Source organism: Muscardinus avellanarius, assembly GCF_963383645.1.
Source record: "Muscardinus avellanarius genome assembly, chromosome: 5".
Classification (NCBI taxonomy): Eukaryota; Metazoa; Chordata; class Mammalia; order Rodentia; family Gliridae; genus Muscardinus; species Muscardinus avellanarius.
This window is the reverse complement of record NC_137790.1, coordinates 116020189-116092277: the sequence shown is the minus strand read 5'-3', so window position 1 is coordinate 116092277 and position 72089 is coordinate 116020189. Positions and strand designations below refer to the sequence as shown.

The 72089-nt window shown below is 44.2% G+C and overlaps 1 protein-coding gene across 1 annotated transcript; it reads left to right on the top strand.

Annotated features, from left to right (window-relative positions):
- Window positions 1–42758: 42758 nt before the first annotated feature.
- Window positions 42759–65526, top strand: SIAH2 (siah E3 ubiquitin protein ligase 2; the record flags this gene model as incomplete). The annotated part of the gene is made up of 2 exons (XM_080696117.1): window positions 42759–43172; window positions 64969–65526. 2 exons carry the CDS (start codon window positions 42759–42761, stop codon window positions 65524–65526), a joined length of 972 nt encoding a protein of 323 aa, XP_080552243.1.
- Between the last annotated feature and the right edge of the window lie 6563 nt (window positions 65527–72089).

Sequence of the window (72089 nt, the reverse complement as noted above, 5' to 3'; positions counted from 1 at the left end):
GATCTAATTATATTCTCACATTTTTCAAGAACAGGGTGGCAAAGGTGAACTCCCTGGACAAGACCTAGAGCCTCCACACATTCCATGTTAAGTAGCAATAATACACATTTACATTGTAACTCTGCTATACTGTTGCTAGTGGTTGAGCACTTACTAAGTGCATAAATGCATACTTGATCTCTTTTATTTTTTAATAGCAATTGTATAAAGTTCTTTTATTCCTAATGTGAGGGAAAATAAAAGGGTTAAAGGACTTAAATCATCTGTCCAAGACCAGGCACAGTATTTCATCGAATCTAAGATGCCACTATTATATCATATACCACAAAGAAAGAAAAAAAAATGCTTCTAATTAACAATAATGTACCATCTCTTCTGAGACAACTCCCAAGTTCAAGATATATATTATTTGTGTGTGGGTGTGGTACTGGGAGGTGGAACCCAGGGGCTTTCTACCTCCAGGCTATACCTCAGTCCTATTTTAATTTATTTGGAAACAGGGTCTCACTAAGTTGCTGAGAGCCTCACCAAGTAGCTGAGGCTGGCTTTGAACCTGCGCGATCCTCCTGTCTCCGCCTCCCAAGCGCGAGGATTACAAGTGTGTGCCACCACCCCCGGCCCAGGCACAGTATTTCATCGAATCTAAGATGCCACTATTATATCATATAGCACAAAGAAAGAAATAAAAATGCTTCTAATTAACTATAATGTGCCATCTCTTTTGAGACAACTCCCAAGTTCAAGATGTATATTATTTGTGTGTGGGTGTGTGATCCTCCTGTCTCAGCCTCCTAAGCGCTGGGATTACAAGTGTGCATCACCATGCCCAGCTCAAGTTTGAGATACTAAATACACAGATTCAAAGCTAGGTAAGGATGGTGGCGCACACTTGTAATCCCAGTACTTGGGAGGCTGAGACAGGAGGATCTTGAGAGTGTAAAGCCAGCCTCAGCTAGTGAGATTCTCAGTAACTTAATGAGAACCTGTTTCCAAATAAAATATAAAATAGTCTGGGAGTGTAGCCCAAAAGTAGAAGGCCCCTGGGTTCCATTCCCAGTACCACATAAATAAATAAATAAATAAATAAATAAATATGCAGATATGGGTATTAGACTCTGAATTTGATGGTGAGTGGTGAAACTGCTCTGTAGAACTCTATAAATGGAGCATTTCTACAGTCTTTGTGGTATGCCTCAGAATAATTCTAAAAATATGTAAAGAAGAGCCAGACATGGTGGTAAACACTTGAGAGACCAAGATAGGAGGATTGCAGGTTTGAGGCCAGCCTCAGAAATTTAGCAAAGTCCTCAGTAATTTAATGAGAATCTGTTTCAAATTAAAAAAATAAAAAGGGTTTGGGGTGTAGCTCAGAGGTAGAATGCCCGAAGGTTTAATCATCAGTACCATGCAGGTGAAAGGATTTTTAAAAAGGCTTAATTATCCCCATTTTTAGAGGAAGTAATGGGCTCAGAGGAGGTAGGCTATTTTTCCAAAGTTGCCCAGCGTGCATGTACTTATAACTGAAACATGGAACTGCTGGCTGATAAAATAGTGTTTTCTATATCATGCAGCCTTAACTGACCTCAAGAAATACCTTTGCTATTATTTATTAGTAAAATTATCTGAAGAAGGATAGAAGACAGGCAGAGATATTTGATAACCTTGACAATATTATCTTGCTGACTTCTTTGGTTGTGAGTAAAATTATTCAAGTTAACTCACACAACACTTAGGAAGCACACGCCATGGCTTAGCGCAGGAGAGCAGGGATACTTTAGATCGCAAATTTTACTAAGGAAACTCTCAAGCATATAAAAATATTGAGAGAATAATATAGTGGACCCTTATATGCCCTCTATTTCACAATGATTAACCTTTTGCCTTGTTTGCTCTCACCATATATGTTTTTTAAATAAGTGAGCATAGCCAGGCCTAGTGGCGCACGCTTGTAATCCCTGCGCTTGGGAGGCTGAGACAGGAGGATCGCACAGGTTCGAAGCCAGCCTCAGCTACTTAGTGAGGCTCTCAGCAACTTAGTGAGACCCTGTTTCCAAATAAAATATAAAATAGGTCTGGGAGTATAGCCTGGAGGTAGAAAAGCCTCTGGGTTCCACCCCCAGTACCACGCACACACAAAAAAAATGAGCATAAAGTATAGACATCACAATATTTCACCTGAAATATTTTAACATGTATCTTATGAGAACAAAGATGTCTTTCGATATGATGACAGTACCCCTGTACCTGTGAGTGTCAGTTCTATGGTCAGTGTGGCTCAGTTCTAGCCTCATTATTCAAACACTAATCTAGGTAATGTGTAGATGTTATTAAAGTCCACAGTTTGTACTGGAAGTTCCCCTAAGGACTAGATGTTGAAGGCTTTGTTGCCAGCCTATGGTGCTATTGGAGGGTGGAGTAACCTTTAAGAGGAAGGGCTTAGTGGAAAGGAGTTAGCTCACTAGGCACCTGCCTGTAAAGGGATACTAAGATGCCACCTCCTTCCTCTCTCTCTCTCTCTCTCTCTCTCTCTCTCTCTCTCTCTCTCCCTCCCTCCCTCCCTCCCTCCCTCCCTCCCTCTCTCTCTTATTTATTTATTTAGTTAGTTAGTTTGCTTTCTGGCCACTGAAGTAAATAGACCTCCTCTGTCTTAAATACCATCACGATATACTCTGCCACCACGGGCCCAAAGCAACAGGGTCTTAAAAAAGTCTGAAGCCAAAAATAAACCTCTCTTCCTTTTAAGTCCGTTCTCTCAGGTATTTTGTTACAGTAATAGAAAGCTGACTAACACAGTTGATTTTAAGTAAGGGAGATTATCTATCCTTCATAGTCTGGGTGAGCCTGATTCAGTGAGTTAAAAGGCCTTAAGAGCTGAGGCTCTCCTAAAAAAGAAATTGAACTCATAGAAAGCAGCTTCACCCTTGCCTCAAATATCCAGCCTGCCCTTCTTGATGGCTTGCCTGGCAGTTTCAGACTTGCTGGGCCATCTGCCACAATCTCATAAACCACATCTTTGCAATACATCTCTTAATCACATATACATCCTACTTTTACTTGTTCCCTTAATTGGGCTGATACAATAACTAGGAAATTTAACATTATGCCAATAGTATCTTCTCCACTGACAGCTGTTAATCTGATCTTAGGATGGGCTTCAAGAATGAAGAGAAACCTAAAACTCTATGCAGCATTAGAAACACTTATACATTTTGTGAATTGTCTAGCTCTCATTAAACCCTTCAAAAGAGCATCACTTCCTAAACAATCAGGAACCACTGCATTAAACACATCTTCCTGGCTCCATACATCTGACAACCGTGATCTCAGGAGGTCAGTTGCCTCCATGGAGGCCAGGTGAATTGGAGAGAGAAACAAATTCTGGAAGGAATTGTTTCTGGAAGGAAGAAGCCAGCTGCCCCGTGGTGATGTCACAGTCTCACCCTGACATTTCCGTGGCGCGTGGCACAAGGTATCACAGCATATACTGCACCCTCTTAAAATCAGACGATAAGGGAGTCCCTGCAAGTCACACTGATAGTGGCCCCAGCACAAAACAATTTAAATTTACCCATCCTTAAGGAGGCAAATCCACAAGAGACCAATGCAATATGGTTTTGCATTTTATTTCGATCACATAATTTTTAAAATAAACACATGGCATAAAAGGCCGACTACTAAGCTAGTCCTTTGGCCGGCATTCTTTCTTGCCATAATTAAAAGCAGGAGATAGTAAGAATGTCTGTCATCCATAGGAGGAAGATGGAGAAACTGCTGACAAACCAAGTTGAAAGGTATCAACTAATGTCAGTCAACGTTACAGAGAACAGAAAAAGATTTTTGAAGTTTTCTTCCAGCAAAAAATAGTGCATGCCTATGAAATAATTTTTTCACTGACTTTTAGTTTCATCAGATTTCTATAAAAGATCAGCTTCATTCTTTTGTGTGTGTGGGGGGTACTTGGGGTGGAACCCAGGGAGAATATATATATATATATATATATATATATATATATATATATATATATATATATACTTTATTTGGAAACAGGGTCTCACTAAGTTGCTGAGGGCCTCACTCAGTAGCTGAGGCTGGCTTCGAACCTGTTATTTACAAAACTCTAACTTGCAAGCAACCATGTCTGCTTTGTGTCACGCATCAGGCAGTACTGCCCATGACAAGGCAGAAAGAGAAAAAACAAAATTTCCCTGGAAATGTACCTTTCTCTGAGCAGAGGCAAAGTTTCCTTCCTCTGTTCATCCAAACCCAGGCCCTGGGCTAGTCCCGTGTGAGCCGGAAGCAGCCAGCTTCTCCAAGAACATCATCACACTTTCCCTGGAGTTGGTCACAGCAACATAAAGGTAACATCTGATATCACCCAGATGTGCCCAGGGGTAAACTTCCAGCTGTTTCCTCCTACAGTGACCTGGCCAGTTCCATAGCCCAGCTTCTATGTTTTGTCTCCTTAGGCCCTGGGTTCCCACCTGGGACTGCAACACTCTCCCAAAAGCCTAAATGAATGCCATGTAAAGGGATAGTAGAAAATTTGGTCTGAGACACAAACTGGAAGTTCACATGCACTTATACCAATTTTTTTTGTTTTTTCTGGCAGTACTGGGGATAAAACCCAGGGACAATGCCGGGTATGGGCGCACGCTTGTAATCCCTGGCTTGGGAGGCGGAGACAGGAGGATCGTGCTGGTAGAGCCAGCCTCGCTGGCTTAAGAGACCCTGTCTCCAAATAAAAAAATATAAAATAGGGTTGGGAGTGTAGCCTGGAGGTAGAAGGGCTTCCAGGAACCCCAGTACCACCACACACACACACACAAAAAAAAAAAAAAAAAAAAAAAACCCAGGGACATTTTACCTCCGAGCTACAACCCAGCCTTTATTCTTTATTTTGAAACAGGGTCTCACTGAATTGCACAGGGCCTCACTAAGTAACTGAGACTGTCTGCGAACCGTGATCCTCCTGTCTCAGCCTCCCAAATGCTGGGATTACAAGCATATACCACCACACCTGGTTTACTACTTTTTTTTTTTTTGAAACAAGGTTTCAAGTTAAGGTCTGTTGCTGGTAAGCTACCAGGTCTACAGTATTTCCTTATAGCTAAGGAAAAATGTCACCACATGCTAGAACAAGGTAGCATAAATAAAATGAGCCATGACTAGGAAGGTACAAACGTAGAAGAAGTCCCAACTATTTTATTTTATTTTATATTTTGTGGGTCCAAGGAGCAACCCAGGGGTATTCAACCTTTGAGCTATACCCCCTGCCCTGTTTCATATTCTTTAATTTGAAACAGGGTCTCACTGAGTTGCAGAGGGCCTCGCTAAGTAGCTGAGGCTGTCCGCGAACCGTGATCCTCCCTTCTCAGCTTCCGGAATGCTGGGATTACAAGTGTGCACCACCATGCCCGGCTGAAGTCTCAACCATTTTAAACAAAAACATCATAAAGTAAGCGGAATGAACTTGTAGCCTGAATACAATTGGGCCCCTGTGTTCCCAACTTATGGTCATGTCAAGGAGTCTCTAGAATGCATAAGAAGAACTAGAGGCCCTTCTGGTGGGTCTTTGAGGAGGAAAGATAAGGGAGGTCCTAGCAGGCAGCCAGGAGCACTGTTCCCTAAAAAGTCCCCATTCAATGACATGCCTCCCTGGAGCCGTACCGGGAATTTCATTACCACCCAGTCCTGTGGTCCCCGAGGCTCTCTGCTTCCTCCCTGCCGAGATGCATTGCACAGATGCTGCTCCTCCTGAAAGCCACGGCCCTGATAAGTGGTCATTTTCTCCTGCCATCTGTCACATCTTTCCTATCCTGATGACTTTTCTCTAAGGAAGCCGCACTCCCTCCATCTGGAACTCTAGCGAATTAAATTCCCTTCGTAAAATACAAATCACACCACAAAAATATAAAGTATTTAAGAGACCAGATGGAGGCTGAGGCAGGAGGCCAGCCTGGGCAACACAGTAAGACCCTGTCTCAAAATAAAATAAAAGGGGCTGGGGATGGAGAACTGTTGTAGAGTACTTACTGAGCATGTGCAAAGGCCCTGGATTGGATTGCTAGCTCTGCAGGGCAGAGAGAGAGGGGGGGGAGGGGAGGGGAGAGGAGAGGAGAGGAGGAGGAGGAGGAGGAGGAGGAGGAGGAGGAGGAGAAAGGGAAGAGAAAAGAGAAGAGAAGGGAAGGGAAGGGAAGGGAAGGGAAGGGAAAAGGAGATGGACCAAGAGTAGGGAAGAAGATATCCCTAAAGAATATTTTAAAGTAAAATGGCAGAGCAGTGGAGGTTCAAGGTTCAGCAGTAGAGTCTTGACCTTAGTACCTCTGGTTTGCTACCTGCAAACTATGCCAAGCTCAGATTGAAGAAAATATGGAGAGAGAAAAGAGGGGGAGGCCTGAAGGTTGTAACAGGTCCTCATCTCAAAATGGACTACTTAAAGAAAACCCACAGATGCTCTGGAGCTGTGCTCACATGGAAAATGGGTTTCTGCCTGTGTCAGCTCCGCTCCACCAGCCCTGGCTGCCTGGAGCGCAGTGTCAAGCATCCTGGGGCCACGGTGGAGCAATGGACTCAGCCAAAGGATGTCCAGGACCAATGAGCAAAGCCAGCCACCCGGGGCCTGCTCTTGAGAGGGAAGCTGTGTCTTACCAGATAGCCAGGTTCAGAATATTGCAAACTGAAAGGCCTACAGGAATCAAGAAAATACCGTGAGTCGGGCATGGTGGTGCACACCTGTAATCTCAGTACTTGGGAGGCTGAAACAGGAAGATCACAGGTTTGAGGACAGCCTCAGGAAGTAGTGAGATTCTCATCAACCTAGCAAGACCCGGTTTCAAAATAAAAATAAAATAGGGGTGAGAGTGTAGCTCAGAGATACAATGCCCCTGGGTTCAATCTCTCCTACCAATAGGACATTGCTAGCAGCAAGTCAACTGATTTGAGTAATCTGAAAATGTGTGGTTTCACCAGAGCCTGTGAGAGGCAGGGTGAGCCCCGTGAGGGATGGAAGGTTCCAGCTCCATCTCTCCTTGGTCTCTCTGCCCCCTCCCTCCCTCGTGGGTGCCCCATCGCAGCCGTCTTTTCTGGGCAGTGACAGGATCCCAGGCTTCCTATCGGTAGCTGGTATTTCCAAAGCAGGTCCACGAAAGGGCATTGATCCAATTTGGCCTAATTGGACTTCCAAGAGTGCCTTTCTTATGGTGGAAGGTTTTCTTCTGAAGGGGAAGCTCACTGCGCAGGCTCTGATGAGGCTCACCTTGGAGCCACAGTTATCGTCAGGCAAGGACACTGGCCGAGGGATCCCTGAGGCGCATCTGGTTCACCCTGTCTCACAAATCCAATGTGGGTGTCACTGAGCTACGACCAAGATGTTGGCACCATACTCCTTCTACAGGCTCCAGAGAAAGTCCATTTCCAGCTTCTAAATGCCCACTGGTATTGCATCTCTGGCCATTTTTTTCTTTCTTTTTTTTTTATTACTTTTTTTATTTTTATTTTTTTTCACTTCTTGTGCTATCTTTTTTTTTTTATTGGTGCACTGTATTCATACAACATAGTAGGATACATACTTTTGTAGACATAAATGCACACTTTTCCCAGTCAGCCCCCACCCAATCCCCACCCCATTCTCTCCCTATCCCTCCCTCCCATGCTTAGCTTAGTAGTTGACATCTAGTATTATGGCAATTTATCTAAAATTAAAAATGGTAATCTCACATAACAGTTTCATTTGTCTGATACCAAGCTTTTGATGACTTAAAGATGACATTTCAATATTTCTTTTTGCTTTCTTTCTTACCAGAGAATATTTTTTTCTATTTTTTAGGTGAAACTATCATATATTTATATATTTATTTTTCAGAAAAAAATCTATCCTAATATGGAATATGGACTCTAGGTACCCAAAACGATCTTGAAAGAGAACAAAGCTAGAAGATATATATTTTCTGATTTCAAACCATATAAAGCTACAATAATTGAAACAGTGTACTACTATTCTAAAGGCAGCTATATGAACCATTGGAGTTAAATAAAAGCCTAGAGCTAAATTCTTCCCTATATTGTCAAGTTATTTTTGACAAGGTTTCCATGAACATTTGGTGGTGGAAATATTAATCTTTTAACTAAATATTGTTAAAAAATAATAATTACATGGAAAAGAATAAAATTGGACCCTTACCTAATCCCACATACAAGTATTAACTCAAAATAGATAAAAGACCTAAATATAAATCTTAAGACTATAAACTTTTAGGAGAAAATCCGGGTCATTAAACCTCACAACATTGAAATTGGCAGTGATTTCTTGGTTATGATTTCAATGGCACAGGCAACAGAAGAGTATACAAACTCCCTAAAAAATAAAAAAAATATTGTATATCCAAAGACAATGTAAACAGAGTTAAAAGTTACTAATAGAATGGGATAAAATATTTCCAATTGCTATATCTGAAGGTATATTAATATTCCAACTAGAAATCCTAAAAATTAACAACAATAAAGGCAAACAATAACCTTTAGAGATAGGTAAAAGACTAACATAAATAATGAATCTCCACAGATAACCAATCTTAGTTGTCTGTTGGATGGAAAATCTTCTTTCTCTAGTTCTGGTGTGTGTTACCTATTTCTTCTTTGTAGTTAATCTCTTTGAGTATTTTCTCTAGCGCTGGTTTTGAAGACATAAATTCCTTCAGTTTCTGTTTGTCATGGAAGCTTCTTATTTCTCCATCTAATTTGATAGAAAGTTTTGCTGGGTAGGAAATTTTTGGCTGGAAGTTGTTTTCTTTCAGAATTGGGAATATGTTACTCCAAGCCCTTCTGGCTCTCATAACTTGGTTTGGGAAGTCTGGAGTGATTCTAATTGGTTTGCCTCTGAATGTCACTTGGCCCTTTGCTTTTGTTGCCTTTAAGATTCTCTGCTTGGCTTCCACATTGGTCATTTTGACAATGATGTGGCGTGGGGATCCTCTTCTCTGATCCTGTCTAAAGGGAGTTCTATAAGTTTCCTGGACCTGTGTATTGACCTCTTGCTCTATGTCTGGAAAATTTTCTGCTATTACTTCCTTGAAGAGATTGTTGATCCCTTTGGTTTCACTTTCTTTTCCCTCCTCTATTCCAATTATTCTTAGGTTAGCTCTCTTAAAATGGGCCCATATTTCTTCAATATCAGATTCCTGCTGTCGGATATTTTTTTCTAGATTAGAAACTATGCGTTCAGTTTTGGATTGCTCATCTTCTAAGAGTGAGATTCTGTTCTCCATGTGTTCTAATCGGTTGTTTGTGCTTTGAATTGAGGCCTTTACTTCATTAATTGCATCCTTTATCTCTTTTTGGCTCTCTCTGAGTTCTTTTCGAAGCACCTCTATTATTTCTACAGTTATTTTCCTGATTTGATCTTCTAGAAATCTCTGATTTTCTGTTTTATCGGGTTCTGATGTTGTGGGGTTATGTGCATTCATTGCTCCAGTATTATTCCTCTTTCCCATGATTTCGGATGTTTGTGCCTTCTCTGGGTTCTTCCCTTGGGTCACTATGACTTCACTTAAGGTGTTCTGGATCTCGAGTCAGTAGTATCTCAGACCCCACTACTCCTTTACTGGGTTTTATCACAGAGTCTCCGACCCAGAGAGTCGATAGAGGCTGCTTTAGACTGTGGGGGGTGCCAGGTTGCACGTTTTCCTATGGTGTGATATCTCTGCCACCGCCCCTCCCCCACTGGGTCAAGTCCCAGGGAGTACAGTACTGGGATTTCTCCTCTGTGGCCCGCAATTTGACTCACTGTTCTTGAGTACGCAGATGTAGATGTACTGGCTTCGCTGAATTCGCTGCTGCTGCCGCCGGTGGCAATATGGCGCCACTGCTACGCCCTCGGCTATGGGGCTGGCGTTTTTATTCTTGGTTTTGATTTCGACTCTGAATCCCAGCAGCGTGTGCTGAGCTCAGCCACTGGGAGCTTTAGACGCTCTCTGCGTGGAGAAATCCCGCCTGGCTGTTCCGCAGTGGCTCACCTCGGCTTGCTGTAGTCGTCCCGTGAATTCGCCGGTGCTGCCAGCAGTATTGCGCTGCTGCCACGTCTGCCGCGTCCTCAGGCGCAAGGCCGATATATCTCCTCTGTGGCTCTGTTCTCAGTCCGCTTTCTCTCTGGAGCCTGGTGATTTTTTGTTTCACTGGTGATGGTGTTTTCTGGCTATGAAAGGCGCTGATTTTGTGGTAATGGAGATTTGTTGTTAGCGGGGCTCTTAAGCCCCGCTTTTCTTGGTCGCCATCTTCCCCGCCATGTTTTCTTAAGACATATCTTCTGATTACAATTAAGAAAGGATTAGCTGGGCGTGGTGGCACATGCTTGTAATCCCAGCATTTGGGAGGATGAGATTGGAGAATCCCGGTTCTCGGACAGCCTCAGCTACTTAGTGAGGCCCTCTACAACTTAGTGAGACCCTGTTTCAAGATAAAGAATAAAAAATAGGGCTGAGGGTGTAGCTCAGAGGTCAAATGCCCCTGGGTTCCATACCCAGACCGACAAAGAAAGAAAGAAAGAAAGAAAGAAAGAAAGAAAGAAAGAAAGAATGAATTAAGAAAGGCCACCACACCTGGCTAAGGCTTCTGCTTTTAAAGACTCATGTAAATGAAGCATAGCGGCACACATTTGTAATCCCAGTACTTGGGAGGATAAGACAGGAGGATCGCAGGTTTAAGGCCAGCCTCAGCAGCTTTGTGAGACCCTCAACAACTGAGTGAGACCCTATTTCAAAATACAAATAGCGCTAGGAGTGTAGCTTGGAGGTAAAATGCCTCTGGGTTCAATCCCCAGTACCTAATAATAATAATAATAATAATAATAATAATAATATACCCTAAAGACCCATGTAAGTAGATTTGTGGAACAGCTCAACAGTGAATACTCTCCCTACCTTGAAGCCTTAATGGATCACATCTACAAAGTCACTTTTTGCTAAGTCCAGATATTCCTAGGTTTCAGGGATTTGGACTTGGACAGCTTTGCGCAAGTATTATGCTGCCTGTGGTAACTTTTTACAGTTCCCTTTGGCCCAGAGCCACACTCTGTGGTTCTGTATTTTCAAACTGTTGACAGAGGTTAAGAAAGTCAGAAGAAAAAAAAAGATATTTTCACAGAAATAAAAAGAAAAAAAAAAAAACCAACTAAGCAGATTCAGCACTGTGTTTCATTTGATGGGTAGCAGTCTCTCCCGGATTAAGTGATAAACTATTGAAAAGGGTCCACAGGTTAACTTCAGCGGGAAGAAGGCCGAGCAGAGCCCAGATTGAACGGCAGCGGCTCAGCGAAGTCTTCGGAGAGCTTGCGATATGAAAAGAAGGTCACAGGTGAGATTCTGTATCTTCGGACCCCAAGGATACCATCGCTTTTATGTCAGGCTGGAAATGAAATAAAATGCGGCCTTTTGAAAAGCTGTCAGAGTGAAGAGAACCGCGGGCCTGGACGATGAGGAAACGCACGACTTTGCAGCTGCCGGCTCTGCCCTCAAAGCTCCGGGGACTGCCACTCAGCACCTCGCCCGTCCCAGAGATGAACTCATCCAGCCCAGAGGAAAGCATTTGCCCAGGACCAACACAGCTCTGGCTTGCCTAGTTCAGCTACTCAATAAAAGGGAGGTAAGGTGGAGACCACAAACAGAAGCAGCTACTTTTTTCTTTCTTTCTTTTTGTTTTTTAATAGGGAGCCGCATCTGGGGCTGAATATAAGAAGTCAGGACTCAGCCTGTATAGCAGCCCCTGCTGGGACATTAGCCAATGTGAACCCCTTGGTCAAGGCCCTTTCAAGCTTTGGGAGATCATATTTGTCCATCTATTTTTAAAATTTCTAAACATACTGGCATGCATTTTATGTTTAAAAATATGCATTAAAGCCGGGCGTGGTGGGGCATGCTTGTAATCCCCGCGCTTGGGAGGTGGAGACAGGAAGATAGTAGGTTCGAAGCCAGCCTCGCTGGCTTAGGAGACCCTGTTTCCAAATAAAAAATATATAAAAAATAGGTCTGGGAGTGTACCCCGGAGGTAGAGGGTTTCCAGGAACCCCCGGTACCACCAAAAAAAATGCATTAAAGAAAAAGTCACAAATAACACGCCCACCCTGTGCAAACACACACAACACTCCCACACCCCCACAGGAGAAAACTCTCCTGAGGATCCCTCCTCTCCTTTCCCCGTTCATATGCACAAGCACATATTCTTATGCAAGCATCGATTCCTACACAGAGTTGTCTTACAAAACTGAATTATATGATGATCAACATTCTACAGTTTGGGGGTTTTTTTTCACCTCTTTTCTTTCTTTCCTTCTTTCTTTCCTTCCTTCTTTCCTTATTTATTTCCAGTACTGAATATTAAACTCAGGGATGTTCTACCACTGAGCTACATCATCACTTTTATTTATTTTTTATTTGTGGCACTGGGAAAAATTATTTGCAGCATTGATGACTAAACTCAGGGGCATTGTACCTCTGAGCTATACCCCTAGCTTTTTTTTTTGGGGGGGGGGACTGGGGATGGAATTCAGGGGCATTTGACCTCCGAGCTACAACCCCAAGTCCTATTTTTTATTCTTTCTTTTGAAACAGGGTCTCACTAATTTGCGGAGGGCCTCACTAAGTAGCTGAGGCTGTCCGCGAACCGCGATCCTCTGGTCTTAGCCTCCTGAATGCTGGGAATACAAGCGTGTGCCACCACGCCCAGCTCCTAGCGCCCCCCTTTTTAAATTTTAAAACAGGGGGTCTAAGATGCGGAGGCTGGTTTTGAACCTGCAATCCTCTTGTCTCAGCTTCCCAAGTGCTGAGATTGCAGGTGCATACCATTGTACCCAGCTCCTTTTCTTTTTTGAGATACAGCCTCACTAGGTTGCCTCAAATTTACAATCCTCCAACCTCAGCTGGATTACAGGCTCCCACCACTGTACTTGGCACTTGCTTTTCTCACTCATTTACACTGTCATAGATATCTTCTAGAACAATTTCTGTAGATCTAATTTATTCACATGTGCTTTTTAAAAGTTGAAATTAAATTAGAATTATACCAGATTATATTTACGCCAAAATATATCCTATTGATAGACATATGATAGACGTTCAAATTGTATCTCAATTTGTTTTGTCATGAAAAATGTGCAAAAAGCATTCGTGTGTGTGTGTGTGTGTGTGTGTGTGTGTGTGTGTGTTACTAGGAACTGAACCCAGGAGCATCTCTGAGCTATATACCCCAGCTCTATTTTGTTTTTTATTTTGAAATAGGGTCTCACTAGGCTACCAAGGGCCTCTCTTTAGTTACGGAGGCTGGATGTGAAGCTGCGATCCTCCTGCCTCAGCCTCCTTGGACTGTGATTACAAGTGTGCAACCCCCTCCCCAGCTTCCCTCCTTTGAAACTGTCTCATCTTACTCAAGATTGACCCAAATAAAAATGTGCGAAGTGGAAGTAACACAGAGATTTTCCCCGCCCTAAGTCTAGTAGGCAGGGATGGTAAGGGAGGAATTAAATGATATCTAAAAATTTGCAAAGAAGAGAAATCATAGGCAAAATGACCCTCAGAAGAAGAATCTCTCATTCTAGCAGGGTGTGGTGGCACAGGCTTTGTAATCCCACCATTTGGAAGGCTGAGACAGGAGGATCTGGGTTCGCAGACAGCCTCAGCTACTACTTAGTGAGGCCCTATGCAACTCAGTGGACCTGTTTCAAAATAAAGAATAAAAAATAGGGTGGGGGGGGATTCTTGGAGGTAGAATGCTCCTGGGTTCCATCAACTGTACCGAAAAGAAGAAAAATAAAACTCTCGTTCTAGCCGGGCATGGTGGTACATGTTTGTAAACCCAGCATTCAGGATGCGGAGACCAGAGGATCGAGGTTCGTGGACAGCTTTAGCTACTTAGCGAGGCCCTTTGCAACTTAGTGAGACTCTGTTTCAAAACTAAAAAGACTAAAAAAAAAAAAAAAAAAAAAAAAAAATAGGGTTGGAGGTGTAGCTGGGAGGTAGAATGCCCCTGGGTTCCATCCCTAGTACCGCAAATAAATAAATAAATAAATAAATAAATAAATAAATAAATAAATAATCTCTTTCTCTTCAGAGAATTATCATTCAAGACAGGAGAAGAAAAAAAATCAACTCTTATTGTCAAAGCTGATAAGGCCTGCATCTGAGCTCTGTTTCTTCTCTGTGAATGCCGAGGACCACATCTCCTTTACCAAGACATCGCCTGACCCCTAGTGGCGGCACGGCCTGCCGCTGTCCTCTAAGAGCTTCCTGTATTCAATGACCTGTTCAAATACTAATTTGCTGACAGGCCAGCAGCATTTCCTTTGAAAAACTGACATTTGTACATTGCTACAGGAGAAGAAGACCTTGAGAATATCTTCCAAAAAATGCATTTCAGAGAAATTAACAGAGAAGACCAAACAGCAGAGAACACAAGGGGTCTTTTGTCACATGACACCAAGACATGACATTTTTCCTGAATCAGTTTTCTCCTGTGAGCGTTAACTCAGGCACCAAAACCTTGAGCCCCGTATTTATACGAGAGTCAACCGTGGCATCCCAGATAAGGTTGTGTGGGCACTGTCTATACCTATCTACACCCACCCCAACCCTGCTCAAGGCTTAAAAGAATAGGAAAGCGCAAAAGCCAGGATACATTCACAGGCCTGTAAGTTCACGTGCCTGGTGACTGACACCATCTAAGTTAACTTGAATGGTGGTAAAATGAACAGTGGGGATGCAGTTGTGAAATTCTTTAGTTCATTCTCTCTCTCTCTCTCTCTCTCTCTCTCTCTCTCTCTCTCTCTCTCTCTCAGTACTGGGGATGGAACCCAGGGGCATTCTACCACCAAGCTACACAACCAGCCCTATTTTTTATTCTCTATTTTGAAACAGGGTCTCACTGAGTTGCTGAGGGCCTCACGAAGTAGTCGAAGCTGGCTGCGAACTACGATCCTCCTGTCTCACTCAGTCTCCCAAATGCTGGGATTACAAGTGTGTGCCACCATGTCTGGCTAGTTTCTACTCTCATTCATGAAGCATTGTTAGACAAGGGGTGGGAAGGAGTTGAAGACTGGGCTGAATGGCTTCCACTGAGCCACACCTAAGCCTACCCCAGGCCTGTCTCCATGCCACGCCTTTCCTGGGTCAGAGCTGACTCAAAAACAGAGTAGACTGAGCCCAGAGCCCAGCTCTCAGCTGCTGCTGCTACTGAGGGAGCCAGGGCTGGCCGGGCTTCCCGGCTCTCCCTTCCACGCGTACACCCAACACCCAATGCCAGCTTCAAGACCCAGGCTGCTCTCAAGAATAAGGCAACTCCCAGTTTTATAATAGGCAAAGGAAGCCAGGCGTGGTGGTGCACGCTTGTAATCCCTCTGCTTGGGAGGCTAAGACAGGAGGATCGCGCAGGTTTGAAGCCAGTCTCAGCTGTTTTAAGAGACCCTGTTTCCAAATAAAATATCAAATAGGTCTGGGACTGTAGCCTGGAGGTAGAAAGTCTTTGGGTTCCACTCCCAAGTATCACACACACAAAAAAAAATGGACAAAGGATCTGAACAGCACCTCCCACTACCACCGCCCCAAACCCCACACAGCTGGCAAGCAGGCATGGGGAAAATGGTGCCATGGAATGGAAACACAATAAAGGGTACTAGATGTCAAATCCCGCAAACAAAGGGAATCCATGAGTCCACACAGAGACAAATGAATGTGTGAATAAATAATTTAGGAAGAATAGAGAAATCCCCCATGCAGAGGAATTTAACATACTTATATAAATACTCCCCTGTTAAGAAACTAGAGCACAGCTTCTCGCTCCTCGAGTGTGGGCTGAGCTTAGTGGTTTCTTCCAAGAGTATGGTGTGGGGTGTGGAAAGGAAGGGAGAGAAAGTGACCAGTGGCAGAGGAACCTGACAACCACCACGGAGGCCAGGTGACTGAGGTCAATATTAGCAGTGATAGGACATGGTGAGCCTACTACCCCATGTGTGTGTGTGTGTGTGTGTGTGTGTGTGTGTGTGTTGCTGGAGATTGAATCCAGGGACATTTTACCTCCGAGTTAACAGCCCCAGCCTTTTTGAGTTTTTGTTTTGAAACAAGGTCCTGCTAGGTTGTCAAGAATCTCACTAAATTGCTGAGGGTGGTCTTGAACCTGCGATCCAACTGTCTCAGCCTCTCACGTACTGAGATTACAGGCATGTGTTGCTACACCCAGCTCATATTACCCTTTATAAGATGAGATCAGGATGACAGTCTACTTCTGTGGTCTCCCTCTCCAGGAAAAACAGTGTCATCATGAAGGAAAACACCAGACAAATCCCAAGTGAAGGGCATTCTACGAAATGCCTGGCCAATACTACTCAAAGTCTTAAGGTCAGGAAAGTCTGAGAAACTGTCACAGCTGAGAAGAGTCTAGGGAGACCCAACAACTAATTGTAATTCAGAGCTCTCCCATTGGGACTGGGTTCTTAAATATCACCACTTCCGGGAAGTTTTCTCTGATCTGTTTAATGAGGTCTCCTCCACTCTAGATCACAAACACAGGAAACGTCTCTGTGGCCCTTCCCCCAATGCTTCACAATGTGCTCTGAAATTCAATACTCAGTAAATACTGAAAGATTGGATGATGTGTGTATAATGTATGGAAAACAATAACACACTCAGGGAAGAGCTGGGTCCTTGTCTCAACCCTGCCAGGAACAGCTACATGGCAGATGGAAATAAGATTGGGCTAGAAGCCGGGCGTGGTGGCGCACACTTGTAATCCCAGCTTCGGGAGGCTGAGACTGGAGGATCATGGTTCGTGGACAGCCTCAGCTACTTAGTGAGGCCCTCCGCAACTCAGTGAGACCCTGTTTCAAAATAAAGAATAAAAAATAGGGCAGGGGGTGTAGGTTGGAGGTCAAATGCCCCTGAGTTCCATCCCTAGCCTTGCATTAAAAAAAAAAAAAAAAAAAAAAGACTGGGCTAGAAGCTCACCTCTCAAAGTCCCCTTTGATTCTGAATGTACCATAATTCTTCATCTCTGATCCCAGGTATAATATACTCTCCCCGCATGCCTGAGGAAGAGACCTCTGTCTGCTATCAATCCAGACAGAATGCCAATAGCTTGATGGAAATATAAGAGGCTTAGGAAAGGCCATCAGAAGACAGAATAAAATAGACTGCTTGCTGACACTGAACGCCTTCTAAATCAAGATGATTAAATAAATTGTTCTTGACAACAATCCAAAGAGAAAACAAAGACACACAGAACGGGACGACTGTTAGCTCCTCCTTCCCCTCCTGTCATTATCTCCCTACCCAGACTTAGGGATCCCATTCCTAATAAGCTGTGTATGGAGGGGAGCATCTACGGATCAGGTCCCCAAACAAGAAAAGCACAATTTGTTTTAAGAAACTAAAGTTCCTCTGTGGTTTGCAAGAACCAGGACAGGGAGAGGCTGATGAAGAAATTTAACTAAGAAGTCACTTTTAGTGTTTCATCAGTCGTAAAAAGGAGGAGGTCCACTGTCAGGCTACACACCTGAAGAAAACCTGGCAGCCCAGATTGCTCCTGCTTTCTTTACGTATCCTCTTCCATTTGGTTTAGAAGAAATAACTCTTTTCTTTTGTACACTCGGTCCCTGCAATTCCAAAGGATACAGAAGACCAGGGCAGAAATATATATATGCATAGGTGGGGAAAAGTTCAGAAGTGTGGGTCAGTGCATCTCCTTATGAAGAGGGCTGGCTCAGACACAGGTTTGCCAGAGTTACATAGAAATAAAGCGAAGACAACATGGGAAGACGGGCAGTGAGGTGTCCACTCAGCACAAGTGCCTGGCGTGGCTTCCAGGTGTGGTCCTCAGTGCTGAAGACACAGAGGTAGATTAAACAGTCTTGTCCTTAAAGAGATCGGTCCATTGCCTGGGGTTACTTGCCCACTGGTACCACTGGGAAGATTTAAAAACTATACTGGTGTGCTATTGGTGAGAAAGTAAAATGGTACAATCACTATAAAAAAAATTCCGTGGAGGCTCCTCAAAAGAATTAAAAATAGTATTACCACGTGATCCAGCAATTCCACTCCTGGATATATACCCAGAGAGCTAAAAGCAATGTCCAGAAGAGGTATGTGGGAACGCCCGCATTCCTAGCCGCATTATTCACCGATGCCAAAAGACGGAAGCAACCCAAGTGTCTGTCAGTGGGTGAATGGGTAAACAACGTGTTTGACACATGCAAAGGAATATTATTAAGCCTTAAAAAGGAAAGGAATTCAGACACATGCTGCAGCATGAATGAGCTTTAAGGATTAGAGTCCTAAATTAAACCCATCACAGAAAGACAAATCCTGTATGATTCTTTTTGTATGAGGTATTTATTTATATAAATAATTTATATACTTATATATAAATATTTTTATTTTTTATTTTATTTTTATTTTATTTCATTTTTATTTATATATAAAATATATATAAATATGTAATTTATATATAATTTATATATAAATAAATAAATTTATTTATTTATTTATAAATTTGTGGTACTGGGTGTGGAACCCAGGGGCTTTTCTACCTCCAGGCTATACTCCCCAGATCTATTTTATACTTTATTTGAAAACAGGGTCTCACTAAGTTGCTGAGAGCCTCACTAAGTAGCTGAGGCTGGCTTTGAACCTGCGCGATCCTCCTGTCTCAGCCTCCCAAGCGCGGGGATTACAAGCGTGCGCCACTACACCCGGCTTGATTGTACGAGGTATTTAAAGTAGCCAAGTTCACAGATGCAGAAAGTGGAAGAGTGGTTATCAGGGACTAGGGAGAAATGGAGCTTTATTGTTCAATGGGTATTGTGTTTCAATTTTGTAAGAAGCAGTATTCTGGAGATAGCTGGTGGTGCCATCACACCATGTCCTTGCTCTTAATGACCCTGGACAGTGTATACATATGGACATAAAATGGTTAGGATGGTATTTTATATATGTATAATATATAAAAATATATTTATAATATTCATAAGTAATTAATAAGCAAATAATTTTTAAAAAACAAAGCATTGATACCCAGGTCCCATTCCCAGAAAGTCTGATTTAACTGGTCTGATGTAGCCTGCGCATGGGGATTTTGAACATCTTCAAGAACTTCCCTTGTGCAGCCTACATTAAGAACCAGATGTAGACTGTGTAAAACACTAATCTATGGAGAAAGAGCTAAATCTGGAGTTAGAAGATCTGTGTTCTAGGCGGGCGTGGTGGTATATACTTGTAATCCCAGTACTTGGGAGGCTCACAGGTTGGAAACCAGCCTCGGTTCCTTAGTGAGGCCCTCTGCAACTTAGTGAGACCATGTTTCAAAATAATGAATAAAAAAGCCAGGCATGGTGGCGCACACTTGTAATCCCAGCAATTGGGAGGCTGAGACAGGAGGATCACAGTTTATGGACAGCCTCAGCTACTTAGTGAGGCCCTTTGCAACTCAGTGAGACTGTGTTTCAAAATAAAGAATAAAAAATAGGGCTGGGGGTGTAATTTGGAGATAAAATGCCCCTGGGTTCCATCCCCAGTACCACACACACAAAAAAAATAATGAATCAAAATAGGGCTGGAAGTGTAGCTCGGAGATAGGATATCCCTGGGTTAAATATCTAGTACTGCAAAAAAAGGAAATAAAATTAAATTAAAATAAGCCTAAAGGGTTGGCCAATATAATCCCACAGTATCAACATATTTTTGTATAATGTAAATATTTTTTGTTTAGTCATTAGGAGATATTAAAGCAATAAGCTAGGTCAACCTTTTTTTTTTCTTTCTGTACTGGGGATGGAACCCAGGGGCATTCTATCTCTAAGCTACACCCCCAGCCCTATTTTTTATTCTTTATTTTGAAACAGAGTCTCACTGAGTTGCAGAGCCTCACTAAGTAGTATTTGAGGCTGCCCACGAGCCACGATCCTCCTGTTTCAGCCTCCTGAATGCTGGGATTACAAGCATGCGCCACTATGCCCGGCAAGATCAACCCTTTCAACACACAAGAACATCCACTGTTGAGATCATGCCAAGAGGGAGAGAAAAGCTACCAGCTACCATTCCTTCCCATCATTTAGTTATCCCACTCGTGTGTATATGTGTGTGTGTGTGTGTGTGTGTGTGTGTGTGTGTGTATCAAATGCAAAGGTGCCATGCCCCTAACCTTTTTTATTTTTTATTTTTTTGAGGCAGGGTCTTGTTAAACTGCCCACACTGGCTTCCAGTTTGCAATCCTCCTGCCTCCGCCTCCTGAGTAGCTGGGATTACTGGCATGTGCCACCATGCCTGGCATGGTTATCCCTCTCTTTATCAGGACATTTGTTCAAATATGTAAGTATAGCCAGGTGGCACACCTCTGTAATCCCAGGACTTGGAAAGCTGAGACAGAAGGATCACAGGTTGGTGGCCAGCATCAGCAACTTAGTGAGACCCTGTTTCAAAAATAAAAAATAGCAAAGCGTGGTAGCATTGCTTGTAATCCCAGCATTTGGGAGGCCAAGACAGGAGGATCACGGTTCACAGACAGCCTCAAATACTACTTAGTGGGGCCCTTTGCAAACTCAGTGAGACCCTGTTTCAAAGTAAAGAATACAAAATTGGGCTGTGGGTATAGTTTGGAGGTAGAATGACCTTGGGTTCCATACCCAGTACCTCAAAAAATAATGATAATAATAAATAAAGTATATAAAATAAAAAATAAAATAGGGTTGGGGATGTAGCTCAGAAGTAGAATGCCCCTGGGTTCAATCCCCAGTAAAACACACACACACACACACACACACACACACACACACACACACACGCACACACACATCTTAGAAAGAGCTAACCTAGATGGATTTTAAAAAAAACAGGTAGAACTTTATACAATTTCACTTGATCTCTTATAAACTCTAGCCAGGAAAATTAACTTGGGAAGAGATGGGGGGAAAGAAATGACCAATTTTTGAATGCTTGCTCTATGCCAAGCCCTTTATTATCTCATTACATTCTCCCCCACAACCGTACCAGATACTGTGTGTTCAGCCAGCACCAACAGAAACATTGACTTAAAGTGACTTATGCGAATAGGATTTATTTTTCTTACCAATTTTTTTTTAAGTCTGTAGGTAGGAGCTGCTGGCTCTGGGACCTTCTGACCATTCCCGGTGGCCACTGCCTCTTAGTCACAAGATGGAGTTGTACCTTCACACATCTCAGCCTGTCCAAGGCAAGAACAACGGGCAGGGGACACCATCGCATATGTTTTCTTTCTCCCTCTTCTTTTTTTGTTTTGTTTTGCTTTTAGCACTAGAAGTTGAACCCAGAGGACTTCTACCTCTAAGCTACACTCATAGCCCTTCCTTTTTACTTTGTCTCAAAACAGAGTCCTGTGTGGTTGCTGAGTGTCTTGCTACACTGCTGAGGTCGTTCTAGAACCTGTGATGCTCCTGTCTCAGCCATCCAAGTACTGGAATTACAGTCATGTGCCAACACGTCTGGCTCCCTTCCCCCATTTTTAACTAAGTAAGCAAAAGCCTTCCCAGACAGGAACTCCCACTGACTTCTGCTCATGTCTATCTTGAACTGGGTTCTCTAGAGGTTAAAATAAACATTTTCCAAAAGTGACTTATTGATAGACTTCAGGGAAATTTTTAAGGGAATAAACAGAGCGGTGAAGGGCAGAAAACAGAAACTAAGCAAACAAGTGGGTTCGGCTGGAAATGCCCCAGACCACAGAGCTGTGCTATATTGAGACAGGGACTCTGGCTTCCGAGTCCCCATGCCGGTCACTGGCTCACAGGCTACCAAGGGTTGGTGGCGGAGCCTCCTGTTACTGCCATGCAAAGAGGTTCCCTTGGCAGAGAACAATTCACAGAAGCTGGAGGTGATTAGCCTCCTGAAAAGTACAGTTGGGCTGGCCAGGAATGGTGTCTTCTCTATTCTCTGGGTCTAAAACTAGGTCACATGGCTTCCTCTGGGTACAAAGAGGTCAAAAGAGTAAGTATATGGCTTTTTTGCTGTACCGTAGGATATAAGTAAATCTCAAATTTTCAAATGAGAGTGTCTTCCAGAAGAACTCCTGGATCAGTCTTATTTTCCAAGAAGGAAATCTCTCCTCCCCCCTTGTCATTTTTCCCTTCGTGTGAGAGAATTCCACTAGATCAAAAGCTCCTAAACTTTCATCTCAACACCTTTCAAACTCTTAGAAATTATGAAGGACTCCCTTTTAACAAGTGGAGTTGGAAGAACTGCCTATTCATATGGAGAAAAATTGAATTAGACCTCAATCTCTCACCCTACACCAAAGTCAACTGAAGATGAATCAAAAACCTGGAAATTAAACCAGAAACTTTGCAACTACTAGAAGAGTGCATAGGTCCAACTCTCCAACATATAGGCCCTGGTAAAGACTTCTTCAATACAACCTCTAAAGCTCAAGAAATAAAATCAAGGATCAATAAATAGATACCATCAAATTAAAAGGCTTTTGTGCAGCAAAGGACATAATCAAAACCCTAAAGAAATAACCTGCAGATTGGGAGAAAATCTTTTCCAGTTACTCCTCTGATGAAGTACCAATATCTAGAATATATAAATAACTAAAAAACTTAACACCAAAAAATCCCAAGAAATAACCCAATTTAAAAATTATCTATCATCAGCTAGGTGTGGTGGCTCATGCTTGAAATCCCAGCATTCGGGAGGCTGAGACAGGGGGGTCATGGTTTGCGGACAGCCTCAGCTACTTAGTGATACTCTTTGCAACTCAGTAAGACCCTGTTTAAAAAATAGAGAAAAAAAAATAGGGCTGAGGGTGTAGCTCAGAGGTAGAATGTCCCTGGGTTCCATCCCTAGTACTGGGGGGAAAAATGAGCCATTGAAATGTTGTAATGAACAAACATTTCTCAAACAAAGTAATACAAATGGCCAATAAATATATGAAAAAAATATTTGACATTAGTAGGACCAGAGAAATGCAAATCAGAACTACTCTGGGATTTCATCTAATTCCAATTAGAATGGCAAGCGTCAAGAATATGAATAATAATAAATGCTTGTGAGTGTGTGGGGAAATAGGAACTCTTATATATTTTTGATGGGACTGTAAACTAGTACAGCCACTATAGAGATCATGTGGAGGTTCCTTAAAAGACCAGGAATAGAACCACCATGTGACCCAGCCAAACCACTTCTCAATTATCTTTCCAAAGGAATAGAAGTTAGAATGCTTTGGTGACGGACGCATACCCATGTTTATAGCAGCACAATTTACAACAGCCAAATTACGGAGCTAGTCTAGGCATCCATCAACGGGCGAATGGGTAACAAAGATGTGATACATACGCATAATGGAATTTTTATCATCCTTAAAAAAGAGCAGCAGCATGATAATTGCAGAAAAATGGGTGGAACTAGCAAGATCATCCAGTCTCAGAAAGTCAAGGGCCGTATTTTTCTCCTATGTGGAAGCTAGAACAAAAATAGGAAGCAAAGGGGGCTTTTTGTCAAATGAGAAGGGGAAACAGAATGGTGGAGGAAGATTGGGAGAGGACAGTGGAAGAGGTAAAAAGAGAATTGAGAAAGGGAACAGTTCAAATAAGGTTACGTCCATACAAGGTTTCACTGTGTGGGGAGGGAGGGAAGGAGACAGGGAGGGCAGGCAAATAGGGGGAAATACACTAAGGGAGGTGTGCATGTATGTTTTCATATCACTGTGATGTGCAATTTCATTGCACCAATAACAATATTTTTTTAAAAAGAAAAGAATTGAGGACTCCAAAGAGAGTGTTGATCAAGGCCGGGTGTGGTGGCGCACGCTTGTAATCCCAGCATTTGGGAGTCTGAGACAGGAGGATCGCAGTTTGCGGACAGCCTCAAATACTACTTAGTGAGGCCCTTTGCAACTCAGTGAGACCCTGTTTTAAAATAAACAATAAAAATAGGGCTGAGGGTGTAACTTGGAAGTAGAATGCTCCTGGGTTCCATTCCCAGTACTGCAAAAAAAAAAAAAAAATTGTTGATCTGCATTATACCTACAAGCTATTTGCCACATTAACTAAAATGAATATATTTTTGAATATTTATGTGTCATTTCATTTTAAATAACAATAAAGCCATTAACTACTAACATAAAGGACATATTTTATCAAAAATAACAGCATTTTTTAAAATTTTAAGTAGGAATATAATCGTTTAACCTTTTTACAACCTTAATAGTTAGATTATGTTTGTTTTGCAATATGTTGTTTTGGTAGAAGTATATGAAGAAAATACAGTCTCACACAGATATATAATTGAAATAGGAAATATTTTAATGGCATCAGATAATTGTGGCTAATTTTTTTTCAGTACTGGGGATGGAACTCAGAGACATTTGACCTCCGATCTATACCCTCAGCCCTATTTTTTATTCTTTATTTTGAAACAGGTCTCACTGAGTTGCAAAGGACCTCATTAAGTAGCTGAGGATGGCCATGAACCGTGATCCTCCTGTCTCAATCTCCCAAATGCTAGGATTACAAGCGTGTGCCACCACGCCTGGATAATTTGCTTTGATATTACATCAAACCCAATTAGTGATAGCTTCTGAAGAGGTCTGCAATATGGAATATGAAAACATGTCAACCTTACTACATTAAAATCCTCTACCTTGTAGTCTGAATGAATTTTTGTAACTTTATGTGTTAAATATATGGCAAGTTAGGGTTCAGAGTAAACCAGGGTAAGCTGACCCTCCAAACATTAGCACACTTGATCATACAGTATTCAAAACCCACACTCATCAATATCACCACCAATATCATCAGAAAAGTCTTTTGGTATTGAAAATCTGCCAAGCCTGTGGTGGAAGACACAAGTTTTCTAAAATTCTAATTTTTGTTTAGAAGCACATATTTGTCATTGGCAACAAATGCCGTTGGTAACCTTAAGTGACAGCCACCTGGTTAGAGAAAATGTCCCTAGTTTGCCAACCATCCTTTCAAGTCACCTGGTGATCCAGAAGGAAAGTCAAGACCAGCTCAAGGCTCCGACAGCAGCAGAACACTTTTTTGGTGAATAGAATGAAGCAAACAGTACTCATCAAGGGCATTCTAGAAGGAAACTCTTGGTCTTTGTGTTTTTTCTTTTTCCCTTCCTTTCTTCCTTCCTTTCTTTCTTTCTTTCTGTCTGTCTGTCTGTCTGTCTGTCTGTCTTTTTCCTGCCTGTGTGGTTCTAGCACAATCCTGTGTCTCTGCCTTGGGTCAGGCTAAAGCACAGGCAAGTTCCACTCACCTTCGATTTTGCATCATTGATAGAAACGTGAGCATCGTGATCAAGGCAAACCCCCTCTCAGTGATGTTATGAAAATTCTTTCAATCTCGCTGAGCCTCTGGAAGGGACCTCCCACACTCTGAGGTCTCCACTTTGAGAGCCTTTGCCAGATCCACTTCAGCCTCCTGCCTGTCAACTGGCTTTGGGAAAAGAAAGGGAGGCTGTAGGAAACAGGCCCATCTCTTTCTCAATCTCAACAGTCAGAATTCATTTTCTTCCTTTTAGAAGAGTGAAGCCAGGTTCCCGCAAGCACTGAAAGATCTGCTCAGCTTATTACCATTTGCGAAACCTTGCTCAGGGCTTCTTAAAGCACTCCTTAATTCACTTAAAGACCCTGGGCCACAAGGGTACCCTGACCCCATCTTGAGCAATAAGCTGCTTCTCCCTGGGAATCTGACATAGGTCTGGCTGAATCCTGTCCCCCACACAGCACATACTTGTTTTAGCGCTGTTTTAACTAGTAGGTCTGAGGAAGCGGCCCCATCTGGGGCAAAGGAAAGGTCAGCCCTGGACCAGATGCCTTTTTAGCAATGTGACCCCAGCCTCTGAAAACCAGCATCAGAATTTTATTGGGGCTCCCCAGGCTCATTGCAGGACGGTCAGAATACACTTCCTCCCAAGCTGGAAAATCAGGCATTCCTCCCTAGGTTCAGACATTGAGATAAAAAATGAAGGGGAAACATAGGCCTGCAACGACTCTCTGGTATTTTTTGCTGTCTCGTCTCTAGTTTGATCAAAGATGGCAGTTCATCCACTATTATCCCTGTTCTTTGAGTTACACCGCATCCTTCCAATAAAATCTCTGTTGCTAAAATCAGCCAAAGTCTGTTTCTGTGGCTTGCACCAAACGAATCTAACTAAGGTGGCTCCACAGACAAACTGTATGCTCTACCCTAAGAGGCATAAACTCCTATAACTCCCCCAAATGACGACTTTCCAGGGTTGGAAATGTTAAGGTCCACCAGGCACCCATTATATTTGTTTGAGACCCAAGACCCAAGACCCATGCAAGCCCCAAGAAATCTTTCCACAGCCATTTCCTTGGGCAGCATTTTATTTCTGAGCCTCATGACATAACCTTTAAATTATTTTTTAATAGAGGAAAGGTAGTGTCCTGGATATTCATATCATGCTTTTAGCAGAGGGTACACTAAGAAAATGAGGATTTGTTTGTTGATGCTTATGGAAGAGTGAAGCCAAATAAACCCACTAAATTATTTGAGCATCATGGAAGGCATCAGCTAGAAAAGGCTGAGATCTACCTGTCCTGCTGGGTTTGCCACTCTCCTAACTGCACTGGCCGGTGGTCTCTGTGTATTTGTGGATGTCTTTTCCCACTCCACTCTCGGCTTTATCAAGCTTCTTCTTTTATGGGGGGTGGAGGTATTGGGGATTGAACCAGGGTTATTCTAACTCCAAGCTACACCTCCAGCCCTTCTTATTGTTTTTTTTTTTTTAATTTTGAAACAGGGTCTCACTAATTTGCTAAGGGTCTCATTAAATCACTGAGACTGGCCTTGAACCTGCAACCCTCCTGTCTCAGCCTCCCAAGTACTGGGATTACAGGCATGAGCCATCACACCCAGCTATTATCAAGCTTCTTATCATAGAACAGAGTTTGATGCAATAGGGATTAGACGCCCCCTACCCAGTGTTCATGGGCAAGTGGCTACCGTGTATTCTGTATGGATCAGGAAAGGTGGCAAAATTGAAAACAGAAGACAGCGAGACAGTGACCAATTGAAGAGCTCATACCTCATTTCAAGGGAGGACACTGACTCCCTGCTCTGGACAATGAAGGCTGCCAAGTAAAAAGGATGTATAGACTGGGTTTGATCCATGGGTACCCAATGGATAACCATCAGCCAAAGGGTGTCTGGGAAAAAACAAATGCTCCCAGGTACCGCATGTATTGAACTAAATGTCAGATGCATTTGTATGCCTTGTCAAACACTTTCTCTCATTCATTATTCACAACAATTCTATCAAATGGGTAAAAGCATATCCTCATTTTTCACCTATAAGAAAACATGTTTTAGACATCTCAAATACCTACCCCAATTTCTTACCCAATACATGCATTTGCTGGCCTTTCTCTGCTGGCTGTGTCTAAAGTCCTTGCAAAACAAAAGCCAGGTTAGACGAAGGCAAGTAGCAATTCTGGAAATGCTGGAGCATCTAGCGACTCTGGATGAAGTCTACTGGCATGGTCCTCTGAGGCTGATCCCCCCAACCCAGTCCAATTGACTCGTGTCAGCTGGCTCTCATCACTGCCTAGCTCTTAGGGACACGTCAGTTTGTCCCACCTCCTCCTTCTCTCCAGCATGTATTGTCAACCCAAAGGGAATCTGTTCGGTCCCCATCTAGCTTCCCTGGGCAGGAAGTTGAGGAAGGCTCATGGAGCATATACTGTCAAATGAAGCACAGAAAATTTGCCTGTGGGGTTCATTTGAATCATGTGCCTGGAGCAGTGTTTAAGATTTGAATGCTACTTTAATCCAGGTATTTGAAATCAATATGTTCTTCCTTTTGCTCTCAGAACACTAAAGAATAAGCCGTCTTTGTTCAGACTGTACTCTTGTGAGCATCCATTTTAACAGAAGTCTCACAGGAGAAGGCAGAGAACTTCAGTGGAAGGACACAACACCCAGAGAGACCATTCCAACAACCTCAAGCAAGCAAAATCAACAGCCGGCCTCCTCGCCAATCACACATTCTAAAAGCTAGCAAAGTCATCCTAAATCATGTCTGAAATCCCAAATAGAGACTTAAAGGAGCAAGGATTGTTTCTTTGTTGTTTTATTCTGCCTCTGAGCTACACCCCTAGCCCTATTTTATTTCTTTATTTTGAAACAGAATTTCATTAGATTGCTGAGAATCTTACTAAGTTGCTGAGGCTGGTCTAGAACCTGTACTTCTCTTGTCTCAGCCTCCCAAGTACTGAGATTACAGGTGTCTACACTTGGCTACCAAAGGATCATTTTGGTCAACACAGGTCAATTTTCCGATGAGAAAACACACACACACACACACACACTCACACACACACACTTCCACACATATATACACATTCACACAAAATGTTATCAATGAAATAATTCACTGATGAATGGTTTTTCCTCACTTCCCCCAAAAAGTCCTTTTTGACTAATCCATTCTTGCTTTCATAACACTTCCAAGCAGTCACACCTTCGGTCTGCGTGATGTGATTTTACACATCTGGATATATTAGCTCTTGGAACTGAATTGTAGAGCAGATGCTGAAGACAACTTCAGTTGACCGTTTAATCCAGGCCTTGAATTTTATAGATGAAGAAACAGAAACCCAGAAAATAGGAAGGATTTGCCCAAGGTCACAGAGGCAGCTGAAGAAGGGCCCACCTGACCCCCATTCCGTGGTCTTTGTACTCCGGTGTGAACCCATTTCTCACGCCTCCTCCTGGCACTCTCTGAAATGGGGCAGCTCGGTCAGGATGTCTGCTGTTTGCTTTTAGATGCCTCAGTTCCAACAGTGAGATGTAAATGTTTGCTAGTTTTCATCTGCCTCCAGGGATCCTTCGTTGCCCTAATCAGGAATTCACAGCTAACATTTCATCAAAATGCCACATTCAGAGAGGATGCGCACAGGGCTCCAGCCACCTCCAACCAACACCAGAAGCATTGCTAATTATCATCAGCGTTATTAGTAGGCCTTCGTTGGTAAAAATTAATGACTGGGTCGTTAACATAAGGGAACTACAAACAGATGCCCCTGGTAACTCTGACTGTAGTCAGTGTCAGTGCTTAGAGATGCTCCCTGCTTTCCACCACAGTTCATGAACCCTCACCTTCACCCCTGAGGATGGTACCGACAGCCAAAATCACAAATGATCCCATGCCCAACCCTAGTTTCAGAAGACTCTGGTTGGTTGATACCACCACAAGGAGTTAACTGAATCCTACCTGTAGCCAGGCATCACACCCTGATGATCCTATATATAAAGTCGCTTAGGGCCCCTACAGAGAAAAATGCTGGACAGGTTGTGTGTGCGTGTGTGTGTGTGTGTGTGTGTGTGTGTGTGTGTGTGTGTGAGAGAGAGAGAGAGAGAGAGAGAGAGAGAGAGAGAGAGAGAGAGAGAGGGAGAGAGAATGTGTGTGGTACTGGGGGGTGAAGTCAGGGGCATTCTACCTCTGAGCTACACTATAGCCCTATTTTATTTTTTATTTTGAAACAGGGTCTAGCTAAATTGCTGAGGTCATTGCTCAGTTGCTGAGGCTGGCCTCAAATCTGCAATCCTCCTGTCTCAGCCTGCCAAGTCCTATAATTACAGGCATGAGCCACCATGCTTGCCTCTGAGCAGGTTTTATAAGTTGTTCCTGGAACCTATTTATTAATGCATGCTCATTTAATAATGTTTGTTTTATTTTATTTATTTATTTATTTATTTATTTTTGTGGGTCTGGGGATGGAACCCAGGGGCATTCGACCTCTGAGCTACATCCCCTGCCCTATTTTTTATTCTTTCTTTTGAAACAGAGTCTCACTGAGTTGCAGAGGCCCTCACTAAGTAGCCGAGGCTGTCCACAAACTGCAATCCTCCAGTCTCAGCCTCCCAAATGCTGGGATTACAAGCGTGTGCCACCACGTCCAGCTTAATAATGTTATATTGTGTAGAATTTGGCTGAAGAATCTTTTTAAATTTTAGCTAGGCAATAGTGAGTTGTCAGGAAGTATTTGTGATTATTTACCTGTAAAATTGGAGGCTACTGACATTGACCAGACAGATTCTAATAGCTGTGAGTGGTTATATGAGTTGAATTGAGTCCCCAACCCCAACTCATACATGGAATTAATAACTCCAACTATCTCAGAACTTGACCTTATTTGGATTAGAAGTATTCAAGTTAAAATGAAGTCATCAGGGTGGGCTGTGATCCAATATAACTGTTGCCTTATTAAAAAATGAGAAACTTGGAGACAGGGAGAATACCACATGTACATAAGGCAGAGATTGGGGTGATGCTACTGAAACCAAGAAATGCACAGATCACCACTACCCCTCCAGATGCTACAGACAGATTCTGTCTCACAGTCCTCAGAAGGAACCGGGCCTTGCCAACACCTTGGTTTGGGACTTGGAGCATCCAGAACTGAAACAACCTTCAGATTATTTAAGCCAGCCAGTTTGTGGTACCTTTTATGGCATCCCTAACAAAAGAATACAATGACCAAATGGACTTAGGTCTATTTGTAAAGAAGGCTTCATTAATTGCCCAAACTGATATGTCCAGTTTAGCAAGACCCATAAATAGCTGCTAACTGTGTAATTCTACAAATATCTGATTGCATTAAGTTTCACTCCTGCTTAAAAATCTACCCAACAAATGTTCTGATGGAAAGAGAGGCTCTGGCACCAGCTGAGTCCACTGTGAATGCTCCAGAAACATAGCTGTGCACACACAAATTTGTGTTCGTTGTCTCACTGCAATAAGTGTTGAGAGGAACAACCAAAGACACAGAGGTGATGGTAGCAGGGCATTAGAAAGGACTGTTAAGATTTGGCTTGCAGGAATAATTTTGAGGAGAGTTCAAAAAAACAGGGCTGTGCTCTTAATTGGATGCTATCAGTAAACAGGTGAGTCTATTATTGGGAATTTGAATTCTCATCTAAAAATCAGAAGAAGCGATGTGAACATAAAGCTATAATTGGTAAAGAAGCCAAATCTATTCCTAGTAGCCCCTAAAGGGCCGTGACAGGTGGTTGGACAATGTTCCTCCTTATATGTGTGCTCATGTATAACTTACTTTTATCTTGTCCATGACAGTCACAGAGCACTCTTGCATCATGACGATGCTCTTTCAAGTCATTGATGCTTAACAAGATTTTGGCTGTGAGGACCCCGGCCAGGTCTCAGCAGGCCCTCTTTTCTCCTTCTCACCAACAAGCAATCTTAAGATCACTCTAAGCAGCTCAGTAGCGCAGCTGGATATTACCCACCTCCAGATCCGGTGCAAGGAGAAGGTAGCACATCACCTTGGTAGTATGCTTGTCTCAGCCTCCCAAATGCTAGGATTACAAGTGTGTGCCACCACACCTGGCTGGGTTGTGTTTGGGGGGGGAGTACTAGGGATTGAACTCAAGGGCATTCTACCTCTGAGCTACACCCCCAGCCCTACTTTTCATTTTTTATTTTGAAACAGGGCCTCACTAAGTTGCAGAGGGCCTCACTAAGTACCTGAGGCTGGCTGCGAACCTGCGATCCTCTTGTGTCAACCTCCCAAGTACTGGGATTACAAGCATGTGCCTCCACGCCCAGATCTTAATAAAGTTATTTAATAAAACAATCTAGTAAGGATAGAACATACTTGAAGTTTTCACATACATTATCTGAACAGATGGGGGAGACAAATTGTTAAGAACTTTTCTGCTGGAAGTAAGAAAAACCTCAATTCCTTTTTCTGATCTAGGGAAGAAAAATGAGGGAAAGATTTTTGTCAGATCTGGCATTTCATTTCACCCTACTTGTAAGCTAACAAGTCAGACCCATTTCCTGGTGGCAGAAGACACAAAAATTCCAGATCAGAGGTCAAGAACTTCATTGCTCACAGCGCAACAGGCAGCAGGAGCATCCACACACTTCCCGTCCGCTCCCTTGACTCCAAGTTCTTTGGGCGTGACACAACATTACTCACACACATGTTTTGCACACATCTGCATGGTAGTTGAGGAAGACAGAGCTTGTGAAATCCATCACTTTTCCAGCATGCAAAAAGAAAGCTTGCTTTTCTGTCCTGAAGGGAGGTACCACCTCTTCCCCCCAAGATGCTTGCTACAATTGTAACTATGAGGAACAGCACAGGTCAAGAGTGGTCAGGGCCTCACCTTCTTGTCATGCTCAGACATATGTTCTCAGAAGCAACATGGACCAGAGCAGGAGGGAGCCAAGGAGGACTATCTGTCTCTAAACAATTCTTATATAACACAGTTACTAAATTTCAGAGCTAATGCTCTAGCTTCTCATATGATATGCCTCTGCCTCTCAGCTATTTTTTTTTTCTACTCTCAGGTAGACCCTTTTGTGTGTGTGGGGGGGGGGTATTATCTCTCATTGGCCTGGCTAGGTCACTTCTACTCCTCTGACCTGTGGATAGACTATGGCTCTAGTCATCCAGGGTCAGAGCAACTTTGCACAGCCATACAGTGTGTGTGTTCCACAAGCAATGCATGTGAAGAGGCCCCATGCACGCCGTACAGGCCAAGTATCTGTACATGAACTCCAAGTTTCCAGCAGATGAAAGCAAAGTGTCTTAAGGGAGATGCTATATCCAGGGTCATGTGCCCAATGCCAAGGTGCAAGTGAAGTCAATCTTACCCAGACCAGAAAGTGAAGATGCCCTGGAGTGACGAGGAGCAGGGAGTATGAGGGTGGGAATGAACGCTGAGCAGACAACACAAAGACACCCGCTTCTTGCTGGCCATGATGGCCATTTCCAGACAAGGACATAGATTCTGAAGTTATGAAACTCGCCCAAGTCATAAACTCCAGGAGAGGACAGACACCCTCAAGTCTACATACTCCAGAACACCCTGTTTCCATCTTAACCATCTTCCCTGGCTTTGATGGGTCAAGTCTAACCTTGGTTTGTGTTTCATGGCTTCAGCTGTGCACTCAACCTTCACCACCTGATCTCAACTCCCAGTGCTCAAATCTGAATGTGCCCAGGACGGTCTGTATCGCCTCTACTTCATTTTAGGGTCCTCCGATCCCTCTATTCTCATTTGAAATAACCATTTTCTCCAAAGCTCCAAGCCATACGCTTCGTTAAAGTCAAGATCGATGCTTCTATCATAAATGCCGAATTCTTTCCATAAAAAGCAAACATTTCACATTTGTTAACAGTAACCTCAACTCACCACTCCATTTTCCCAACAGGTCATGAGGGTTGAGAAGCCAAAGGTCACGTCTTTTTTTATGACACAGAAGAAACAACTTTTCAAGCACCTGGCTGGCACTGCATTCCCCTTAGAATTATTTTAACCCACCCACAAAGTAGGCAGCTGGTAGCCATGTTTCACTGAGACCAGCTGTGTGGCCTCAGCTGACTGGCCTGGGGAGGTCACCTGACTGAAGCTGGCCAATCAGATTCTCTCTCCTGAACCATGGCGTGAATCTAAGATTTAGGAGTGCCTTATTGCTCAGGAGAGGGAGCTGGAATGGAGAATGATAAGTCAATCTGCAAGCTGCCTGCTTGTGACTGTGTTCTCAAAAGCAGTCAGAGCCAGTTTGCAGACAGAGGGAAAACTAGGCAAACTCTTCATGAGAAAGAATTAGGATGCACAGGTTGCTTGCTCACTGAAATTTTCTAGCTCCCAGGCCTGCTGACACTCCCTTTCTTTGTCTTCCACTTAAAACCTCCTGAATTAGTCTGAAACAAGCTTCATCTTCCTCCAAGAAGATGTACATCAGACCGCATCCAAAACAGGTTCACAGTGAACATATAACACTCAACAAAGGTACCAATATGGTGAATAGTTTGCTTGTCATTACTTGGTGCTCTAGAGTTCATTGCCTGGTTGCTGTGATACAATACAGGCTTCCATATCTCCAGGTTCTGGGTCCAAGGACTCAACTACCCATGGTTGGCAAATAGTTGGGGGAAAACATTGCATCTGTACTGAACACATACTGATGCTTTTTTTCTTGTCACTATACCCCCAAAACAATAGGGTATAAGAACAATTCACACAGCCTCTGTATTGTATTAGGTATTATAAGTCACCTGCAGATGATTTAATGGATATGAGAGGATTTGCATAGGTTGTATATAAACGCTATGCACATGTTTTATATAAAGGACCTGAACATTGTGGATTTGGGTTTGGAGGTGTTTCTTGCAACCAATACCCCACAAATATGGGGGGATGACTGGACATGAGATCGAGTGATGTATAAAAGATGAAGGTTTATCCTAGCTCGTTTTGGAGGCTGGGAAGTCCAAGAGTTTGGCTCCAGTATCTGCTCAGCTTCTGGTAAAGTCCTACACAGAAAAGCAGAGGGGCTAGGGAAGAATTAGAAGGAAAGGCAGAGGGGCAGGCTCCCTTCTTAGCCTTTGGCTTGTCCTCCGTGGAGAAAGGCATTAACCCCTCCTAATAACCCAATCACCTCTTCAAGGCCCCGCCTTCCAACACTGCCACAGTGACGATTAGGTTTCAACAGGAATTTTGGGTGGGACCAACCATATTCCAGCTGGAGCATGGGGTTTCTAGCTATTCATTTGCCAGAGTGACCTCTTTGCAAAAGAGAGGTGGGCGAAGGGGGCAGAAGGCGGAGCCCCAGGAGACCCCGGCGAATGCAGGCGCAGCAGGGATGGCATTAAGGGCTGGTATACATTATGCTGCGCATACAAAAACAGACGGAAGAAGGCAGATGTGAGGACAGCTCCCGGGTCCCAGCTAGGCCAGTGAAGGCAATGACAGGGCCACCCGCCGAGTCCAGAAAAAACGGGGGAAGAAGCGCGTCTGCAGACAATGAGGAACCCTGAGAGAACCGTGTATGCACGGGCTTTTCTACCTTTACTGAATTTCCATAGTGCAGACAGTTGGAGGAAGCAATTTAAAAAATCGCTTGCCTTCCATCATGGGGTCAGATTCGCCTTTTTTATTACCATCTCTTCTCTTATACTCAGCGACAGCCTGCTATTGGATTTTTAATCTGATGAAATTGATGGGGAGGGAGAGGAATGTGCTCTTGGAGGCCTCAAGGTTATGTCCGGTTTGCTGGGTCTCAGGGATCCACATTCTTCCTGGGGCCCAGCCCCATGAAGCCCTCTGGGGAAGCCCTGCTCAGGCCTAGACCCTGGGCTGGAGAAGAGGGAACTGTTCGGGGCTCTCCCTCTACCTTTCTTGGGTTTTCACTAAGGACCAAACGCTGTTCGTTGCACGGAGAGCAGAGCAGGCAGTCCTCGGGGAGATGCCCGAGGTCACCTCTGGTCCTGAACAGGTGCAGAGAGGGATGAACAGCTGAGGCTGATCTGGGCCAGTGTAGAAAGGGGAGGACACAGGGCTCCCTCGGTAGACCCAGGTTTGAGGAGCTCCGTGCCTGCAGGCATACTGTCCCGGCTCTTGGCTGCATCTATCCCCCTCCGCTTCTTTTTCTGACCCATTCCTTCCTACTTTTGCTTTAAGACACTCTTCTTCTTTCAGTCTTCCTTATACTAGTCCAGGAAAGGGCTACATTTCACCCTTCTCTCTTCTTCCAACTCTGATGGTATTTATCACACTGTATTCAATTTTTAGAGGGGTTTCTGGCAGGACGGTCTCATGGTTAAAAGCACACTCGAGCCAGCATCCAGATTGTGTTTCCGCCCCTTATAACCCCGGACAAGGTATGAAACCTCACTGCATTCCTCTATAAAATGGTGTAATAGCACATACCTCATAGCATTCTTGTAGGGGTTAAATGTAATGTGCTTAAAAGGGTGACTGACGTACAGTTAGTGCTGTGTAAGACTGGGCTATCATTAAAGTTCGTACCCTTCTGGGCTGCCAACTCCCTAAGAAGTCAAGCCTGGGTTTAGTCTTATCTTGGCCTTGAAATGTAGCACCTGACCGATTCAATCTTTCGCTCAGGGTCAGCTGACAAGTGGCCACTACTGGGCTCCCAGCTCCACCCCACGCCTGTCCCAGGAGTGAATTTCTGCTCCACCCAGGAAGCCCAACTTGGGAGGCCAGACCTTCCATTTCTCTGCAGTCTCCAGATTCTACTCACACACTGCCTCCGAATTGCTCTTAGTAAAATACCAATGTCAACAAGTCACCTTTCAAAACCAGTGACCTGGCAGAAGCCCCGGGCAGCATAAGGCCCCCTTTTCTGGCTCACTGGCTGGTCTTTGTTTATGTATAGCTCCTTTTGGCACCACCCTGACCGCTAAATAACTCGCACAAAAATAACCCCAGAAAGGTAAGGACAAAAATTTTTAAAAATACACAACATGAAAAACACATAAGTAAATTTTTATTGCATAGAAAGAAAAAGAATAAAAATGAAACTTCTGGAATAGAAAAAGCAGAAAGTAAAAACTCCTCCGTATTCATCCGTACTCCCCTCCCCAGAGGCAGCCCCAGTCCTAGGTGTACTGCATTGCAGACCTTTCCAGGCCCTGTTAAGCACACGTATAAAAAAAAAAATCATAATTTTGTTTAACATGGTTCTTTTTACATGATTGAGCTCATTCTGGGTATTTTGGCTGTGGTTTGTTCTTCCCGTGTAATAATTTGTTTTAGAGACCTTTTCAAAGTTCAGAGAACTTTGCATGATGGCTTTGTGTAGTCCATTTTCTTGTAGATGGACACTGAAGTGGTTTCCAAAGTAAACAATGATTTCATTTCATCATATCTTGCATCCTATTACATTACTACTTTTTTTTTCCTTTGGTGTTACTGGGGGTGGAACCTAGAGGCTTTCTACCTCCAGGCTATACTCCCAGACCTATTTTTCTATTTTATTTGGAAACAGGGTCTCACTAAGTTGCTGAGAGCCTTACTAAATAGCTGAGGCTGGCTTCAACCTGTGCGATCCACCCATCTCAGCCTCCCAAACACGGGGATTACAAGCATGCACCACCACACCTGGCTAAATTAATATTTTAAAAATGGTAATTTAAACTGGGCGTGGTGGTGCACGCTTGTAATCCCCATGCTTGGGAGGCTGAGACAGGAGGATCATGCTGGTTCGAAGCCAGCCTCGCTGGCTTAAGAGACCCTGTTTAAAAAAAATAATAATTACATATATATAATAGGTCTGGGAATGTAGCCCGGAGTTAGAAGGGTTCCATTCCCAGTACCACCAAAATAATAATAATAATAATAATAATAATAATAATAATAATAATAAATGTAATTTAAGCCAGGCGTGGTGGCACACACTTATAATCCTCGCGCTTGTGAGGCTGAGACAGGAGGATCACACAGGTTTGAAGCCAGCCTCAGTAACTTAGTGAGACCCTGTTTCCAAATAAAGTATAAAATAGGTCTGGGAGTATAGCCCAGAGGTAGAAAAGCCCCTGGGTTCCACAGTACCATAAAAAAAAATAAATAACTAGCCGGGCGTGGTGGCACACACTTGTAATCCCCGCACTTGGGAAGTGGAGACAGGAGAATCGTGCAGGTTCAAAGCCAACCTTGCTGGCTTAAGAAACCCTGTTTCCATATAAAAATATAAAAAATAGGTGTCTGGGAGTGTAGCCCAGAGGTAGAAGGGTTTCCAGGAACCCCAGTACCACCAAAAATATAAAATAAGCAAATAAATAAATAAAATAAAATATTAGAAGAAATAACTCAAATTCTGGTGTTGTTGCTATTCCTTTTTTGTTTTGTTTTTTTACAACTATATATAATAATACCAAAAATTGCATTCCTAGATTTATTTCTATATATTTACATGACATTACAATAAAAATTATTCATGAGAAAAAATAAAGAATTTTACTCTGCATTTGTTTCTACATACTTTTGTGACCTTGGAAAGGTGTATTAGTTACACATTGCTGGGTAACAAATTAGCCCAAAACTTAGCAGCTTAAAACAGTCTCACAGTTTCTGTGTCTGTTCAGCTGTGTCTTCCAGCTTGCAGTCTCTCTAGTACAACCAGTTGTCCACCAGAGCTGTGATCTCCAGAGGGCCAAGCTACAAGAGAATCCACTTCCAGGCTCACTTTCTGCTGGCAGGCCTGGAGTCCTCATTGACTGATGGTCAACGGCATCTGTTCTTTGTCATATAGGGCTTTTCACGGGGCCCTACCCTACATGGTGTCTGGCTTCTCCCACAGAGAAGGCTCAGGGTATGATGGAACAAGTGCTTATATACCCTCCAAATGCATATGTTGAAACTCTATCCCCTAATGTGATTGTAATTTGGAGGCAGGAGATAATTAGGATGAGATGAGATCATGAGAGTGGAGCCCTCATGAGTGGAATTAATGTCTTTATAAGAATCCCAAGAGAGTATGCTCCTCCTGCACCACGTGAGAAGTGAGAAGACTGCTGTCTACAAACCAGGCCCTCGCTGGACACTCAGGCTGCAGCACACCCTCTTGGGCTTCCCAGTCCCCCACAGCTGGAAGACGTATAGATTTGTTGTTTGTGCCACCGAGTCTATGGTATTTTGTTATAGTAGCTCATGCAGAGACAGGGACAGAGAACAAGACAGAAACTGGTCCTTGGTAACCTAATCTCAGAAGGGACAATCTATCACTCTGGCCATCATCTACTCATTTAAAGCAGAATTAGCTCTCACCAAAGGGAAGGGGCACCGCTAGGATGGGGGGCCACTGGAACCCCTTTTAAAAAATACTTATAGCTGACTGTGATGGCAAATGCCTGCCATCTCAGTATTTGAGAGGCTGAGACGGAAGATCACGGGTTCAAGGCCAGCCTCCGCAATTTAGCGAGGACTTGTTTCAAAATAAAAAGAAAAGTAAGTTGGGCATGGTGGCACATACCTATAATCCCAGTACTTGGTAGGCTGAGACAGGAAGATCACAGGTTCAAGGACAACCTCAGCAATTAGTGAGACTCTTTATCAACCTAGTGAGACCCTATTTCAAAATAAAAATAAAATAGGACTGGGAATTTAGCTTAGAGGTAGATTGCCCCTGGGTTTCATCTTCGGTATCACAAAAAATAAATAAATAAAATGGGGCTGGGGCGCTGTTCAGGGGTAGAATGACCCTGGGTTCCATCCCTAGTAGTAAGTGTGCATGAACGCGTGCCCCCCCACACTACTTACTACAAGTAACTTGGCTTCTCTGTGCTCAGTTTCCTAATCTGTAACATCCACCTCATACAAAATAGCATGGGGATTTAAAAAACTAAATAAAAATATTCAAAATGCTTGGAACAGCTCACCTGACACAAGGGACACATTAGCTAAGTATAGACACAAAAATAATGCAAATGCGTACACTTATTCTGTTAAGCACACAGCGTGAAGTCCTTGGGATTGCTTGTTAATACGTGAATTAAGCTGAGTGTGGTGGCACATACCTGTAATCCCAATACTTGGGAGGCTGAGACAGGAGGATCACAGGTTCAAGACCAGCCTCAACAATTTAGCAAGACTCTCAACAACCGAGTGAGACCCTGTTTCAAAACAAAAAATAAAAATAGGGCTAAAGGTGTAGCTGGGAGGTGGAATGCCCTTAGGTTCAATCCCCAATAACACACACACACACACACACACACACACACACACACACACACACGAAAAGAAAAAGAAATTCTTGAATTATATGACCCCTAACTATTTAAAAGAAGCTTAAACCCGTGGAAATTACCCCAAAAGCAGAAGTACTTTATAAAGATAGCATAATTACCAAGGGACCTCACAGTCACCCCCAACTTTTTCATGAACTTTCCCCTTGTCAAAAGTTTTCAAGCTCCCATACGTACCTGAGTCATCTCTGAGCCTAAGCAGAAAAAGCCCACCACATTCTGCTCTGCAGATGCGAGCCATTTGTCCAACTGCAAAAGCTGCCCAATTTGCAAAACCACACAATTTGTAAATTACAGAAAAAAGAGCAAAAGATGGTGTGCCTTCCCGGAGCATTTCTTACTGCGCTCAGCAGTTTAGGTGTGAACAGACGCTCACCTGTGAGGCTTTCTTTTCTTTTTTTTTTTTTTTTAACAAGACTCACCCTAATATCTTAAGGAAAGAAAGGATTACTCACTACACCTCCAGTTTTGCGGTTTAGCACAGAGCAGAGAGAGGTTAAGGTGTCCTGCTTGACATATGCAATCCACAGCTCGGTGGGTGGGAGGAGGTTAACATCTCATGCAGCAGATGTGGCAGATGAGTCAGGAATCAGGAGATTACTGAAGGGTGGACCCTCCTCCCCCGTGGCACTAAGACCCATTAAACAGAGGCCCGGAAACAGCAAGGCACCCAAGGGCGCATACATACTAAACCAGCTAAAGTCAGCACACATTTGAATGCCCACTAAGAGAAAGCTCTGAGCTGACTACCCTCTGGATAGAGGAGCTTTGGCTCACTGTACCTGATGTGCAAAGGCCACTTTTCTTTGATTCAAGCACCCCAGGAAAGGGGAACTGAAAAGGGACAACTGGAAAGACCAGCCTGGCAGCCTGGAAAGGTCAGGCTGCGGCTCAGCCAGCAGGCCCGTCCCCTCTCCTCTCGTCTACTGTCAACAACTGTGCAGTTTTTCTGTTCATTTGTTTTGCTTTTCTTTTTAAATTACCCTGGTCAACTTAGTCAGGAATGCAATGATGTGAAAGAGGAAGCAAGAAGAAAGTTCTCTGTACCATGGAAGGCATCTGTCAGGGTAAAAGTGGATGGGTAAGTTGTATTTTTAGAAAAATAAACTGAATTCCCTTTGCAGACAACTTCTTTTCCTGTTCTTTGTTTCAACCTCCACTCCCCTTAACAGAATTGCTTTCTGAATGACAAGGACCTATCTGGTCAGACACTGAAAGCTCATGTCAACAGGGCAGGGAATTAGCAGTCCTAGGGACCGGTGCTCCCTGGCCAAGGTAAAGGGACATAGTCACATTCCGATTGCTGGGGTCCTTGAGTGAAAAACAGTACATTTTTTTTCCAATAAAAGTGAAACTGCAGGTGATATTTTTTCTGTCATTGCTATTATATTCTTGATGCCATAAAAAGGTGGAAATGGAATAAACAGAATGTGATTTATTCTGGCTCTCAAGAGAGGTTAAGGAAAGTATTTACATTAAGTTTCTCCACAAAAAGGAGTACTTGTGCCTCTGTTGAGTACTAATTTTTTCTTTTTTAATTTTTTGGTAGTGGGGATTGAACCTAGGGGCATTCTACCTCTGAGCTACACTCCCAACTCTTTTTTTTTTTTTTAAACAGGGTCTCTCTGAGTTGCTCAGGCTGGCTGAGAACCTCCAATTCGCCTCCTGTCTCAGCCTCCCAAATATTGGGATTAAAGGCCTGTGCCTCTGTATCCAGTAGAGTGCTAATCTTTTTTTTTTTTTTTTTTTTTTGGTGTGTGTGTGTGTGGTACCCAGGGGCTTTTCTACCTCTGGACTATACTCCCAGACCTATTTTATACTTTATTTGGAAACAGGGCCTCACTAAGTAGCTGAGGCTGGCTTCAAACCTGTGTGATCCTCCTGTCTCAGCCTCCCAAACGCTGGGATTACAAACCTGCGCCACTGCGCCTGGCTGGAGTGCTAATCTCAATGCCTTACCCAGACTGAAAGCAGGGGTCAGGGACCATTCAGAGAACAGTGCAGAAGCAGGGTTCTGAGCAGGATTCTCTCTCAGCGGCATGATCTTGGGCAAACTAGCCTCCCTGTGCCTCCGTTTCCTGAAATGTAAAAGAAAGCCGATAACAACAGACCTACAGTGCAGGTGGTTGCAAAATGCTGCAAACCATCTGTGTCCACAGAGGGCACGGCCATAAATATTGGTTATTGCTATTTACCTTGCCCACAACACCTACCCCAAAGTTCAAGCTCATCCACGTCACAGAGCTTCTAAGCCCCCTATCCCATATTACCCAAGTATAATTCAGCCAATGGAGGTTGTCCTCACAGCTCAACCCACGTTTCTAGCCTTCTGGGGTGATGTGGTACTGTCCTCACCAACCTGTCCCTGAACTCCCCGCCCCGCCTCTTACACAAGTCAGAGGCGCTGAGTTCATCCAGGAGGCTTTCTCCAGCTCGGCTGGGAAAGAAATAAAGACAATCGACCTGCTGCCCACCCCGCGGGGCAAGACCGGGGAGTGGCCAACGCCACCCATAGCAGCCGGGGCCCTCGCTCCGCCCGGGTCCAAAATCCCCGCGTCCTAACCGCACGCTGCACCCCCGCGCCCCCCACGCTGGCGGTGACTCAAGGGGCAAAAAGAGCCCTCCGGGATTTCCCGACCTCCGCCCGGCCCCCGCCCCCGCCCGGCCCGAAGTTGTCCTTCTGGTCTGCGCTCCGGGCGCGCGTCGGCGTGGCTCCCCGGGGTGGGGCCAAGGGTCTGGGTGACGCCCCCGGGGGGCGGCCCCGGACGCGGTCGGGGATCGGCGACCCGGGCGCGCCCTGCGCTGCGCTGCCAGCTGCAGCCGGGCGGAGCCGCGCCGGGCGCCGGGTGCAGGGTGGCGCTGCGGGTCCCCGCGCCCCGGCGGCCGCACACGTGTCCAGGCGTCACGTCCGCGCGCGCCCCCGGGGCTTGCGTCAGCTGCGGCTCGGGAGCTGGGGCCGGGGCTCTGCAGCGCTCGGGGTCGCCGCCGGGGGAGGGCGCGGCGCGCGGCCGGCCCTGCAGGGGGTGCTGCGCCCAGAGGTGCGCGCTCGGCCCCGCCTCCCCGGCGCCCCTGGCAGCCGCGCGCGCTCGGCGGCTGGGCGCGGTGGCTCTGCCCGGAGCCCGCCGCCCCCGGGGCGCGCACCGCCGTGACCCGGGCGGCCCCGCGGCTGGCAGGCGCCCGCACTTCCATGGTGGGCTCGGAGCGCGATGAGCCGCCCGTCCTCCACCGGCCCCAGCGCTAGCAAGCCCTGCAGCAAGCAGCCGCCGCCGCCGCCCCAGCACACCCCGTCCCCGGCTGCGCCCCCGGCCGCCGCCACCATCTCGGCTGCCGGCCCCGGCTCGTCCGCGGTGCCCGCCGCCGCGGCGGTGATCTCAGGCCCGGGCGGCGGCGGGGCCGGCCCGGTGTCCCCGCAGCACCACGAGCTGACCTCGCTCTTCGAGTGCCCGGTCTGCTTTGACTATGTCCTGCCCCCCATCCTGCAGTGCCAGGCCGGGCACCTGGTGTGTAACCAATGTCGCCAGAAGTTGAGCTGCTGCCCGACGTGCCGGGGCGCCCTGACGCCCAGCATCAGAAACCTGGCGATGGAGAAGGTGGCCTCCGCGGTCCTGTTTCCTTGCAAGGTAAGCCCCGGGCACAACCCGTGCGCCTCCGCCCCGAGACCTTCCACAACTCCGGCGTCCTCCAGCCTACTCGCAGGCCCCAAGAGGTGGATGGCATCTCTCTTTTGATTAAAAAAAAAAAAAAATGTGTGTATACTTTGGCTACTCTGCCATGCCCACCTGTCCACTTTGGGAGTGCTCGGGGTTAACGTTTGCCCGAGCCCTGGTCCCAGCTTAATTGGCACTCGCTGGTCGCTAGAGCACATCCCAGCCCTCCCAGCCCAGGGCTTAGCCTCCTCTGCAGACGTGGACTGGCTGTGCTCCGGAGGGCTGGGCCGCGCAAATAAAACTTGGACTGGGAAGCTGACTCTTGGGGATCCAGCAAGGAGGAAATGGGCGAGCTCAACTCAGCCTTTACCAGGGCACTCCGCCGGTATTGCATTCTTCCTGGACCCCAAGCCTACGGTCTGCGCACACCCGACACGTGGGAGCTCTCGAGAGTGTAGCAAAAAAAAAAAAAAAAAAAAAAAAAAAAAAAAAAAAGCGCCTTACAGCCTTGTTTTCTCCAGCGAAGAGAGGACTCTGCAGGCCACGCCTTTCCCTCTCCCGGGAAGGACTGAGTGTTGCCTGCGTTTTTTCCACTTGAACAGAATCAACCCAGGAGTGGATCAGGAATTTCAGGACTCCCAGGAGCTGTTGTTAGTTTTTGAAAGCCGTTCGCTTAATTCTTTATTTAGTTAAAAAATAAAGTTGCCAGCCCTCTTGCGAAGAGTGCCAAGCTCTGCTTCCTTTCCCCCACCACTGTTGGGCCTAATGTGCATCTTTATAGACTCTTAAAACCTTATATCCATACACCCTCTCAGCTAAATATAGCGTGGTTGATGTCAGTGCGGCTGAAGGTTTTTTATACCCACATTTAGACGTAAGTTTTTTCTCCAAAAATGGCTTCTGCCACTTGCTTTTGAAGTTCCTATTATTGTGTTTTCTTTCATGTCTGAAATCTAGCGTGACCTCGGTGTATTTTAAATAGCTGCATTTTGTTGCATTGTTTTACCGGATCATAACATCTCTTTGCATTGAAAACTTTAAAATTCTCAGGAACAGTTGCGCAGACACCCCTGTCAATGCTACCTCATATGCTGGTAGAGTGGTACCATAGTTTATTTTTATTTTATTTTGTGGTACTGGGGATGGAACTCAGGGGAGTTCTTCCTCCCAGCTACACCCCCAGCCCCCTTTTTTTTAAAATTCTTTATTTTGAAACAAGGTCTCACTGAGTTGCAGAGGGCCTCACTAAATAGGCTGTCCACAAACCGCCATCCTCCTGTCTCAGCCTCTCAAATGCTGGAATTGCAAGAGTGCGCCACCATGCCTGGCCCATACAGTTTATTTCCAGAACGTACAAGTGGAAATAATATTATTAATACTTCTGAGCTCTTTTTATAAAAGTGGCTGTTTTGCTTCTTGAGCTGTTTAGACTGTCTGGCATTTCTCCTCTGTGCTGCTTTTTTTTTTTTTTCTTTTTGTAGGGCAAGAGCTCATTTTTAAATTAAAAATTATTCACCAGAGAATTCAGGCTTGAGACTCAACCTAGTAAAATGAGTGATTTAATTTGGTCTTCTGCCCTGCCACAAAATCAAGTTTAAAATAGCATATTCAAATAAGGGTTTGGATCAGAATCGGTGTTTGGGCTATGGAGTTTCAGGTGACCTTAGTAATTTGCTTTCAACGCCTCCTTTTACGAATCCTTACTAACTCGCCCAGCTCAGGCACTGCTTCTCATAAAATTAGATAAACAACTTACATCGTCTTCTTAGCGTCCAGCTAGAAAACTAGATTTCAGAAGAAGAAGGTGGCAGTCTAGCGATGAGAGAAAACTTGGTGATCGCTGGGTGTGGTGGCGCACGAGTAATCCCAGCATTCGGGAGGCTGAGATCGGAGGATCGCGGTACGCAGCCAGCCTCAGCTACTGAGTGAGGCCTCTGAAACACAGTGAGACCCGATCTCAAAATAAAGAATAAAAAATAGGGCAGGGGGTTTAGCTTAGAGGTCAAATGCCCCTGGGTTCCACCCCCAGACCTGCAAAAGAAAAAAAAGAAAGAAAAAAAAGAAAAAGAAAAGTTGGTGATCATCCGCAGAGAGTGGTTTTGATGTTTTAGAAATATTGTGAGGCGGGCGAGATATGGTGGCATACACCTGGAATCTCAGGACTTGGGAGGCCAAGACAGAAGAATTGCAGCTTTAAGGCCAGTCTCAGCAACTTAGTGAGACCCTGTAGTTCAGGGTTAGAATGCCCCTAAGTTCAATCAAGAGAGAGAGAGAGAGAGACCGATTTTTGTAGAAGAAATGACTTTTTACAGCTTGCAAGTGAGCATGTGGTATCAGTCAGTACTCCACAATTCATTTTTTAACATGCAGCCTCCTGAGAGAAAGGGAAGGAAGCCGTTGTGCCATCCGCAGTGTGGAGTTTTGCTTTCGGCAGCTCGAGCCCTGGTTCCCATAAGAGCCTGCGCTCTTTTCTCATTTGTAAGCAGATTCGTGAAGCCATTCTTGAGAACTGTTGTCTTGGAAATCAGGAGTACCCAGCTTTTCTGCATGTGCCAGTGATTTTCCAAGGCTTTGTAAGAGTGCAGTTGGGCAAAGCTGTGACTTCACACGCTGGAATTTGAAAGGGTCAGCCATTGTCTTACAGACCGGGAGCCAAGCTGAAGATGGATCTGGGGTCCCGACTGTGTGTGCAGATGGGCGGGGTTTATAAAGCTGGAGTGTGCGTGGTTCACATTGGGTTCTCGGGTAATCCGGACTCTTGACGGGGCAGCTCTGCCAGTTAGTATGGATGGGTAAACCAAATCTGGAGGTACAAATAGACCCAGTAACCAACCCAGACATGTTAACTGGAAAGTATGAGAAATAAAAAGGTTTAGGGCCGGTGTCCAACTGTAAACGTAGTTCTGTGTCCCTAGCCCTTTAGCCTATAGTTGGAGGACCTTGGGAACCTTAGAGACTGCTTGTCATGGAGTCACCGGCTTGTGAAATCTCTCTTATGAGCCAGCTTATTTCAGAAAACCATTATTGTATAATGTACGAGAGCCCAGCTCTCCAGAATCTGCCTAGTTCTGCCCCTGTTTTCCTGAAGGATCACCTCTGGGGGCCTTGATTTCCCCATCGGTGACTGAGGGATCAGACCGTTGACTTGTAAGAACCCAAACCAATCTGCATTCCATGAAAAGAGGGGAAGCTCTGTGGAACGTACTGGGCAGGCTCTGTGTGCCAACCATGTTGCACAGGACGACTTTTCATCCTTTACTTGCCTGTCAGATGAGGACACTCATGCCAACAGAGTGGTGCAGGGTTACTAGGCTTGTCCCCTCACACAGTAGGTCAGTCCATGAACTCGCACCCTCACAGGCACACTTCTTCGCTTTAATTTACCTACTACATAAGAATTTTCAATCTCCGGATCATAACCCAAGGTTGACACTTAAGAACAAAACCACCTGATTGGATGAGTTCATCCTATGGGACTCTCCCAACACATCTCTCACTGGTCATACTTCCTTAGCCAAAAAAAAAAAAAACTCTGTGCTGCCAAAGAGCTGCTTTATGTAGGTGTGCGGCCACTTAATTAAAGGCTAGATTGTTGCCACACCTTTGATACAGAGGAGCACAGGCGTTATTAGTCAAGTCCTCTTTAAAAAAAAAAAAATTCTATCAGCGAATGGATATTTATAGACCATTCTGTGACTGAGAACCTTTGATACCCTGTTCCAGTATCTCAAACTCACCACCTCAGTGAAGTGTGGGTGAAGGGGGAGATTGAAGGGGAAACCCATCTTTATCAACAGCACGGTGTACTTTGCCATTCCAGATGTATTTTGAGATCAGCCAGGTGTTTCTCTCCAGAACCAACGGTAGGAAATGCTAAGCACTCCAGCCCACTTACATTAGGACATACCTTTTTCTCACTTTGTCCTTTTCAAAAGTTTCTATCCGGGCATGCTTGTAATCCCAGCACTTGGGAGGCTGAGACAGGAGGATCGTACAGGATCAAAACCAGCCTCAGCTACTTATTGAGGCTCTCAGCAACTCAGTAAGACCCTGTTTCCAAATAAAATATAAAATAGGAAGCCAGGTGTGGTGGCGCATGCTTGTAATCCCAGCATTGGGAGGCAGAGACCTGGAGGATCGTGATTCGCAGACAGCCTCAACTACTTAGTGAGGCCCTCTGCAACTCAGTGAGACCCGGTTTCAAAATAAAGAATAAAAAATAGGGCAGGGGGTGTAGCTCAGAGGTCAAATCCTCTGGGTTTCATCCCCAGGCCCGCTAAAATAAAATAAAATATAAAATAGGGCTGGGAATATACCCCAGAGGTAGAAAGCCCTTGGGTTCCATTCCTGGTACGAAAGAAAGAAAGAAAGAAAGAAAGAAAGAAAGAAAGAAAGAAAGAAAGAAAGAAAGAAAGAAAGAAAGAAAGAAAGAAAGAAAGAAAGAAAAGGAGGGAGGGAGGGAAGTTTCTAGCAATAGGTCTCCTAACAATGACTGAATTTGAAAGCCTCAGCCAGACAAGTCTTGCCTACAGTTAGATTGTGACAATGTCGGTTCATTAAAAAAAAAAAAAATCAGGTCAGATAACTCAGTTTGAAGTTTAAAAGTCCCTCATTGTGGCCTTGTCTGGTCCAGTAGAGACAAATTGCTAAATACCCACTGGGGCCAGGCAGCACACACAGCGCTGTGCAGAGAGGTGTGACCCAGGGCCTCAGGGCCCGGAGACAGGATGGAGCTGGTGGGGAGCTGAGACCTGGTGCCACCTCCAAAGAGCCCACGAGCTCAAGAGCAGCCTGTCAGCACAGTGAGACTGCCTCAAAACCTCGGTCAGTCAGCCAGACGAACAAAGGGGGCAACTCTTCTTCAGCTGCACTCTGGTGCATTGGTGGGGCCGAGGATGGGGATGTAGCCATGCCAGACCTTTATATTTTGTCACCAAAAGACAGAAATCTGGACTTTCATATTAAATATTTCAATATATTTTTTTCCAGCATGGGCCAAATTCAAACACACAGCTGGCACTTGCAGGCCAGATTCCAGTTGCCCAAGGACAGGTTCTGATTGGTTCTCTTGTGGAAGGCACTAGAGCCCAGCAGGTCTCCCTTAAGTCGTGACATTCACGAACTTTGGAACTGCTAGGTCCCAGCCTTGGAGCCTGTCGTCTTGCCTTTTTTCTTTCTTTCTTTTCCTTTCTTCCTTCCTGCTTTTTTTTTTTCTTTGCCAAGAGAATACTCATTCTGACCATCCAGGGGCCTCCTCTGTTATTCTAGTGTCTAGATATAGATATTTGTACAAGCCAATTTATTGTTTGGACCCAAGGGTCTTTTTCAGAGGTTCAGTCCGCAACTGGCTGGCTGCAGAGTGGAAGCATCAGGGTGGCAGGGCTGGGTGGAGAGAAGTTGCTAAGTTCATGGCCACCAGGAAGCAGAGAGACAGAGGGACAGACAGACAGAGACAGACAGAGACAGGAAGGGGCCAGGGAAAGATACAGTCCTACAGGCCTTGCTCCCAGCGACCCACCTCCCCCAACCATGTCCCACCTCTGTACCCGGCTCCCCTGGGGACCAGGATTCTAACACATAAGTTTTGGGGGAGGACACTGCAAATCTACACCATCACAGGGTGCTGTCAGGGTGATAGGCAATGACCCGGGAGTCTAAAGGGATAGGCCAGTTGGCCAACAACAGTTTCAAAGGGGTCTTATTAACCTCAGAAATTTCCCCCAAGACTCCATCACTTAGGAGATTGCCCCTGCAGCCCTCACTACCACCCAGAATGGACCAGGTTAGCCCATCAGAGAACCAGAACCCACATTTATTAACACAAGTTTGAGATTAAAAAAAAAATTGACAGTACAGCTCCCCCCCCCCCGTGGTACTGGTGATGGAACCCAGGGGTATGCTACCTCCCAGCTATACCCCCAACTCTATTTTTTTATTCTTTATTTTGAAACAAGGTCTCACTAAGTTGCAGAAGGCCTCAATAAGTAGCTGAGACTGTCCAAGAGCCCGTGATCCTCCTGTCTCAGCCTCCAAGTACTGGGATTACAAGTGTGTGCCACCATGCCCAGCACAATACAACTTTTGAGTATAAAATTAAGAACAGAAGCACTCAAGGGTATTGTATAGCAGTACTAAAGTTTTATGCTGATTCTACATGCTATTGGCTAAAGATTTTTTTCACAGGTCACTATGACCTATAACCGAGTAAATTATCATTAAATTTGGTCCTTCCTACAACCAAAAGGGAGGCTTACCAAAGAGAAGAGCAGGTCTGGCCTATAAAGTACCAGCCTGGGATTGGATTGGATTTTCTCATTCCACATTACAGCCCCCACCCCTTTTTTTTAGAATGTGCTTGTATACATATGAGTATAATGAGAACTCAATGCAAAATGTCTTGTGATTCTCACAAAATTTTCAGAAAGAGCGCTTCTTATTCAAACCCTTACTCCTAGAGAGGGGCTCATAGCAGGTACATGCTCGTGAGACTGAACACCGGCGTTCAGAGCTACTGTGTGTTGCAGGTGAGTCGGGCCAGGCAGGACCATCCTGCAGTATTGGAATGCGATTCTGCTCTTAATGGCCCCCCTCAAAAAAAAAACATTATGGAGGGTGCAGAGTGTACTTCCCAAGGATTATGAGAGGTGCTAAAAATATTCTAGCCAGATTTTATCAACTTTACATCAGATCCCCATCTCTCTTTCCATTAGTTCCTCTGAAAGTAGGAAACTTACTTTTCCTTTTTTCCAAATTTTATGTGATGCTTTCTTAGAGTGCATCAGATCTGTGTGATACAATGTTCCCTGTCCCCTTCTCAGAGTCTTTTTGGTTATAGGCCATAGAAATGGATGGAAGATACTTCTATGTTAAACTTATCTCTCCTCCCCTCCCCTCCCCTCCCCTCCCCTCCCCTCCCCTCCCCTCCCCTCCCCTTCTCTCTCTCTCTCTCTCTCTCTCTCTCTCTCTCTCTCTCTCTCTCCATATACATACATGTACACACATTAATTTAGTGTCATACACGCATGCATACATATTAGTTTAGTGTATGTCATACATGACCAGTAATCCATCTTCAGTGGAAGGAGTCTCTGTGTTCTTTCAAATCTCTGGGGGAACAGAGGTGGCATCTTCAGCCATGTGGCCCCCTCTAGTCTGGTTTTTTTGAGGGCAGGCCCTAAGTGTTCCTTCTGGTACAGATCCCCACTCTATCCCACTGTGACGGGCTGGTGACGTCTCCAAGCCTCACTGATAAAATAGGGTTATGATAGAGTTGCTGGGAAGATGCAGTGTGGTAGTAATTCACATAAATTACCTAGCATCGCCCTGGCATCAAATAAATGTGCACCGTTAGAAGCAGATAGAAAGTAGATGGCCAATGAGTGAGGTCTGGTCCAGGCAGGAACTTGGTAAAGGAAAGAAAGGATCACTCAGATTTTTTCCCCCGGGGCTTCTCTTCTCTACTCCGGATCCTGAAGGGTTAACATAGCACTAGGTAGGTTGGCCCAGGCATTGGGTTTTCAGGGATGAATCTATTTTTATTGCTTTAGTATTTTTTTTAAAGCCTAGTATGATTGATCAACATTTAAAAAATATTTGTAGTATATCTGGTAGCTTTTATTTTTTATGGCGTATGCTATTTAAGATTATGATAATTTTTTAAGTTAAGCATCTTTCTTAACATTTATTGTTCATCTTTAAAAAAAAACCACCAGATTCTCTCATTCTTGCCTAAGCCCTGATGGCCGTCCCTCCCCTTCCCCCTTGACATCTTCCTGCTCAGTTCCACCTTGACATTTTCTCCTTCCTGAAAGCTTGGCCTTGAGTTCTAGGATGATTTTTTTTTTTTTTTTTTTTTTTTTTTTTTGGTTGTTGTACTGGGGTTGGAATCCAAGGGCAGTCTACCTCCGAGCTACACCCCCAACCCTATTTTTTATTTTGAAACCAGGTCTTGCTAGGCTCATGAAAGTCTCGCTGAGACTGTCCTCTGACTACTAGGATTAAAGGCATGCACCACCACACCCGGCTTAGGATGTTGTTGTTGTTGTTGTTGTTGTTGTTGTTGTTGTTTGTGTGTGTGGTGCTGGGGATTGAACCCAGGGACATTCTTCCTCTGAGCTACACCCCAGCCCGATTTTTTTTATTATTTATTTTAAAACAGTGTCTCACTAAGTTGCAGAGGGAACTCCAGGAGGGCTTCAGGAGGGCCTCACTAAGTAACTGAAACTGGCCACAAACTCTGATCCTCCTGTCTCAGCCTCCCAAGTACTGGCATTACAAGCATACACCACCTCACCCAGCTATGCTGATTATTTTTAAATGAAGAATATAGAGAAAGTAATATAAAATCCTCTATAACCTCTCTATCTGCAAATACCACACTATACTATTTTGGTTATATCTTTGAAGACTTGTCTATAATTTAGTAGTTTTCCAAACAAACAACAACAAAAAGCAGGTAAAAAGCTGGGTGTGGTGGCGCACGCTTGTAATTCCAGCATTTGGGAGGCTGAGACCGGAGGATCGCGGTTTGCGGACAGTCTCAGCTACTTAGTGAGGCCTTCAGCTACTTAGTGAGGCCTTCCGCAACTTAGCAAGACCCTGTTTCAAAATAAAGAATAAAAAAAAAAAAAATAGGGCAGGGAGTGTAGTTCAAAGGTCGAATGTCATTGGGTTCCATCCCCACACCCGCAAAAAAAAAAATAAAATAAAGAATTCTATTGTACGTGCTGTTTTATAACCTTATTTTTTTGCAGTACTGGGGATGGAACCCAGGGGCATTCAACCTCCAAACGACACCCCCAGCCCTATTTTTTTTATTCTTTATTTTGAAACAGGGTCTCACTGAATTGCAAAAGCCCTCACTAAGTAGCAGAGGTTGGCTTCGAACCTGCACAATCCTCCTGTCTCAGCCTCCAAAATGCTGGGATTACAAGCGTGTGCCACCAGGCCTAGTTTATAACCTTTCTTTTTTTAAATCTTACCCATAGTGATTGCTTTTCTACATTGATATGTATTCTTTAATGCCATGCTTAATGGATACATATGTTACAATTCTATAACAGCACCAGAATTACTTAATCACGTTCCTGTTTGTGGTCATGTAAGTTCTGTATTTTTTACTGTGATTTTTTTTTTTTTTGGGGGGGGGTTGTTTTTGCTTTTGTTTTTTATTGGTGCTGGAGATTGAAGCCAGGGGCATTCTACCTCTGAGTCACACCCCCCAGCCCAATTTAATTTTATTTTATTTTATATTAAATCAGGCTCAATGTTAAGTTGCTAACGCTGGCTTCGAACTTGTGATCCTCTGGCCTCAGCCTCCCAAAAACTGGGATCACAGCCGTGTGCAACTGTCCCCAGCTTACTGTGATTTTTTTTTTAAAGTGCTGCTATAATTAAATCCCTGTGTAGAAGATAATAATTGTTTCCAAAGGATAAAGTATAAACTCCTGGAACTTGTAGAGGAGAGCCAAAGGGTATACGCAGTATTTAAACTTTTGATAGTAGAGCCAAGTTTGCCTTTACACCTTGACATTGTTTGCAAACGACTGCCCATTTCTTCTCATCATTCTCACCACTGGGTGTTGCCCGCAGGTCCATCGGCCAGAGTTGAGTGCTACTTGCTGATTAACCACTTTTCTTTCTCTCACCCCACCCCCCTCAGCGCTGGGGATCCAACCCAGGGCCTCACAAATGCCAAGCAAGTACTTTTCCACCGAGCTGTGCCCCAGCCCCACCCGCTACCTTTAAACCAAACCCACTCTCCGGCCATGGACTCCCCGCAGCCCCAGGCTCTCTCTGTTCAACTACATCAGTCTGCCCGACCAGTCACTGTTTGGAGTCCCTACCTTGCCCTCTGGGTCCAGTGTCGAGCAGCCTAGCTGCCACCGGGCTGTGTCACCTGAAGGATGAGCGGCACTTCACCTGTGGAGCGGGAAGGACCAAGATGGGGTGAGGGGAAGAGGCCAGTCGTGTTGCTGGGTAGAGAGTATTGTTTGCCTTGCTCTTAAGTGGCCCAAACCAGGTGCATCAGCTCCTGAAGTCCTTCTGGTGGCCTTGTAGAGGGGCTAGGAGACGGCTGGTATGACCCTCTAAGAGACGCGCCCAAGCTCATACACTTTGTAAGTTTGGAGAACAGAAACTGCAGCCTGGGCCTTATCATGGCACCCTGTCTTTTCTGTACAGCCTCCTGCCTCTTCTGCAGCCCTGTCCATGCAACAGAGGAGCCGTGATCCCCTTTCCCTATTCCACACTCAAGCCATGACTTTGAGGAATGGCTGGCTTGCAACAGGGGCCTTCATTAAGGCTGCCAAATAAAATAGAGTATTCCAGTTAAATATGACTTATTCCTTCTTTCTTTCTCCCTCCCCCCACTTTCTCTTTTTTTTTTTTTTTTTTTTCTTTTTCTCTTTTTTACTAGGGATTGAACCCAGGGACATTCTACCTCAAAACCACACCCCCAGCCCTACCTATTTGTTGTTTGTTTGTTTGTTTGTTTGGTTTTTGGTGTGTGTGTGTGTGTGTGTGTGTGTGTGTGTGTGTGTGTAACCCAGAGGCATTCGACCTCTGAGCTACACCCCAGCCCTAGTTTTTATTCTTTATTTTTAAACAGGTTCTCACTAAGTTGCAGAGGGCCTCACTAAGTAACTGAGGCTGTCTGCGAACAGCAAGTGTCCAGTCTCCGCCTCCCAAATGCTGGGATTATAAGGGTGCGCCCCCATGCCCGGCTTTTTTTCTTTATTTCAAATTTTGAAACAAAGTATCACCAGGTTGCTGAGAGTCTTGCTACATTGGGAAGGCGGATCTCAAACCCACAATTGTGTCTTGACCTCCCAAGTCTGGGATTACCAGTGTGTACCAGGCCTGGCTACATTTGGATTTCAAATAAACAACAAATAATTTGGGGAGGATATATATACTTATAAATATAAATATTATTATAAATATAAAATAATTTATATTGCAAATATTGCCTAGGAGATATGAGGCACCGTGTCATTTTATTTGCTAATTTAGCAGCCCTACCATTTAAGTCTTCTTGTGAATTCGATTGTTTAGTCAAGCAATAAAGATCGCTGAGGGAAGTATCTGCACTCAGAGACTTGTCCTGGCAGTTACAGTGGAGACCGTGCAGGCGGGAACCTGGCGATTTAAAAAAGGGCGGGCATGGGCCTCCCAGCACGGCAGACAGCCTCTGACCGCCTTCCTTGAGGTGCTTCTGTTTGCTTGCCCAGGCACTCCTTGGAAGGGCCCTCCCGGAACTGGTTCTTCAAGGTAGAGTTGTGATTGCCTGCTAAGGCTGGCTCAGGACAGCTGAAAAATACAGATGCTCAAGTCAGCTTTGGTTTAAAGTGAGCACTGAAGAGTCTTGTAAGGCTGAGCACCCTCCCCCGGCGGCAGCGTGTTCTCAGATTTCTGTGATAATAATTACTGTAAAGCCTTCCACCGACACACCCTTGACTGAGAATGCTAACAGCAGCGTGTGGGCTGTAACTTTTTGTTAGGAAAAAGGACAAGTTTTTGAGCCCCGGGTTTTAATGAGATTGCCTTCCCCAGAAGAAAATTTGTCAAGTTAACAGTCCGTTCTCGGTCTCACTGCTCTTTGGTGACACTGCCTGACACTTCTAGGGCTGAGTAATATTGTCTTCTCGTTGTTATTATCTGCAGAACCATTACCACTCTACCGGCTGATAATTATCTCTTTGCTGTGTCTTATCAAAGGTGAAGAATTTACCATGTGAGTGGAGTGAAAATGTGCTAAGGTACTTAGAGGAAGGATGCTACACAGATGCAGGTTGAGTGTTATAATGAAATCATAAGATGAGATCTAACTTTCTCCTGTTGCCCAAGTCAACAGTACTAACTAACTAGTCTTCCCCTGTCAGTCAGTTTGGGGCAGGTTTATGAGCCGTCTCAGGGGTGACTCGGTGGGCTCAAAGTCATACAGGACACTGGTGCTTTAGTTCTAATCATTATACTATTGCTGTGCTCCCGAACATATTTTAACAGAAACGACGGCAACACTGCTGTTTCCTGGTCTAGGTGAGATTTCAGAAGAGCTATAAATGCCCCACTCTTGTAATTTATATAAATAAAAGATGTGAATCATATTTGTCAAGACAAAATGACAAAATAAACCTATTGTGCCTGAAACCTAAAACAAAAGTAATCATTTTTCTTATGTGAGCTCAAGGTCTATTGAATTTCCTTTAATGCTAAGTTCTACAGTAAGTCTTCCAATTCAAGAAAAATTATCATGGGGGAGAACATTTCCATCTTCTGCAGAAAAACCTAATGTGTATTCACTGATCAACAGACACTGGGTGGCAAGAAGCAGGTAATCAACTAGTAAGTCAAACAAAATTTAGAGGATGGCAAATTATATCAAACAAAAATGGATCCATAACTGAAGTGGAAAATAACCCATGATCTTTTGGTGGTATTTTGGGAGCAGGGCAACATTTTTTTTTTTTTTTAATCACAGGAGAGCTAGGTTGACTCACTAGGAGTCCTTCTAAACAGTGCTAAGATTTAAGTTTGATTCCTGCTTAACAAGGATGTTTTACTATAATGTGGATCTTTATGAGGTTTAGTTCTAATCCCCATTTGAACAAGCCAAAGAATGTTAAGAAGATAGACTAGACATTTCACCCAATAGTTCACTAATCTGCTGATTATCCATAACAAATTATACTATCAGGAGTTTTTCCTTCCAGTTGAACTCATATATTTCCACTTGCATTTCTGGGTTCCTCTTCTTGGTGCTAAAACAAAAACCCTGTATAAGAAAAAGGGAGATTGAACACATTTCATCCTGGCCTTTGCCTTTCGAGAGGGTCTGGAACTGGAGGAGAGCTTCCCTGGCCCAATATGGGGCTTGGGCAGGGAACTACCGTGGTCAGAAAGGACATGGCTGGGCCACTGACCTGCTGGTGCCTGCCACCCTTCAGGAGGGTGAGAGGAAATGGGGAATGCTTCACCTTCTATAGGACCAAAGAAGCACTGATTATCATAAGAGTTTATGTCTTCAATGCAAACCTATTTTGGTTCACTAAATTGACTCCCAAGCCAGGCATGGTGGTGCACACTTATAATCCCAGCATTCGGGAGGCTGAGACCAGAGGATTGTGGTTCGTGGACAGCCTCGACTACTTAGCGAGGCCCTTCACAAATCAGTGAGACCTGGTTTCAAAAATAAAATGAGCCAGGTGTGGTGGTGCACGCTTGTAATCCCAGCATTTGGGAGGCTGAGACAAGCAGATCACGGTTCGCAGACAGCCTCAGCTACTTAGTGAAGCCCTATGTGACTTAGTGAGACCCTGTTTAAAAATAAAGACTAAAAAATAGGGCTGGGAATGTAGCTCAGAGGTAGAATGCCCCTGGGTCCCATCCCTAGTACCATGCAAAAAATTTAAAAAATAATAAAATGATTAAAAAATAAGACTGGGGGTATAGCTCGGCACAATGCCCCAGGTTTCCATCCCCAGTACCACAAAAATGAAAAGAAAACTGAATCCCAGAGAACCCCTAGCAAAAGAAAAAAACTATTCACTCTAGTTATATTTACATATAGGTCTGAAGTTTAAATTATATTTTCTCTTTCTTTCTTTCTTTCTTTCTTTCTTTATTTATTTATTTATTTATTTTTGTGGTACTGGGGATTGAACTCAGAGGCATTCTACCTCTAAGCTGCATCCCCAGCCCTTTTAAAAAAAATTTTTTTTTTGAAACAGGGTCTGGCTAGGTTGTTGAGAGTCTCACTAAGTTGCTGAAGTTAGTCTCAGACCTGAAATCAATCTTTCTCAGCCTCCCATGTGCTGGGATTGCAGGTGTATACCACCATGTATGGCTGTCTTTTTATTTTTAAAAAATTATAGCCAGCTGTGGTGGTGCATACTTGTAATCCCAGTACTTGGGAGGCTGAGACAGGAGGCTCACAGGTTTGTGGCCAGCCTCAGCTACTTAAGTGAGGCCCTCTGCAACTTAGACCCTGTTTCAAAATAAAGAATAAAAAATAGAGAGCCGGGTGTAGTGGCACATGCTTTTAATCCCAGCATACGGGAGGCTGAGACCAGAGGATCACAGTTCGTAGACAGCCTCAGCTACTTAGTAAGGCCCTTTGCAACTCAGTGAGACACTGTTTCAAAAATGAAAAGACTAGAGCCGGGCGTGGTGGCGCACGCTTGTAATCCCCGCGCTTGGGAGGCGGAGACAGGAGGATCGCGCAGGTTCGAAGCCAGCCGCGCTGGCGTAAGAGACCCTGTTTCAAAAATATAAAATAGGTCTGGGAGTGTAGCCCGGAGGTAGAAGGGCTTCCAGGAACCACAGTACCACCAAAAAATAAATAAATAAATAAATAAAATAAAAAGACTAGAAAATAGGGCTGCGGGTGTAGCTTGGAGGTACATTGCCCCCCGGGTTCCATCTCCAGTACCGCAAAAAAAGGGGTCTGTGTGTGTAGCTCAGAGATATAATGCCCCTGGGTTCAATCCCCAGTATCATATATACATATATATATACATATACATATATATACACATATATATACGTGTGTATATTAGATAATATCTTATAGATAATACATATCATATTTCACATATATGATAAAGCTCAATGCAGTCATCCAATTCCTTCTAAGAAATCTTTATTCCAGAAAGCATAAATATACTTAGTGTCTAGATTCTTTAATAGATTTTCATTTTGTTCTGATTTCAAACTTACACAACAGTTGCAATAATAGTACAAGAAAATAAATCCCAAATAGCTTTTACCCAGATTCACCAGTTATTTTCCTTTGTGACCCATTTACCACATCATCTGTGGGATCTCCACTCCTATATTTATTTTTACACCATTTTAATGTAAATGACGAGTATTCTGTCCCTTTACCCCTAAATCCTTTACCTTGTTAAAAAAAAAAGGCAAGGACTTTTTTATATAATTATGGTAATTGTCCACATCAGGAAACTTGACCCAGAGTAGATACTATTATCTGAAGGCTCAGCTCACGGCCATATTCCAGCCGTTGCCCCAGCGATGCTGATTTCCCGGCGCAGGGTCACACGTCACATTTAACCATCAGTGAGCATTTTGTGCTGGTTGCAGCGTATTTTGATGGGAGGACAGCGCTGTTTGCTCACTCCACCGAGAAGGTCATTGCTCGGATTTAATTCAAACGTGTATGAGCATCGACAGCAAAATATCGATTTTTTTTTTCACTTGAGAAAAACACATTCTCATTGGAGACCCTGGCAGATAATTTGCTAATAAATTTCAATTGTTTCCTAGGAGGTTAGCGGGGGGAGGCTGGTGGTTACCTCCCAGTCCTCCAGAGAGGCACGCTGTGCCAGGGAACTTGCCCATTGTCAGAGCCTGTTGATTGCTGGGGCTCAGGAAATCGCACGGGATCGAATTTAATGAAATCGGTTAAGTGATTTGTTCTACATCTGTCACGTCACCCATGACCTTCACTGGTGCACTGGCTAAGAAGGGTTATTTTGCTTACATACTCATCTCATAAACAAATAGACTGTGACCGTGTTTATTAGGTAACAGGTGTCTAATGTTTGACTAAGTCCGGATGTAACTCATTATGTGTATTTGTGGATGAAAGGGCTTCTGTGCTGGAAAGGAAAAGACCCTACCTAAAATCCAACTTAAATATAACCTTAAACCCTAAGGCCAGGAAAAGAATGAAAGCTATTGACTACTTTCTGAAATGACCTAAAAGTGAGACATCGAACCAGTTGTGGTGGAGCACACCTGTGGTCTCTCTGTACTTGGAAGGCTGAGACAGAAGGATCGCAGGTTCGAGGCCAGCCTCAGCAACTTTTAGCAAGACTATGTTTCAAAATTAAAAAAAAAAAAAAAAAAAAAAAAAAACAAGCCGGGCGTGGTGGCGGACACTTGTAATCCCAGCGCTTGGGAGGCTGAGACAGGAGGATCGCAGTTTCATGGACCGTCTCAGCTACTTAGTGAGGCCCTTTGCAACTCATTGAGACCCTGTTTCAAAATAAAGAAGAAAAAATAGGCCTAGGGATGTAGCTAGGAGGTAGAATGCCCCTGGGCTGCATCCCCAGTACTGCAAAATAAATAAATAAATAAATAAATAAATAAATAAATAAACAAATAAATAAAACGGCAGTGTGGAGGGAGGTAGCTCAGAGGTAAAATGCCCCTGGGTTCAACCTCTAGGACCAAAAATGAATTTTTAAATGAAATACCAGATAACATACTGCCTTAGGGTGTCAGAACTCATTTACCCAAGAACTTTGACCCATTATAACCTGAAAAGTTTCTAAACACAAGTGAAAATTTTGATTTCAGTATTTGTTTCTCTTTCAGTTGGACTATCTTTTTTTCCCCCTCTCCCTATTCCTCTTCAGCTTTAAGCATGCGTGTGTGTGTGTGTGTGTGTGTTTTCTCCCCACCTCCCTTTTAGGCAGTTTTACTTAGCTTCCCCCAGGGTCAATGAGCACATCAGTCCCTAAAGAGAAACCTCATTTATATTTGTAGATGTGTCCCAGGACACAGAGGCCGCCCTCTGCGACCAAGCTCACGTGGTTTCCATCAGTAACAAGAGGCCAGAGCTAAGAACCAGGTCTCTGAAGGAAAGCCCTCTCTGGCGCCAGGGCAGAAGTCCTTCGGCCGCTCACGCTTGTAGGGGCTGCCCAGTGAAGCTTCAGGACTTTCCTTCTGGATGCCACAGAAGGCTGGGAGGGCAGTGCCGGGACGCTGAGCCGAGAGGTGCACTGCTCGTCCCTTAGTCTAGGGCTCTGCCCCAGCGTTGTCTTTTGTTTTGTGTTTTGGTTTGTTTGATTTTTTTTGCTTGCTCAGGAAGACGTTAGAATTAGAGTCTGTTTCCAAAAGCAGTAGATCTGTGCACCCTGGGTTTGGTGCATGCCAGGTCGGGAGCTGGAGGTGAAGGCAGATGTAAGTTATTTCTGCTCCTTTTTCTCAAAGCCTGGCTTCTTTGTTTAGAGTCCTGATCTGTGTGCAGTGGCGAAGCCCCAGAGGAGCGGTGTGGGTGCTCAGGGCCCCGCTCCAGTGTGGCCGTGCGCCAGGAGCCTCCAGTTTCTAGTCTGGGAAACAGGTAGAACCAGATCCCCGATCCACCTCCTTGCTTCGTAAGCATTCCACTTCCGCTGTGTGTCCAGGCTGTCATCCCAGCGCCCCGGGTGCCCGCTCAGTGCAGCGACCTGCTGGGCCTGCTGGCTGTGGCTCTCCTGCATCTGCAAGTCTGCCATCATCAGAAGCCCGTTGACGGTTCTCTTTGAAATCAGGGGTTCTCAGCTGGGGTGGGTGGGTTGCCCACTAGAGTCATTTGACCATATCTGGAGCTCGCTCTCTCTCTCTCTCTCTCTCTCTCTCTCTCTCTCTCTCTCTCTCTCCATCCCTCCCCTCCTCCCTTTATTTTATTTATTTAGTTTGTGTTTGAGAGAGACAGACAGACAGACAGACAGACACACACACACACACACACACACACACACACACACACACAAAAAGAGAGATGGAGGATTGAAATGAGGGTAAGTCTACTTCCAAGCCACACTCCCCCCCCCCCAGCCCTATTATTTTAAAACCGGGTCTCACTAAGTTGCTGAAAGCCTTGCTAAGTTGCTTTGGCTGATCTCAAACTTTCAATCTCCCTGTCTCAGCCTCCCCAAGGACTGGGATTCCAGGTGTGCACCACCATGCCAGGCCGCCTGGAGGCATTTCTGATTGTCACAGTTGAGGGGCAGGGGCACAGTTGATACTGTCATCTAATGAATAGAGACCAGGGATGCTGCCCAACACCCTGCGATGCATAGCACAGCCCTACAACAAAGGGTTGTTTGGTCTGAAATGTCAACAGTCCAACTCCAGAGGATCCTGGGAGGAAACTGAATTGTCAGGCCCATGACCTGTTTTCTTCAAATTTACCCCCACTGTTTACTCTGCTCACCCTGTGCTAGAACCAGGTAGGACTACTCCATCCCCAGTCTACTTTGTCTACAAAAAAGCTTTCCTATGCCTTTCTTACTTCCTCCTACTTTGAAATCACCTGTTGCTCCTTTTGGCTTCCTTCCGTGTTGGGCAGTATTTCTTTTCTTTTCTTTTCTTTTCTTTTCTTTTTTTGGTTTGAGTAAATATTTATTGTACATCTGCTGTGTGCTGGGGCCCTGTTCTAGGTGCTCGGAGGCAGCTGTGAATAGAACAACAGGGACCCCTGCCTAGACAAGTTTGGCAGTATTTCTGATGTACAGTATTTATTTGTTATCTTCAGGTAATATTTCCCAAGAACTCAGTATATTGCTGGGAATATTATCACAAATAGCCCTATACCCTATTTATGTTCTTTTTCTTATACATATTTATGATAAAGCTTAATTTAAAAATTAGGCACAGTGAGAGATTAATAGTAACTATCAAATAGAACAGTTATAATAATGTGCTGTACAAAAGTTATGTGAACGTGGCCTTCCTCTCTCAAAATATCTCCCTGTAATTTATTTGCCTTTCTTCTCATGCTGATATCCTATGATGAGATGAAATGAAGTGAATGACATAGATGTTGTAACTTTACATTAGACTACTGTCAAAATTCTGAAAATCCATCATGAGGAAGATCATCTGCTCCAAGTGATTCTGGATTATTGAGCCATGACAGTGTTGGGTGGGTAACATATACCGCGTGGATACCCTGGACAGTGGGATGATTCACACAAAAGTCCATCCTGCTACTCAGAAGAGTGCATCAGTTAAAAACATGCCAAGTTGTTTATTTCTGGAATTTTTCCATTTCATATTTGCGGACCACTTCTGACCATAAGTAACTGAAACCAAAATTGCAAATCAAAATTGCAGCTGAAGGGGGACAACTGTATTTGAATTGCTTATCTTTGCAGCATACGGTCCCTCTTGACCAGAAACACTGCAAGTGCAGGATCCACGGCTGATTCCCAGTGTGTGCTCTAGGATAGTTCACAGCCCTGGCAACCCTCAGAAATCCTTGGGGCTTTTCAAGAAAACACAAACCCAAGGCCGGGGACCAATGAGATTTGGGTTCGCAGCTCAGAGGCCCCTAGACAGTTGTATATACAATCTCAGAGAATCCACAGGCCCCTAAAGCCCTCTATCTGCTCCCTGCATGGGGAGTCCTCAACATGGGTGACAGGAACACCCTTTGTTCTTTAGAATGTTATTCTAGTACAACGCCAGTATGGTATTCGTATGAAATGTGGCCCAGTGGGAATGGGTGTGTTTAAAGTTTAGATCTTTTCTTTTTAGAGGTCTTTTCTTTTTAGAGGTCATCTGTAATCCAGTTGTCACAAAAGTGGACTCTGTGGTCCTGAAGACACACCCTTAGCCCTGATGGAAAGAAAAGGAATAGATTAACATGAAAGGTCAGCATGTTTAGAAAAAGCAGAGTAAGCTCCGCAGACTTAAAATATATATATACACATTTGTCTAGTTAATAGAGGCTGTAACAAGACCCTTTTTAATGGGATCATTGTCCTCACCTCACAGATTCAAAGTAATGCCTTTTCTATTTGTGTAACCAGGGGAGGTTCCCTGTTCTCTATATTTGGGTTGAAGAAAGAGTTGAATATGTGACTTGGAAGGCAAAGCAGGTAATTCAGAACATAAATATTCCCACTTGCATGGAGGATGTTCTGAGATGACCATTGGATGATAGATATTGGTTGTGGGAGCTGAGTCCTTGGAGGTGGGGTGTCTGGGGCTTTGGGGAGATATGCGGGTGATACCCTCTGAGAGTTCATCTCATCCCTGAGATTATTCCTGGGCAGCCATAGTCAACAGGCCAGCCTGAGACATCTTCACATCCAAATACTGAGGGCTTGTTTCAGCCAAAGAATCTGCCAGGCTCTGGGCAGTCTTGCTATTTTTAGTGTGTGTGTGTGTGTGTGTGTGTGTGTGTGTGTGTGTGTGTTTTAAACTCTGGCCAGAAGGGCCTCACTCACCGCTCACAGAAAAACATCAGAGAACTCTGTATTCCTAGCCACACCCCAGGTCTAAAGTACAGTTAATAGGGACTTGTTTTTTTTTAGCCTTAAAAAGTTAGAAACCCAGTGTAAATATACATGGGTAAATTTGTTTCTTCTTCTGATTAAACTTTTTTTATATCCAGACTTTTAATATTATTCCATGACTCAAAAAAATGAATCAACAGCCACCACACCTGGCATGCCTATGATCCCAGGACTTGGGAGACTAAGATAAAAGCATTACAGGTTTGAAGCCAGCCTCAGATTCTCAGCAGTTTTCAAAACAAAAATAAAAGAGAGCTGGGGTATAGCTCGTAGGTAGAACACCCATAAATCCTCAGTACTACCCCCCCAAAAAAAAGAATAAGCAATTTCTAGCAGCAAAGCAAGTAACAATAAATATTTCTGCCAGTTCCTATTGAAGATTATAATACACTTTAGGTACGGGGGAGATACCAGCAGAGGAGGTATGAGTTGTATTTCTTTCTCTAAGCCTTTTTGTTGTTGTTACTGTTTGGAAACTGGGTCTCACTAAGTTGCAGAGGGTATCACTAAATTGCTGAACCTGCCATCCTCCTGTCTCAGCCTCCCAAATGTGATATTACAGGTATATACCATCACCTGGCTTCTCCGAGCCTCTTTCTGAATCAGAAGAGACTCCTCTCATTGAGGGTGGAGGCTGTGGTCTTCGCTCCTGTTCCCTCTCAGAGTGTAGCTTGGCATCCTGCTCAGAGAAACTGCTTGGTACCTTCTTGTTGTTAATGATAATTCATCTGCAAAACTTAGAATCTGACCTACTCAGAGTTACTGCATAAGCAGGGTAAGAGAAGCAAACACAGCTGGGGGGAGTGTTTGTTTGTTTGTTGTTGTTTGGTTGGTTGGTTTGGGGTTTTAGTAATTAGTCACAGCATCTCGGAACAATGGCCTGGTTCTGTCTTTATTTGGCGTCTTCATATCTCAATGGAGGGGTGGTGAGGAGGATCTAAGTGCAGTAAGACAGTTCACCTGCCACTTTGTGCTCCGAGGGTATAAGGCTGACCCTGCTTTCATGCATAAAGGTGATGGGTTTCTTAATTCTTCACGTAACAATAGCACAGCCCTCTGGGCAGGTGTCTACTTGTCGGCTGATTCCCCTTCTGGCATCTAGGAATTACTGGCCTGGTTCTTGGGAAGGGTTTTTTTTTTTAATTGTCTTATGCAAAAACTATTCTGGAGATAATATCATATTCCTTGCCCAACCTTATCCCCAACTAACTAGATTCTTTTCAAGAAAAACCGGTTTATGGGAAATAAGGAAAAAGAAAAGCTAGCCCAATAGTTTTGAGTTGTTTTAGTTTTCATCTTTTTTTGTTTTGTTTTTGTTTTTTGATACTAGAGATTCAACCCAGAAACAGTCTAACTCCAAGCTACTCCCCTAATCTCCCTTTTTATTTTATTTTATTTTTTTTGAAACTGGGTCTCACTGAATTGCTGAGGGTCTTGCTAAATTACTGAGGCTGTCCTGGAACCTGCAATATTCCTGTCTCCGCGTCTCACAAGTACTGGGATTACAGGCTAGTTCTCACCTGTTAACAATATTGGAATAGCAAACATGAAAAGCAGTAGATTTTTGATTCAGGAAATGCCTCCAGATTTTACACTTGACAATGAACAGGAACCGAGGGGTGTAGTCTTAAATACTTTAGTCCTCTTAAACCAAAGTAGTCGAGCTAAGAATACCGCGTGAGCTCACGAAGCCCGAGTGGGCTGATGATGCCATGTGCCCCTTTCTATCTCCGCAGTACGCCACCACGGGCTGTTCCCTGACTCTGCACCACACCGAGAAGCCAGAGCACGAAGACATTTGTGAATACCGTCCCTACTCCTGCCCCTGTCCCGGTGCATCCTGCAAGTGGCAGGGGTCCCTGGAGGCCGTGATGTCCCATCTCATGCACGCCCACAAGAGCATCACCACCCTCCAGGGAGAAGACATCGTCTTCCTGGCTACGGACATCAACCTGCCGGGGGCCGTAGACTGGGTGATGATGCAGTCTTGCTTTGGGCACCACTTCATGCTGGTCCTGGAGAAGCAGGAGAAGTATGAGGGCCACCAGCAGTTCTTTGCCATCGTCCTGCTCATCGGCACCCGCAAGCAAGCCGAGAACTTTGCCTACAGACTGGAGCTGAATGGGAACCGCCGGAGACTGACGTGGGAGGCCACGCCGCGCTCCATCCACGACGGCGTGGCCGCCGCCATCATGAACAGCGACTGCCTTGTGTTTGACACAGCCATAGCACACCTTTTTGCGGATAATGGGAACCTGGGGATCAATGTCACTATCTCTACTTGCTGTCCGTGATGGCTCTGGGAAGCCACCTTGAAATTATTTGGGCATAGTGCTCTGTGTTTAATAAAGTTTTTTATAGATATTTTATTCAACATGTCTTGACGAGTCAGGACCCACCATGACCCCAGATTTTATTCGATGGCAGCTTCCCATCTGGCATCGGCCCAATTCAAGTTCATTCAGTTGGGATGACTGGGCCTGTTGGTAACTCCAAGGCTGCTCTGGGATCTAAAATCAGCTCTGTTGTTAAATTGTATTTACTTACTGAACAGCACTTGACAGGTGGCTCAGGGCTCCACAGACCAGTACATTAGAAACTGGAGGCTCCTTCCTGCCTGCCTCCCCAAGTTGGCCCCTCAGTGTAGACAAAAGCGCAAGGACTGTCAACAGATTCCTCTTGTTTTTAGGAGGTAGGATATTTTTTATGCATTTTAAACTGTCTCTCAAATTGGTCGACTGACCGGTATATGTAGAATCATTAGAATCATCTGGAGTGCTTGTCCTAAAAATGCAGATTTGGGAAGTCGATGAATTTTAACAATCTCATCAGGTGACTCTTTTCAACAATAAGGTTTGAGAAATGCTGGCTTCAATTATGGAAAGAGGTCCAACTTTTAAAGGTGCTTTAAGACTGCCCTCCTGGGGTACCGAGTGTCTTTTCTACTGTTTTGTCCCCCGACTTCCACCTCCTCCCCCAGATTGAAGCCAAAACAAGAGACCCACATGAACACACTCCTGAGACTTGGTCCGTGTTTTGTGTTTGGGGTGGATCGTCTAGAAAGCAAGTCCCACGGCCGGCGACAGTCCCCCGTCCTTAGTTTCCTCTCACCATTAGAACAGACGACCTGTTTACACGTGGCTTCCTTTGGAGGCCCCTTCCTTGACTATAGCTGGTGTGAAAGACTAGACCAGTAGTTGGAGAAGCTTCATAACCAGTATCAAATGCTTGCTATTTAAAGGTATGTGTTGGTCATGTGTGGTTACTTTTTTTTTTGCCACATCCAATTTAGTTTTTTAATAAATATTTCTAAAAATGAAGGTGCTTCGTTTTCCTAGTTGATTTATAAGTATTTATGGGGCATCTACTGTGTGCAGTGCGGTGAAGCTGCACTTCCATCTCTGGGATTAGAACTACCACTGTTTGCAAGCCTGCCCATGGAGGGTCAATGGAGGCACAAGGACCCAGACACCTCTGAACTTGGGCTGTCATTGGTGTGCCAACCCCCGTTCAAGGAAAGTTTGGCTTCTACTTTTCAGAGTCAGAAGGAGGATGCTCGGTGAGTGCTGGTACCCGACGTGCTGAGGTGGGTCCCAGGTGTTGCCCTCACTTCTGTCCCAACCCTACCCTCTCAAAAGGATTCAAATTATCCCTGAATGCTGCCCAAGGATTTAAGGCTGCGTATTTCAGCGGCCTGATTTCATTAGCATGGCACTAGGTAGATGAGATGGCTTTAGAATTGTTTTGGGGGTGGTATTTTATTATTATTATTTTATTAGTATTTGTTCTGGGGATTAAACACAGGGGCATTCTACTCCCAAGTTGCACCCTCAGTCCTTCTTATTTTGAAATAGGACCTCACTAAGTTCCTGAGGGTCTCACTAAATTGCAGCGCAAGACCTCACCCATGATCCTCCTATGTCAGCCTCCCAAGTACTGAGATTACAGGCATGAGCCACCAAGCCTTGCTTGTTTTTGTTTTTTGAGTAAGATACAGTGTATGTATGTATGTATATATGCATGTATATATTTTGTGGTAATAGAGGTGGAACCCAGGGGCATGTTCTACCTCTGAGCTATACCCCCAGCCCTATTCTTTATTCTTTAAACAGGGTCTCACTGAGTTGCAAAGGGCCTAAGTAGCTGAGGCTGTCCACGAACTGCGATCCTCCTGTCTCAGCCTCCCAAATGCTAGGATACAAGCGTGCGCCACCACACCCGGCCTCAGTGTTGAGTTTTTAGTACGGGAAGGAATTGCTAAGGTAACTTCTAGTCTGTTCTTCAAATAAAGGTGAAAACAGGGACAGACACAGAAGTAAGTGCTCACAGCTTGCTTGGTGAATGAGCGCAAATCACAGATGTGATCACTAAGAAGCCACATTTCAAGCCAGTACTCAGCGGGGTCCCTGGAGGTGAAGCTAGGATCCAGGAGCAGGTGGACTCTGAGCTCTCCTGCGGGCAGCAGGCGATGGGCATGAACTAGAGGGGTCTGTCTCCTCCTGTCCACATCTTGTCCTTCTTGTTACATGAGAGGGAGGAAACCAGGATGGGGGTTAGCATTGCACAAAAGGATAATGCTATAAACAGAAGGAGGCAGTGCAGACAGACTTTCTAAAAGCACTGAAAATGGAGTTTTTCAGCCCAAAGAGATAAGGTGGATGGATGAGCAGCTACTCTGTGCTTTGGGGCCAAAAAGGGGCCTTGAGTTTGGGCTTATCAGCTCCGCCATTCAAAAATGCTTCTACAACTTCACAAGTGAAAATGGAATTGTAGGAAAACGGGACTTTAAACTTCTCTTTTCCAGCACTGTGTTGCTCCCTTTACCCTTTCACTGGGAATCAGTCATCTTAACTCTGACTTCTTGAAACTATGCTTTTTTTTTTTAATCGGAAAGCAAAAAATCCCCAGATTATTCCCTGTTTTAAGAGGAAGTGAAAACAGCAAAAAAAAAAAAGTATGCAAATTAAAATGCCTTTTTATATGTTTCCAATTGCAAGTTCAGTCTTAAACACAGTGATAGGCATCTGTCAAAATTCATCACACGCACCACTTATGTATGGATTTAAGAGAACAAAACTGTGAGGGTAGTTTTCTTTCCTGTTCTAGCTCAATATTTCTGGTTTGATAAAAATCAGGCTACGCAAACAAGAGGGTAGATTCTGCTTGAGTCTTAGGATGTTTTAGTCATTTTTAAAGAAAGTGTTTGAAGTATCAGGGAATAAATTGTTAACTATCATTAATTGATTACTTTATTTATGATTGATATTGAGAATTAAACCCCAGGGCATTCTACCTCCAAGCTGTCCCCCAAGCCCTGTTTTTCTTTTTTCTTTTCTTTTTTCTTTTTTTTTTTATTTTTTTACTGTGCATATTTATTTTTTATTTTTTTATTTTTTTTATTGGTGCACTGTATTCATACATCATAGTGGGATACAAACTTTTGTAGACATACATGCACACATAGCCCAGTCAGCCCCCACCCGATCCCCACCCCATTCTCTCCCCAACCCTCCCTCCCATGCTTGGCTTAGTGGTTGACATCTAGTATTATAGCAATTTATACAGAATTAAAAATGATAATCTCACATAACAGTTTCATTTGTCTGATACCAAGCTTTTGATGACTTAAAGATAACATTTGAATATTTCTTTTTACTTTCTTTCTTACCAGAGAATATTTTTTTTCTATTTTTTTAGGTGAAATTCTCATATATTTATATATTTATTTTTCAGAAAAAAAAATCTATCCTAATATGGAATATGGACTCTAGATACCCAAAACAATCTTGAAAAAGAACAAAGCTAGAAGATATATATTTTCTGATTTCAAACCATATAAAGCTACAATAATTGAAACAGTGTAGTACTATTCTAAAGGCAGATATATAAACCATTGGAGTTAAATAAAAGCCTAGAGCTAAATTCTTCCCTATATTGTCAAGTTATTTTTGATAAGGTTTCCACAAACATTTGGTGGTGGAAATAATAATCTTTTAACTAAATATTGTTGAAAAATAATAATTACATGGAAAAGAATAAACTTTTATTCTTTTTTAAATTTTTTTTTATTTTTAAAAAAAGACTATAAACTTTTAGGAGAAAATCTGGGTCATAAAACCTCACAACATTGAAATTCGCAGTGATTTCTTGGATATGATTTCAATGGCACAGGCAACAGAAGAGTATACAAACTCCCTAAAAAATAAAAAAAATATATTGTATATCCAAAGACAATGTAAACAGATTTAAAAGTTACTAATAGAATGGGATAAAATATTTCCAAATGCTATATCTGAAGGTATATTAATATTCCAACTAGAAATCCTAAAAATTAACAACAATAAAGGCAAACAATACCATTTAGAGATAGGTAAAAGACTAACATAAGTAATGAATCTCCACAGATAACCAATCTTAGTTGACTGTTGGATGGAAAATCTTGTTTCTCTGGTTCTGGTGTGTGTTACCTATTTCTTCTTTGTAGTTAATCTCTTTGAGTATTTTCTCTAGTGCTGGTTTTGAAGACATAAATTCCTTCAGTTTCTGTTTGTCATGGAAGCTTCTTATTTCTCCATCTAATTTGATAGAAAGTTTTGCTGGGTAGGAAATTTTTGGCTGGAAGTTGTTTTCTTTCAGAGTTTGGAATATGTTACTCCAAGCCCTTCTGGTTCTCATGACTTGGTTTGGGAAGTCTGGAGTGATTCTAATTGGTTTGCCTCTGAATGTCACTTGGCCCTTTGTTTTTGTTGCCTTTAAGATTCTCTGCTTGGCTTCCAAATTGGTCATTTTGACAATGATGTGGCGTGGGGATCCTCTTCTCCGATCCTGTCTAAAGGGAGTTCTATAAGTTTCTTGGACCTGTGTATCAACCTCTTGCTCTATGTTTGGAAAATTTTCTGCTATTACTTCCTTGAAGAGATTGTTGATCCCTTTGGTTTCACTTTCTTTTCCCTCTATTCCAATTATTCTTAGGTTAGCTCTCTTAAAATGGGCCCATATTTCTTCAATATCAGATTCCTGCTGTCAGATATTTTTTTCTAGATTAGAAACTATGCGTTCATTTTTGGAATGATCATCTTCTAAGAGTGAGATTCTGTTCTCAATGTGTTCTAATCGGTTGTTTGTGCTTTGAATTGAGGCCTTTACTTCATTAGTTGCATCCTTTATCTCTTTTTGGCTCTCTCTGAGTTCTTTTCGAAGCACCTCTATTATTTCTACAGTTATTTTCCTGATTTGATCTTCTAGAAATCTCTGATTTTCTGTTTTATCGGGTTCTGATGTTGTGGGGTTGTGTGCATTCATTGCTCCAGTATTATTCCTCTTTCCCATGATTTAGGAAGTTTGTGCCTTCTCTGGCTTCTTCCCTTGGGTCACTATGACTTCACTTAAGGTGTTCTGGATCTCGAGTCAGTAGTATCTCAGACCCCACTACTCCTTTACTGGGTTGTATCACAGAGTCTCCAACCCAGAGAGTCGATAGAGGCTGCTTTAGACTGTGGGGGATTCCAGGTTGCACGTTCTCCTATGGTGTGATATCTCTGCCACCGCCCCTCCCCCACTGGGTCAAGTCCCAGGGAGTACAGTACTGGGATTTCTCCTCTGTGGCCCGCAATTTGACTCACTGTTCTTGAGTACGCAGATGTAGCTGTACTGGCCTCGCTGAATTCGGTGCTGCTGCCGCCGGTGGCAATATGGCGCTGCTGCTACGCCCTCGGCCGTGAGGCTGGCATATTTCTTCTTGGTTTTGATTTCCACCCTGAATCCCTGCAGCGTATGCTGAGCTCAGCCACTGGGAGCTTTAGATTTTACCTGTGGTGAGAAATCCCACCTGGCTGTTCCGCAGCGGCTCACCTCAGCTTGCTGTAGCCGTCCGGTGACTTTGCCGCTGCCGCCGGCAGTATGGCACTGCTGCCGCATCCTCGGGCGTGAGGCCGGTGTATCTCCTCTGTGGCTCTGAGCTCTGTTCTCAGTCCACTTTCTCTCTGGAGCCTGGTGAATTTTTTGTTTCTCTGGTGATGGTGTTTTCTGGCTATGAAAGGCGCTGATTTTGTGGTAATGAAGATTGGTTGTTAGCGGGGCTCTTAAGCCCCGCTTTTCTCTGTCGCCATCTTCCCGGAAGTCTCTCTTTTTTTTTTTTTAAACAGAGTCTTCCTAAATTGCTGAAGGTCTGGCTAAGTTCTATGGGCTGACCTCAAATCTGTGGTCCTCAATCTGTCTCAAATCTGTCTCACCCTCCCCAGTACTGGGATTACAGGCATACGCCACCATGCCTGGCTATATTAATTCTTTAAAAACCAACCAACTTTGAGAAAACTCACTTTGACAAAAAGGGTTCCCAATATTTCTGTGAGGAGGAGCTAGTCTTGGTCTCCTGAATATTTTAGGATTGAGAGTGGAAAGCTGAGAGTAAATTATCTACTGGGAATTACAGAAAACTTCAAAGAAGACCCATCAAGGCCCCAACCATCGGGGAGCTCCCAACCGCCAGCTCTCAGATCTGCCAACATAGCCAAACATATCCACACGGCCTATGCCTGCTTTGGCAGCACCAGGCACCTCCCTTACCATCCCACCCCAGGTCCTCTCCGTGAGGAAACTGCCCTGTGCTAACTTCTTTGGGTCTTTGGGTCTTGCCAAGTAGCCAGCAGAGTGTCCCGGAGTTGATCACTTGACCTTTCTGGTCCCAGCTTTCCTAACCTGCAACATTCAAAGGTTTATTCTCTAAACATTCTTAATCTAGGAATAATTTCTGTGAGATGAGCCATTTAATATTAAGGCTCAGGGGAGTGAATCATTGCAGTTGCCTTTGTTGGGGGTGGCTCTGAGACACCTGTGACCCAGCCTGTGTCTATCAACG